Below are 72,089 nucleotides of genomic sequence, written 5' to 3'. Positions count from 1 at the left end.
TCAAATGCATAAGGTTAACATTTGAGATATAAATTTAGACATAAGCTAACATTCAACCCATTTATTTTGGCCAAAAGTTCAACCATTGTTTAGAGTATTAAAGGAAAGAATGTCTACAATCAATGACCAAAATATTTTTTTTTCATTGTGTTGGCAGAGTTGGGTCACCAAAACTTAACCAATAGATCCAAGAAACCCATCCATAACAAAATTGGTATAAATTCATGTCAAGGTACCCATATATGTAATAAATATGACCGTTCTTTTTTTTAAGATTCTTTAAAAATAAAAGTGACGAAAGTGTCCCTTTATATGAATCATATTTCACACCTTTTAGTTTTGAAATATTTTTCAAAAAATTGTCCATTGATATTTACATTAATAAATTTTCTGTGTTGCCCTTGTTCACAGAATAAAATGTATGTTTTAAATTTCTTGATTATTGTCCTTTATTACATTCATTAAACAATAATAACAATAAACCAGTAGATTACATCGAGTGTAAATTATTACAAATAAAAGGATTGACTTTGTTAGAAAACAGACGTCTATGATGAACAAAGAAACTTATATTATTCTTTGTTGACTCTATTTAGATGACCTAAATACTCAAAGTTATGTTTTAGTCTTGAATCAATTTCTCTAATATTGACACAAGATTTGCGGTCTTCAATACCGGTTGTTTTTAAATCTATGAGCTTATATTGGAAATTTCACACACAATCATATCCCATACCATAATGAATCTAATTACCAACAAGTTCATATCTGGCTTATAATATGATTTGTTTATATAATGTGTATATTATTGATATCATAACTTAATATTTGACCCATACAAGATGAGTGAAGTTTGATCACTCTAAATAGCTGTACATCAAAACTCTCTAGGGCTATCTTCTGAAACTAGATTATAAGCTTTGATACAATTCTTATTGGTAGCCTTCCATAATAAAATTTGATTGCCTTTAATACTTGCATAAATAATAAGTCAATCTGTCATGTAAAAAGAATTAAAAATAGAGATGACAAAGCAACCACCTGATTCTGAATTCTTGAATTCATGAAGCAAGGTAAAATATGTACAGTATAACACTCATCACTCAAAATCAATTAATCAAACCAAAATTACCTTTCAAAACATCGGTCAACATTGTCAGACATGAGAAGTAACATACATAATTGCTCCAGAGCAATCAACTGCATATCTCTTTCATCACCTTGCCCCATTTGAAGCCATTCCAATAAGGTTTCAGGATCTACGTCAGCCATGTTGGATTTATTTTTGACTTCTTTGAATAAATAATTGTTTAAATTGCCAATAGATAGTTTTAATTTCAATATCACTGGATACTCAATCTATACTTTACATATATCATAAAATTCCATCAATTGCTTTAGTACTGTTTTTCATTGCTAACAACAATAACATTGCTTATTTCACACACAAATAACCTGACTGGTCGATGATGACGAATCGAAATTTTGGACTTGGTTAATTCGTAGCTCAAAACTCACAGGTTTCACCAAGTTATGTTCAGCCACAAAGCCGACCAAAACGGCCAAGGCTTGGCTAAAGCCGACACAGTAATCTTCTTGAATATTTTTAACGATTTTGTTCCCAGATAAAACAAATTAAACAATGAAAAGCAGCTGTTTTATGGCTGCTTGACTTCCTCTATAATCATTTCTATAAATTTTAAGCCTCGATATGGCCGTAGTGATTGTAGTCGAACTTATCCAGACAGTAATGCTGTTTCAACATTGATATTCAAAACGGAGCGTCTTTTTAATCATATCTTCTAACTAAACGACCTTGTAAGGTCAAGGTTGTTTATAAACAAACTGAAAGTAACATCAACTACAGTCGCTTCAGGCCGTCTATGAACATCTTTCGGACAAGAGACAACTGCAGACTAAATGATGTCAAGAAATTCACACTTTAATACAATTTAATTGAAGAGGGTACTTTTTGTCACCAATTATTTGATAGTGGCTTATTCAGAATCCTCTTCATGTCCTGACTGGCCTCTGGTAGTTTGATTATACAACTACAAGGGTCTACAATTTTGTAAAAATCATGAAATCATAATGAAGGAATATATTTGATGTATTCATGGGAAAAGACAAACTCAGATCATGATAAAAGCATTATTTATTTCTAAAAATGACCATACTGACAAAGTAATTTACAATAACATAAACTTGTGGTGACCTTTTCTCAAACAAAATTTTAAATGACCCTGTTTATTAAGTTCATAATCATCTGGTAATAAAAGTTTCATAATAACCTGTATATTCATAGTTCAGCACAAGAAATGCACTACAGATGTAATACTAACTAGAATCAAGGGATGTCTATTTGGACTGTATTTGCCAGACATGAATAGAAGTCCAGCTCATATTTACTTCTGTTATTCACAAAGCCCATCAATGCTCTTACAACTTTTGACTTTAAAAAGTGTTCACACCAGAAATTGCTGAGCAAATACATTGTAACCACAAAAACAGCTTGACTTGACAAGTTTTGCTCAGCAATATGTTATCCTTACAGCTACCTTGCATGGTGAATACAAAACCACATAAAGAAGTATATAGTATTAAATACATATTAACAATTAAGTTTTTTTTTTCTTAGAGCCATGAAATATAAAATAAAATATAACATTTACACAAAAACTGCCAATAAAATATAATTAAATTATATAACAAAATAGACATATTTATTTATTTATACCTTCACATTAGTCTGGCTTTGTTAAATTTTTAAGTCAAATTACAGGACCTGTATCCATTACACCATTACAACATTTGAAGGTGAAGTCCTAGATATATAAGGTGTCAATTCACAGACTGCAATTCAAATTGTTAATTAGACATGCAAGAATAGGCTAGAAATATGTATTAAGTACAAATTTTTTATTCTATTTCTTTAAATCCTAATTTTGTCTTGAAAAGAAATTTTTTCTATAAAAGGTTCAATACAGAGCCATCTTTAAAGCAATTTCAGAAAATTATAAAAATATATTTCATTTAAATCAGTTGAAGCAAGCTGACTCTTTCTTACCCTTAAACCCATATTTCTAAAACTCATGCGACATTGAAATGATGTTTTCATTGAGGGAAATTTTTCCAGAATTTGCAACATAAGCCTACTTTTTGGGATTACCAATTGTCAAAACCTGTCACAACCCTGTGGTAGCTAGCAAAAGCTAATATTCATATTCTTACTGACACTCCCTTAAAGAACTGGCATTTTTCCATAAACTGTAGTCTGTCACTATGACACTGTCAAAGCACATCAATGATATTCAGACCAACATTTAATTTGTAAATAAATGAAGAGTCAGCAAATTTCAAACCATTAAAACATGTAAACATTACATACTGTACAACTGAAATTTGAAACATAAAGTATAGACTATCTACAGGTCACTAACCCTTAAAAACAATAACAAGCAATAAAAGTCTAATAAAAAAGAAAGCTTTTGGCTAAAGTTATAATAATAAAATCTATCACAACATGATCTAAATGGAATGCTGTTTATCTAATGTACATCAATACATCACAGTATACACATGTCAAATATTTAAATTCAAATACACAGATAAAACTATTTTGATAATCAGACTGAAATATTTTTTATTTTCAAATCATCTTAGAAATTATTCATTTCAAGCTTGATATACTAGGCTGTGGAGCTTTATTCTTGAAAATTTAACTAATTTAATATTCCAGTAATATTATTAGTCTATCATTACTAACATCGATTTTAAAATTCAGTTTTATTATCAAAATACTTTATTTCTTTAAATCTTGATACAGTCTTATAAAAGTTGTATGAGAAGAAGTTGGAGTTGTCAAACAAACTGGACATCTTAACAGTTTGATTTTGTGCATTTTAATGTCATCTTAGACTAGCACATCAATGAACTTTTAAAGACACATATACTTATTTTACTTGTATGTCTCATAAACATTGCATTATAAAATTTAGGCAACATCCGGTGTTTTTTGTTAATCAATGTATAAATTATAAAAAATTACAAACTTATTTTGCCTTTACCTTGTCAACTCAGAATCAAAATGAACTGTAGTGTATTTGGAATTAAGTTCAGTATTCAGAGATATAATGAGTATTAAACCAGAGCCATAGATATTGGTAACCTAACATCAGGCCTCAGGATAACAGATTCGTTGTAAAGATCTTTTGACGTGGTGCTTCATCCGGCATCTTTTGACGGAGAGCTTCGTCCGCCATCTTTTGATGGAGAGCTTCATCCACCACAAGTATGACAAAAATAGAAAAATAAAAGTAGGCATATTGTTTTGACTTTCAGAATAAGTCTTAACTCAGATATCTAATAAATTATAAAAGGATGTACATGTAGTTGTCAAAAATTTTTAATAGAGCTCACTGTTACCTATCCTTGTCACATTTTAGAATCAAAATCTGGTACCCTTCAACTCTATAAAACATACAAGAAGTTTAGAAATCTATCACTCCAGGATGCCTAGGTAATGACAAGCTAAATTTGTTTATTTAATTGTTTGGGAATGTAACCTCAAATATTAATTCTGTAAAGTGATACAGATAGCAAGAATTTAGTTGTATCAGCATCAGCTGGTAAAGACCGCAAATTTAAATGAACAAGGTATCACCCAATTACTTTCAGTATGTGTATCATAGGCATTATGTTATATTTATACTGGTAATAAGTAAAATATTTCATTAATCATAAATACTGATATCATTATATGAGGCAGTCATTATAAATAACATTATGCATGACTATTATTCATTATTGATTATAAAATGCACCAAATAAACCATAGTAATGGGGGTATCAATAACCATCCTAATATTTTCATGACCAGCTGATAAAGCTTAATTTTCGCTGCAAAAATTCAGAATAATGATCCTTCCCATAAAATTGAATTAAAGAATGTCTTAAAATCTCACAGTTTAATTTTGTTGAATTGTAAAAGGATCTGAAAGCTGAAAGCTGAAAGCTCTGTTATTAGCTGGTGAAGTAAATTTAGATGTCAATCCCCCCTGTAATATAATTTAAATGTCTTCTTGAGTATCACATTTGGAAGAAACGATTTGTGAAAATAAAAATCAAATTAGGCCTGTTTGGGATATAAAATATTATGGTATATAAATTATAAAATATGAGCAAATCAATATAATATTATGACATTATATAAGAAATATTATTCTTCATTTTCAATGATATAAAAAATAAATGACCCATTACTAATAATGGCTAGCTTAAATTCATAAACTTAAAATTTGTATTCATTCCATAAAGGTTCAAAATGATAATCAAAAGTATATATCTATAATTAAAATGCAAACACACATTTGATATAATAAAAGCATACAGATGCATATACACAATATATAGAATCTCTAACAGCCATAAACACTTCAATGCTATAATGTGATAAAACTTCTACTAAACTATTTCTATCTTTCCTATAAAATAGGATATCAAATGAGCTAAATTTTGCATAACAAATGATCTAATCTCATTTATTCAAGCTTCACAAGCCTTAAAAACATTCCTTGAGCATTTCAATTCCAAATGGTCTATCTGATTTGACATCTCAACATCTATAAGGATACAGCTCAATTTCAGCTATCCATAGCAGTCTTAGAATTAAACTTCGGCATCTGGTACTCTTACAATTAATTGAAAGGGTACATTGTAAATTTATCTTGTTACTTTCAGCATATAATTAACTTTTTTCTAATTTATATAAGTACCGGTACTGCACTGTCCAGAGATATCAATTCTGAAAACTGTTAACTGAAATCGAGGTGGATCTGCTTGTTAAACAAAAATTTATTTATATCCCTTTTATTTAATGGAGCGTTATTCTTTTGATTATAATATAAAAATTGGTGGGCTGGGGATGACTGATGTAAAAATGTAGATTTACCCACAGTTATTGGACTATATCCATGGAGAGACTAGTACTAGTCAGGACAAAGTCAAGGACCAGAATATGAATGATTTTGGTATTTGTAATGACTATATTTTATCTTATCTTATTTGGTATTTAAAGTGACAGTATACATCAATTGACATGGAATATCTTGAAATAAATACACTATAGTTGTAATGATAAGTTAGAAATAAAGTATCATATTGAAAAAAAATTGAATGACATTAATGGCGAAACCAAATTGACTTTACAACTTTATCAGTCATATTGTTTCACACTGGCAGAAAAATTGCCTTTGTTATCAAGTTACACACACTTCCCCTTTAAGTCCTATCATTTTCTGCTTTAGCAACTGATAGTAAAGTTAGGTTACCTAAATCCAAAAATCAAACAGTTTTATCTATCAATATTCTTATATAATACTTATTAATTAGGTGAAAGAGTTAGTAGGTCAACTTTAAGTCTGCATGTCAACTTTACATATTATATACTATGAACTCTTTAACCTCTGCCAAAAACTTGACATTTGACCTATGTCTACATAGAAATACAAATGTTCAAACATTAAAACAAATGTGACCAAAATTACACACACAATTACAGACAACTCCTATAAAGACAACACATATAACTATATATTATGTACAATTTGCTAGTTAAAAACTAACCTTTGAACATTGACAGAATATTTACAAACTAAAAACATTTTTGAAGTTTTCAAAGCGAAATTTAGCTATTTCTTAATATACATATGTCAAAGTATTGTCTGATTCAGATGTATTTTGAAATATACAAAAAGATACATTTCCTGTACTCATAAAGATCAAAGCCTTGAGTAATCTGAAAATTTATAAGATTTTAACTTTCATATATACAAATCAAGTCTCTTTTATTTATTATCTATAGGTTCCTTTTAAATGTATTGAGTTAATTTTGTTCTAAATATGAACATTACAAAGAGACTTTTGAGAAATCGTGACCTGGATGTTTCATTTCATGTTTTTTTTTTCTACAAGTGACTCCTGTTCTGAGTCATCTAATTTTCAACCAATGAAAAACTCTGTTCCATAAATCATAATGTGAGGATTTGTGGGATATTAATTGCTACACATTTACTTGTACTATCTAATCACTTTCAACAGTGTTTTGATTGGTACTTGTCATTCATTTTCAAATTTAACAGAAAACGTTTTGAAAAAGAATCTTGTCAGATCACAGATGACAAGTTAAGTTACCTGTGGAAAAAACATGAAAATAACAAATCAGATTGTTAGGTGATTTAAGATGTAAAGCAGGGAACTGAGTGAAGGATAGGTCAGTATTCTTTATAAGATCTTAGAATATCAAAATTATGATAAAAAAAACTTTGACAAGATGTGGTGAAAAATTTAGGAATGATTCAATTTGATTAAATACAGCTTTAGATATTTCTTAATGAATTTTCTTCTGCTATATACTCAACTGATCTCAAGATGATCTTAAGACATTTATAAGTAAGGACGAGTTCCCAGACAACCAATCAAAATCTATTGTCTCCAAAAGCTTTCTCAGAAGAATTCTGAGATATCTATCAATTTTAAGTGCATTTAAGGTCAAAGATCAACTGAACTTCATTTAAAGAATGACCTTTAAGATCCACCTTGTAATGAGTTTTCAGAGTAACTGCAAAATACCAGTGATAACTTTCTAAAGCTGTATTTCTTTCAGATTGGGAATGGTTGTGAGATATAGGTTTATTATGCAATAAAGAAATGATATTCAAACAAAATTATTACAAATATATAAATAAATATTCTATAAATTCACAACACATCAATATAATTTATTATTATATAAAATTAAGCACTCAAATATTAATCACAGCTCTGTTATTTGAGTTTGTCATTAAAGGGGAATAATCCAAAATAATATTCTCAACAAATAGGAAATAAACATGAAAATTCAAATAAAGATTCAAATTTATCCACAATCGAACATTTTAACATATGCTTAATAGTTAAAATGAGATTCATACGATTTCAAGAATTCTCAAATTCAATATTGCAACTCATATCTATTCCTGCCCAAATTATGGTTTTCACAAGATTAGGATGTGTAGTTTATCAAAGATATTTGTGCATATATAAACTATTAACATGTTTTTTAGATATTAGATATTAATTGAAATTAAATAAGCCAACATGTTTATACATCAAAATAAAGTAATCTTCTTGAGTATATATTTTGATACAAGTTTGATTTACACAAATATCTTTTCTTGACTATATAGGTTTATTTTAATATATCATATTAATATAATTATGATTATCAAAGCACATAGTAAATACTTTATAAAACATAGTCTAAAACAACTGAGCTCAATACTACAAGCATAACACAAATAAATACATTACTCAGTTCAATACGGCAGTAAAAATTCTAAAATACTAATGCTATAGCTCTGGAGGGCCTTATTCTCAAAAACTTAACTAAAGTGAATTTTAGTGTTCTAGTTATCTGATTGGTCAATAACTAAAATTGATTTTATTATCAGTTTTATAATCCAATCAGATTTCATTATTTTTTAAAATCTGGATTTGATCTTAGTTAAATTTTTGAGAATAAGACCTGAGTCTATAATATATTCTTACATATCAGCATACATTTGTATGCATATATATACACATAATAGAAAATTATTTATCAATCAGACATAACATATAGTGCCACCAACTATATCAAACATTACATTGCAATTGTAATTTTCCCTTGTCTACGGAAAATTGACTAGCTTTTCTTTGCTTAATTAATCAGCTGCTATTTGATGCAACAATCAAATCAAGCTTCTTGAACACAAACTAATTTTCATAATATATTACAGTGTACGACAATCACCTTAAGAAGCTACCATGCTTCATCAGTTGATAGAGATCAATTTCAGATGTGGAGTTTATAACTGATGAATGTAAGAGTGATATCAGCCTAAAACCTAGACTGTCTCTCTTCTGCTGTTTAACTGAGATGCAACAGGATTTTCACAAGTGACAAATTGCTGAAAATAAGCTCTATCAACTGGTAAAGCTAATATTCAGACATCATTTCCCTTTAAAAGGTATCAATGTTAAAACATGGCTAAGCAAGCAATATTTATAGATATTTTTATATTTAAGTTTTGAAGATCAATACTCTTTACACTTTCTGGCTAAAATATTAATTTGGTATACTATTTGGCTCAGTTCATTTGACAAAATTTTTCATAAAAATGAACTCATCCATTTGATACTAAACAATCTATTTCTAATATTTAAGTATATGTAAGTTTAAGTATTTGTACTTAATTGTATAAATGAGATTGGTTCTGAAGCTAGTGTTGACAGTTCTGATGGTTCACGGTTGACTTCTGTTGAATTTGTTACCTCTGGTTCTTCCATACGTTCATAATCTTCTGGCTTCTTAAAGGTAAAAAACTTCAGACACCTTAAATAGAGAATTTAGATGACATCAGCCAAAAGAAGTAAGGACAATAACAGAATGCATCTTATACCAACATAAAATAGAGCTGCTCTATAAAACAGGTTCATTTTAGCCAATCACTATTCTTAGACCAGTTACAATACAGATTATTATTCCACATTATATTCGGGGATGACTCAGATAATGACATTACAGTGCATCTCCGGAAATGATTAATAATTTACATGTACGACCTCGAGTGACCCCCACATTTGCTTGTTTTGATAAACATGGGTTATCTCTACAATGTCAGCTAGTAGGATGAATCCAGTAGTTTCAAGTAAGATAAAATGCATTAATGTATACTTTGACAAATACAAAATGGCGGGTTTCAGTTATTACCAAACGACACCATTTTTTATCGGCCGAATTTCTTTATAATCCCAAGCTGTAATTGGAATCCCAAGTGTCGTCTGCTAGAATGTAGTCCAACAAATGAAGGCACGTGATCAACTAGCGGATTCAGTGTCAGCAGAAAAATTCTATGGAACACAATTCTTGTGTTGTTTCAATGACTTTTAGCAATAAATCACGCTACGTATCTTATTTTGTAAGTCACTATTTTTTTTTTAAATCATGGTTCTTTGAAGGAATTGTCACTAGTTGATATTAAAGATAAATACTAAGAGAAGTTAATTATACCACCCGGTATCCATACAACGTGTTTTTATCAACTTATTTATAGATCAAACATTGTACAGGAAAATAGGTGACGCATTCTGCCGCCGTTGCCGAGTTGACGAAATTCGGTGTTGTATATGCCTAGGTTACCCCACTGTATCATTAGCAATAACTTATGTAAATACATAAGGCTTACTCTGATCGCAACATGAAATTGTCTAAATATAATATTTAATAGTTTTCATAGGCAATTTTTAAAAGGACTATCAATTTAGACTGTGGAACCTCTTGGTGAAAATTTAAAGAATCATCGTCACTGTTCAACATGCTCACCCTGAGTTCGCCCTTTTTAGGCTAAAAACATGCAAAAATACAGTGCTACTACTGATACTTGCTTAATACAAATTTATCAAGAAGTAGACCATGTTTCATAATAAAAGATACCAATTATAACTTGTCATTCTGAGTGAATATTTACAGAATATAAATTGTTAAATACTTACAGTGTGAAACAAAAAGGTAAAATTAGCATTATGATTGATACAATCAATACTAAAGCTTTATAATAATGTAGAGTATTAGCAAATATAGCCATAAACATCAACGGACCCAGAAAAAATATTATACTCTCTCCACAATGCATCAGTGCAAATAGAGAACCTGAAAAATATTCAACAAATCTGTATAAATAACTTGGTAGTTTGTTTGTGTGTAATACCATAATATATTCCCTTGTATTTTATGCTATAACTTGGTAGTTTGTTTGTGTGTAATACCATAATATATTCCCTTGTATTTTATGCTATAACTTGGTACTTTGTTTGTGTGTAATACCATAATATATTCCCTTGTATTTTATGCTATAACTTGGTACTTTGTTTATGTGTTATAGCATAATATATTCCCTTGTATTTTATGCTATAACTTGATACTTTGTTTATGTGTTATAGCATAATATATTCCCTTGTATTTTATGTTATTACTTGATACTTTGTTAATAAAATAAAATCTTAAAGCCTTTGCTTAAAAGCTCAAATGTCCAATATCAGAAAGTTTAAAATTGATGCCACAGAGGAACAGAAGTGGCAACTGTGTGCAGCAAATTTCATGGCAGCTAAGAAACATCAACTTTTCTCAATTCACTAAAGTATCAGTTGCAACCAGATCTTATCACACTAATGCTCTCACAAGAACAGTTAGATGTATATTTAGCTAAATAAAGGCAACTTTGCACAAATTTCAATGTGAACATAAAGAAGAAAATATAGAATGATGGAACTTTACCTTGGTCTGCTGGAGCTATGTCTCTTGAAACTATAGAACGTAACATAGGAAATGGTAATAACTCAAATGCTAACAGTAATATAGCTGAAATTAGACAATATATTAACATTTTACATAAATATCAACCACAAAACTTTTCTTGGTTACTTGCTACTTAAAGACTGTATAATACACAATTACAATAAAGTTGATCTAATTAAACAGTGAAAAACTATGTCTAATACCTTGACTTCATTTTTCTCTTTTCTTGTATCATGGAATGCGGCAATTTGATTGTACGCTAGCAAATACAACCAATCAAACTATAAACATTATGTCTTATTGTTTACAGACTGTCTGTCGAAGGTTCTGATTGGCTGTATTTGCTAGCATACAATCCAATGAGATTGCAGCATATACAAACTTCCGTTTAACAAGATTCAATTTCATATTTAAATTTGAATTTCAAACTAAGACAAAATTTAAAAAAGTATTCAAATATTAGCACCCAATTTCAAATTATTGGCAAGCCTATTCAAAAGTAAAGACTCAATTTAGTATTTATTCAAATAAGACCAAATTTTAATTTAATACTTATTCAACCATAACCATAACAAAAGATGTATTTTATCAAAAAATAAGATTGAAACTTATTGAATTTATCATATTATTCAAAGCATGTCAAATGTAAAAGGCTCTTTCAATTTTGATGAATAGAGTTTTCAATGACATTACATTAGTTAGTTCAATCTAGAACCTTTTTTGACATTCAGATAAATTATAGTATAATTCATCAAAAGTGTGAGTCAATAAAACGTTTTAATTTTCTGTTAAGGTTGACATATCAATTTATGGAGTGTGAAAAGTAGAATTTGGGTCTATTCTGACTCTGAACAGATTAAAACCAACAGATATTTTTGTACTTTTTACAATTTGTTAGTGTGCACATTAACAATGCAGAATCTTATTTTGCAATTACCTAAAAGCAGAGTTATCAATACATGTCATGGTGAATTTTTTTCAAATTGGACCGTTTTCAAAGAAATTACAATCAAACAATCAATGACTTTGTAATGTTATCAAAAACTGATAAAGTTGAGTACAAAAGGAGAAACTTGAACCCATTTCTTGTTATTTCTAAGCTGATACATACTTCCACTTTAACTTATAGGCTTCATAAAATATTCAATAGAAAAATAGATGGAAATAGTTGCCAAATGATAAGGTTACTCCTTAATTTGAACACTTTGCATTGTGCAAATAAATACCACAAATTAATAAGTAAGCTTATGCTATTGGACCATGAATAGACTGAGATCACAATCTGTACTGGAATTATAAATATTGAAAAACCACATAGAAAATGATACTGATGTGTACAAAGAAAATAATTCGGTCTGAGCTCTTGTATAAAAGCCCTACTTCCTTTACCAGAGAGTATTATAAAGCAAATGTTTTAATCAGGGTATCTTGACATCTAGACAGATAGGAAAAGGTTTAACATTATGACAAACAACAGGAAAACAAATTAGGTCAGCTATGATCTTCAACATAAAACAATTCTACCTGAATAATCTTTTATAATTTATTAGCTACTTGGCCTAACTTGCTTCACAATTTCTACCTTATATTAATTTAACTTGAACTCATATATATCTATAAACAATATTATTTAATCACAATATAAGTTTACAATTCTATTCTTCTGCACCTATGGGCAAATGAAAACAGGCAGCGCCATGCAGTGTGCAATGAGTGAATTTTGCCAGGACAGGGGCATGAGTCCACATTTTTAACTGTCAAAGTGTCTTTATCGTTGACAGCCAGTCTGTTCATTGTCCCATCTGACTTCTTAGATGCTTTACATCAATATCAGTCTCTCCGACCTGCATCAATGACCACGAGAAACCATGTTGAAAAATCCTGGGATTAAACCCTGGACCTTCAGGTTAGAGAGCAAGCATAGAACTCATTGAGGATCTTTTTCATCATAACAATTAGATGTCACTATACCATTTAATTTTTCAATATATACCAAATAAATACAAGCATTACTCCACTTTTATATCATAGTGTTAAATGTATACTGTCTTATTTTTTGTCATTACTAAATTTGTTAAGAAAAAATAGTCAACTAACACAGGAAGACCCCAAGGCAAAAGAAAAAAATTCATATACTTTATTATACTAGAGCTATAATTAGGCCAAGGCTGGCAATATGAATAACAAAAAATGTTATTAAAACACATGATGTTTCCAGACAAAACTAACCACTATTCCTGTCAAATATCAAAATAGTACCTTGATCTCTGGTATAAGAAATCACTTGATTATCTTTACAGCTTTAGAACAAAAAAAAAAAAGACCCTGATTGTATTGCCAATAATAGTCTCTTTTAAAGCAAAATTACAAAATATCAGATTATATGTATGTAACTTTGCTTAAATAGAAAATGTCCTTTTCTTTAATTTGTATTTTTGAACTTTTTACCAATATGTCCACCCAATTTTAGATATGTTTGTTTTGGTGAAAACAAGAATTAACAATCCTAGAGATGCCCTTTCTACTGATGATATCATGCAGCACCTGAGTTGGCTATTTTTAAATTATGCATCAAGTGATAATTCAAATCTTTCTGGTGATTGTATATTTACATTGAAATGTTGAAATTTCAAACAAAACCACTCAAGTTGTCACGCCAGATAAAGTAACATTAAGATGAGTAATAGATATAGAGTATTTGTTTAAACCTTATTTGAATATTGTGACATTATTAAAATGGTAATAAAACCTTCTATAAAAGAGTTATCATGGTAATATAAGATTGTTAAAAACATAGGTTAAATTACCGGTAATATAATAAGCTTATCCCAAATAAAAACAAAATTCAATTTTTTACACTACCAGTACTGAGATTTTTTCACATTTGATTTTGAGAAATTTTATTGTTATCTAAAAGCGTTTGAATTATGTTTGCACAGAAAGAGCAATTCTTTCCATAAAGCTTAATTACTAAATCTACTTTCTCAGTCAGCAAATATGTATTCAATTCCTCAAATAACATTTTTTATTCATCCTATTGGATTTTTTGATTGAAGACAAAAATGGCTACAAATTAGATAACACTCTTTCAAGAGAAATCAAGGCTCACCTATTCAAATTACAATCCATTTATGAGTCAAAAGGAGCAAGGGATTAGACCTGAAATGAATTGCAATAGCCATGACAGGCTAGTCCTTCATAGACAGGAATGACCTAGTACCCACAGAAACAGTTTGCAAGACTCAGATGAAAAGTTTATCATTACATGCCAGCAACTAATGTGAAAAAATGAATGAAATCTTTTTATAGACAATTATAGACCTTTAATCCTTGGATTTCATATTCTCAATGACTCAGTTTCAAAATTGATATTCCAAGCAATAAACAAAAGTTTTCACAGATAATCTGAAGCTACCAATGACATGAACTCTTTCAACACTAGCATATACCAGTACGCTGAACTGCAGTTCAGCGTACTGGTATATGTTATTCACTCAGTGTTCAAAGGATTAAAACAGCAGAAATATTTTTTATGCAAATTGAAAACAATATCAATGATGAGTTGGAAAATTTAAGAAAATCTTCCTAAATAATTGAGAAAATGTTTATCATCTTGACTTTAATGTTTCCTCTCTGATTGATTTTCTAAACATGTAAGCTTACAGTCAAATCAATTATTTACAACCACTGACCTAGAATAAGCAGAAAAACACAGAAATCAATCTAATCTCAAAATTTCTTGGAATTGTCAATTACATACCACCTTTAAAACATTGTTTCTGGAGTATAGTGATGGCAATTTGAAACATAATTACTTTCTGGCATGAAATGTACACATAACCTTCACAATTTTGAAAGCCAGAAAACCTTGCCACTGACAATCCCAATTTCCAAAGCAAACTATCTAGAGGCATTGATGTGCACAAATTAAACACATTTAATGCATCTGGTACCAGAAGAAAAACTTATTTCTTTGGCTCTGTGAAGTTAATATGTTCACTTTGTTTTTCATGTTAAAATGTACCAAGCATTAGCTTTGGTCTGAAAACTTTGCAACTGAATTATTTGAAATCCGGGCCATATAAGCTTATTCTTGAAACGATCTTAGCACTAGGATGTCCTAGGTTCTTATCTTCTAACATTGATTCTAGTACATCCGAGCGCTAAGATCGTTTCGAGAATACGTGGGGTAATCTTTTATGATTTCTAACCGTCAAAAAAATAGTTAACAAGAAGCACAAGGGCCTCAGTTTATTGCCCCATCCATGTCAGCCCCTCTGACCTGCATCACTGACAAGAAAATCATGATGACCATTATTGGTTGTAAAAATCAGCTCTTGGATCTTGACCTGATCTCAATTTATCATTTTGTGAGTGAAATAAAATAATACAATACTCACCAAAATATAGTGCTGTTTCATTACGTATCAGAGCAATCCATAAAGTTCCCAAAGCCTTTGATGTTAATCCAACCATTACAATACTACTTTCAGATAAGAACTTTTTAAATACTGCAGGAGTTAAAGCTGTGGCCAGACCTGCGACTACCATAATAACTGATAAAAACACCCCAATTGATACAGATATTCCTGACATATCGTATTTTGTCTTGTGAAGATATGTCTGACCACTTAAGTACATAACAATTGTATTCTCTTGCCCAATATGAACCAGTGCGTAGGTTTGAAAAGCCAGTGTAGCCAGCCAAATTTTGATCAATGATTTATCTTGCCCACATCTGAAATACTTAACTATTGGACCAAATGTGTCTTTGAGTAGATTTCCAGTATTTCTTCGTCGATTTGGAGATTCTCTTTCCACTGGCAGTTCTTGAATGAGGAAATAGCAAATTAAGAATGAAATCAGAGCACAGATAAGGGCAAACCAATATGGCTCCAAGAATCCACTGTCTTTTACCCAAAAGCCAACCATTATATTTGCCAAAGCATAAGCCCCACCATTTAGAAATTCTTGAATAGACAATCTGGCAACTCGTTCTTGAGGTTTGACTGAGTTGATTCCAAAGTATGTGGCTCCAGCTAAAAATGCTGTCATACTGCCACTCAGGCCTCGGAATGCCGAAGCCATGAACAAACCATCGATGTTGTAGCCAGTATACATGATAAGAACATAGATTAGACAATATAACACACTTCCTAAACATGGCAGCCATAACATTATTCTTCTTCGTCCAGTTCTATCACTGACAGCTCCAAGTATTACCACAGTTATTACAGCTGGCAGACCTTCAGCAATCTGTAAACCCAGTATAGACAAGGCACTGTCATGTTCTGCCTCTCTTGTTGACACACTTAAATTGGCAGAGCTGTAATAGTCTTGGGCTAGGAACTTAACATTATGTTTTAAATATATTTCATTGGTAACATATTCCTGGAATAAAGGCAGTGTCATATGCCTTGACAGAAAAAAGAAAAATAAAGCTATTTCCACAAAGTACTTTTGAATCACATCAAACACATGCCAACACTTTTCGCATTTTGAGTCTGAGTTATTTTGTCGCGGCGGAGGTGATACAGCTAATGCCATTATGACTAGTCTAGAATGGACTACCTGGAATCCTTTAAATAGTGACAGGTCACTGTGCTAAAGTAAACTAACCCTGTAAAATGGCTGTATTAATATCAAACTCAAAGCCTATGGCCTCAGTCTACTTCAAAATGTAAGGCAAGGTAGAATGATTTTCCAAACAGTCATTTCAATCTTCAAGATATTTGTTTAACAATCACATTTACAACAATTTGTGCTACTCCATGCACTGCTACTGTCAGTCACCTTCCTCTCCTAAGTTGTGTTAGTGTACTCTTTGACTTGACTCAATAAGTCGGGGTTGTTTCTTGGCTTGACGATGAGCCACTTGTGCTGAGCGGACTCAGACTGTTTAATGATAGGCCTATATTAATTTGGTTCACTTGTAATTCATCAACAGGCTAGGCCCTTAAACCACTGTCTAAACCTTACAATCAAATCAACGCCGGTTTGACTCATCCACTAACATGTTTAAAAGGTCACATAATAAATGGGATTGGATTGTTTTGATCTCTCGCCTCCCGCTACTACAGCGACATTCCTGAACATTGTATGGATAACTCCGAATTGGCGAGTAAAAGTAAACGAGTTTTCGCCCATTCCTCGTGAAAAAGTTCAATGTGGTCTTAACACACAGAACACAACTGCTTCAAAATTATGTTTAAAGGAATACTATCTCCCCCAATGGACATACAATTTAAATTCTTTAAACTTTTATTAACAAGTGTGTATATTCATCAATTGGTGCTATGACTAAAGAATGGAATCTCTAAATAAGACTATGTACATGCAGAGCCGTATATAGAGTGAGTCTGGCCAACTACGTCACAAGGCGCCATCTTGTTACCCTCTCTTAGCTACAAGGCGGCCGACGTTATCCCTCGTAAACACTCTAGAATTTACAGTTTTTAACCGATTTTGATAAAATTTGGTATGTCTATACAAAAACACAAAAAGAAGACAAATTTTGAATTTTAGCACTTTCCAAATATTAACCACCGAAATATTAAACCTGTAATCTTCCATATTAAAATAGCTAGGGCCTAGCTGTATATTCTACAGCTATATGGAACAATAGGCTAATCACTAGTTATAGTTTATGCAACATATTTATAAGTAATATAATGTATAATATAATTCATATTGTTTTTTGATCAATAGGCCCGTGTGCCTGACGACTGTCAAAACGGTGCATAAACTATAACCGATGATTTTCGTTACATAAAGCTTTAGAATATAGTGAAGTTAGTATAAGGGATTGCACTCCATCTTTGTCGAAGAAATTTAGTCATCATGAAAATTGCTCAAAGCAAGGTGTGCACTATAAATCGTTATCAACAGAAACAGGCCCGTAACCAGACCAATGTGCCAAGGGGGGCGAATGCATTTGCACGGAGGCTGAAATGGCTGATAGAGACTGATTTCAGCTTCGATTGAGAACTTGTTTGAATTTTGCAGTGGAGGGGAGGGGGGGGGGCGAAAATAATTCAAGGAAGCGCCGCCCCACCCCACTCCCCACCCCTGTCTCTTTTACTTGTGGGCCTGAACAGAAAAAGGCTCATTATTCAGTTTCAATCAGCACAATTTATTTTATGTCATGAAGGCATGAAAGTTATATCACATCACTCAATAATCATCATTTCAGCTTTGAAACCTTTTTGCTTCAGCTGTCGGCTGTTGTCCTGGCGATCTGTTTCTCTTTGACTGAAAAGAAAATTGAAAATCAGGACCAGCACAAATATTAGGATTAGGAGCCATGGCCCCTTGCCTCACCGTACAAGCACCAATATGGTGCACACCTTTAAATTATACTGTTTGTTTTGGTGATTGGAAGTAAATAATACTAAATACTAAATAAGTAAATAGTCTTAGAATTTCACATTTATAGAAAAACATAAATTGATCGAATAGTGTAGGCCTATCAGAAATGTTGTTGACAATGACAGTGTCTCAGAAGCCATGGGCATGGTGCATGCTCCTCGTCTAGGCCTAGGCTTAGATAGCCAGTGCGTGGAAAGAAACCCTCTCACAAAGTTTCCATATCTATTATATCCAGTTTTTAGACCTGAACATAACACAATTTGCAAAACCCCTGAAATTATCGAATGTACTTACATCGCATAGAAAAGAGTTGTCGTGGGGAGTCCAGTCGGATCGTTTGACCTTTACTTCCCATTCTCTGCGTCTCCTTTTATCCTTAGGGAACCTGTGCATCACTATACCTTCTCCAGATTTGACAGAGCATTTCTATGCCACACATCGAGGCATTCTGTTGCCAGACATGACCAGGAATAAGGCTTAAACAACGTAAAGAATACCCAGGCTCCTACGCCTAAACGTCGCGGGAAGGGTAACAATATGGCGGCCTTCAATCACGTGACCGCTCTGCGCCAATCATGGTTCAGCGCGGCGAGATCACAAGTTGGCCAGACTCTCTATATACGGCTCTGTGTACATGTATATCCATTAATTTACGTAATTATCATCTATGAAAAATATATCTACTACTACTGGAATAATAATTCTGGGCTATAGTGGAGTTACGCCCTCCCCTTCTTCTCCCCTGATTTCTCCCTCCAAGCACCGTCAGAGTTTAGAACCCCTCCCCTCTCCAGTCTCCATTTATCTCCAAATTTTATAAGCTTTTGTTTGCGAAAAGTCACCCATTGAAATTTCAGCCTGAAGCAGAAGCACTGGACTGGTTCATGACCAAGTCAATTGGGACTTTTCGGGCAAGCTGGAACAGAAGTGGACTTTCAACCAGTCACAGTATATAACTTATAAGCTTATAAATCTTACATTTGAGGTCTAATGATTGACAGAATTTTGGAAAAGGGTAAACAAACACTTAACAAAACAACCCAAAAAAATTTAAGTCCAAATCTATTTTTTTCTTCTCAAATTGGATGATTTTTGTCCATTTTTTTTTCTATGGCTCTGATTGTGCCGCATGATTAGACCAATCACCAATCAGTAGGCTATCATTCAGACTCCATTTTAAATCAGTAGATAACTCTTAATAGATGATTGGAAACTAAATATTCCAGACCTCGTTTAGTCTAAGGGTCGAAGAAGAAAGAACGAAGCTGTCTTGTGCATGGTACAGTGTTAGGTCCTACTGTCTTATCTTGGTCGCCTGCAACATATTTTGGGCACTGGTAGCCTACCAACCAAATTTATCAACGAACATCAATGCAATTTTGAGTAAATTTAGTTTAGATAGTTGGTCCGAACTTAGTAATAGATGGGAAGTAACTCTAGATAGCTCCTCGTCATTGTGTCCACAGTTAATTAATCTTGACGTCATCTTAGTTTCCATTCGATACAGGTTAATCAAGAGAGGATGAACACTAATGTAGCTAAAGCTGATCGTAAAGCGAATATTCCAGATTGTTTATATTGGAGTTGTGAGGAGGTAGCTGATTGGATTGAGGAATTGGGATTTTCAAAATATAGGGTAGGTGTCTGGACGACGAGAGCGGGTATATATTATCAAGGATCAGTGGTGTTTTTTAGGGGTTGGTTTCAGGTGCCAAGTCTAAGAACTGCCCCTCCACTCCACTCCACTCAATTTACATATACAATTATGTTTATCCTAATTCCTATCCACTACATAATATACTGATTCGCTCTATCTACAACCATGATTCGAAAGAGGCTAAGCCTTTTATTGCTTTCATCTCGCATACAATCTGTCGCCATCATATCATATTGGATAGGCTAACTATTTTGATGTTTCATCCTGGGCCCTAAAAGAGGTATAGATTATGGCTATATAGAGTATACTGCTGTAAGAGAATTTCATTAGGATAGGCCTATCCACCTTAAAAATTTCCACTCTTACATCTTAACTTTAACTTTATTGACTTTAACTGTAGGCTTATAGTTTAAGCAGTTTTCATTTTTCAGGATTGTTTTCTCAACAATTTCATAGATGGAAAAAAGTTGATTACTGTAACGTCGTCAGCATTGCCCAATATGGGTGTCAGCGATTTTACACACATCAAGGTACCGGTATGCTTTGTACGTTCTTCTGAGCAAGGTAGACGTTTGAAAAATCCACAGAGACCATTTTGTATGTAGTTCAGAATAGATCATAATAATTATGGCATAGATGGTGCAAGAACTCTTCGACGTGGACTCATGTAGGCCTAGTACTTGTTAATCGACTGCAGAGCTAAAACAGCTGTGTCTTGAGCCTCTTCTAGAGGTATACCTCCTTTCTCTTCAGAATGAAATACAAATTGAAAACACATCTAAATTTCTAATAAATGTTGGAAGATAAGGTGGAATAATGTTTCTTCTGAATATAGGCCTAGTATTTGATTGGTCGAATCTAATGATTCTGAAATGTTTCAGATCCTATGATTAAATAATCCTAGGAAAGACGACATATCTTAAGTTGTAGTTTAACGCATTGCAAAAATAATGAAATGAACTGCTTCTTGTCTTTTCAGATTATAACAGCCGCGGTACGAGAATTATTAGATATACCATTGGAAGATTCACTAGAGTTTTCTTGTTATCGCAACCCAAGACTCTTGTATTTACAATTAAAAAGCAAAACTGGATATACATATGATCATATGACATACAATGCCTTTAAAATTCAAAATGCCAGGTTTTTAAAGCCATAAACACCAATAAATTTTTGAATATTTTGGTCTATCGTTGGAAAATTGGATATTATATACACGATGAAGAAAAACTCTTCTAGAGATAAAAAAAAGAAATATCATGAATTGTGCCTTTTTAATCTATGCAGGTAAGAAGCACAACTTGATTTCAAAATATGTTACTGATAAAGAAACACAATTTATTTTAATATCTGCAGTTACTGATAAAGAACTACAACTTAATTCCAATATAAGTTACTGACAAATATAGATATTTAGAGATAAAAAGGAAATATCATGAATTGAGCCTATTTATTTTGTGCAGGTAAAAAACACAATTTAGTTTCAATATATAAGTTATGATAAAGAAACACAACTTGATTTCAATATAAGTTGTTAATAAAGAAACACAATTTAGTTTCAATATATACGTTACTGATAAAGAAACACAGCTTGATTTCAATATAAGTTACCAAAGAAACACAACTTGATTTCAATATAAGTTGTTGATAAAGAAACACAATTTAGTTTCAATATACGTTACTGATAAAGAAACACAACCCGATTTCAATATAAGTTGCTGATAAAGAAACACAACTTGATTTCAATATAAGTTGCTGACAAAGAAACACCGGTTGGTTCAATATAATTTGCTGATAAAGAAACAGCTTGATTTCAATATAAGTTACTGATAAAGAAACACAACTTGATTTTAATATAAGTTACTGATAAAGAAACAACTTGATTTTAAAAAAGTTATTGACAAACACAACTCGCGTTTCAATATAAGTTATTGATAAAGAAGCACAGTTTGATTTAAATATAAGTTTATGATAAAGAAACACAACTTGATTTCAAGATAAGTTGCTGATAAAGAAACACAGCTTGATTTCAATATAAGTCACTGATAAAGAAACACAAATTGATTTCAATATATGTTGCTGATAAAGAAACACAACTTGGTTTCAATATTTCTTCACGCCCGGTTCTTTTGAGTTGGAAAAAATAGTGAATATTTTGCAGCAGTTACAGTTTCAATTCTAAAAGCTGAAAATTGAAATAAAGCTCTATGAGCAATTAATTACGATTATATCTCTTTTTAAATTGTGATTATTTATCGTTAGTAAAACTACGTATCATGGTTCTTACATGGAAATAACACACACGAACGCAGTTTACAACCATTTTGAATTTCGTTTTCGACTTAATAAGGCGATTTAAAAAAAAAAAGGCGCAAACATTTCAACTTGGCCTTGAAATAACACTTAAGGGCTTAGAAATACATTTAAATGTGATTTAAAGGCTTTGTTAAAATTGTAGCCTTTTTGAAAAGTCTTAAAGATTTAAAATGGCTGTGAACTATGTTCGGGTGTGTTATTTCCATTAAGAACCATGCGTAGTTCAGTAAGTAAGCAAAAAATGTTATAAATTATTAAAGGGACTGGTGTGCCCTTTTGATAGGTGGGTTTGATTTGAGTCTGTAACTGTAAATAGTATTCAAAAATATTAGAAATGTAAGATTGGTAAAAGAAATATTGCGCATCTGTCCCTTTAAAATGGACATTTCGTCAAAACAAAACAAAAAATTGGCAACACTTTCCCTTTTCTTCTAAAAGGCTTTTATTCATTAATTGGCATAAAATGGCACCCACTATCATGTATTCATTTGTCAAGAAGCATAAAAGATATCCTTTTTTTCAAGGAAAAATAATTGACATAAATACAGTTATCCTCAAATAAAAACATAAAAAAGTTACAAAGAATTAAAATAATGTTTAAAATAAATTTGAAAAGATCACAGAAGAAGGAGATTTATAAGTATAAAACAGACAAACTAATGACCACATCGTCCAGTCAAATAACAAACAATGTATAGTATGGCTTATAGACTCAAATTTACTTTCAGAATGAAAATCCGTCTGAATGACGTCATTCGAAATTGATGCGGACTTTCAGTTTTTTACAGCCTACATAGGACACAGTAAAATAGACCGTTTCAGTTGAAAATAACAGATCTTTTTAGTAGACTGTAATCATCACTTACGTTTTATGGTGCATCTTTTTTAAATAGTATTTGCATTCTGAAAAGTGATATGGATCTCTATCTATAGGCTAGTAAATTGCAACCAACTATAAGTACCTCAATACTGACAAAGAGCAACCTATCATAATCGCATTTAATTGTGATATAAATATTACTGCTCTGTGACCCAAGCCAGTGCTCTCAAGACAGTACTTTCATTGAGACATTTATCCTTTTCTAAAAGTACACAAAAGTTTTAACTATTGAACTATGGAACTTACATAACACAGATTTATGTTAAAGATATTGTAAACTAAATGCATCCATTTTATTGAAATAGCAAGTACCACAGACGGCTGACTGAAAATTTGAATGTTACTGTAGCCTATCTCTTTAAAGTTAATGAACATGGCTATACAAATTACGTTGAAGCTAATTGTTTGTTATTTGGCTGAATAACCAAGAGTAGAACCCAATTATATTACCATCACCGTTATTAGATCATCATCCATAACCAATCAAAATACTAGATTGTTTATAGCATAGCTCCAAAAATATTAAAGGGACAGTTCCGCCATTTTTTGGCGTGTCAGTTTGGGTCTCGAATATATGTAAATAATCTTCAGAAATGGAAATGTAAGAAAATCGCACAATTCCCTCAAAAATACCTCAATATTCCTAATACTAGGCATCAAACTTTCTTTTTCTATATAATTATGTTTTTTCTATATAATTATGTTTTTTCTATAGAAGACATAGTCTCAAGAAGACGAGTCGTCTTTTAAACTTTCAAACGTGGTAATTCTGGATACACATTGACTTAAATCTCAAATTTTGACGATGAACTATAAACACTATTACTAAAAAGCTTAGCTAAAAAAAAAATCCTGTTTTTGAGGTATGATTGGTCAAAAAAAAACGGCGAACTTGTACCTTTGAATAAGGAATGCAAAGCACCATGCTGTACACTCAGAGGGAAAAACCAAGATTAGTAATATATTTCTAAAGAAAACTGAAATTAATTTCTATTTCAACTATTTTTTTTTTGATCAGCCACGACCAATGGTTTAAAATTTCATGTTTCTAAAATCAAATCTCGAAAAACATTCCCTTTATAATAATGTAGTTTTAGATAACCAAACGCAAATTTAAAAACCCAATTCGATCCTCTAATGGACCTGAATGGGGACTCCGGTTGACTTTGCGACTGGCAGAATCAGAGAACAATTTATGGATGTTCAGCTGTTGCTGGCGAGATCGGTCAAAACGCGACAGATCCGATGCTGTTAATCGCCCGTCGACTAGAGCCCCCTTTATATACGTACACAATTCTTCACATGTACAATTGCAGCCCTTGAAGAATAACAAAAAGACGGTGTGAATGATATATGAATGAGCAACGGTTTACATATCAAGGTAATGGGTTCACCCTCTTTCTAAGAGCAAAACCCTGAACGTCACGTCTACCAGTTCCTTGAATCCAGATGGTCGATTTAATATCACACCATGTAATGTGACGTAATGGACAGGCTTTTACTTTTTTGTCAGCTTCCTCAGCTGAAAACGCAAATATTGTCTTTATACTTTATAAGACCTTGATGTCTGGTCGATTTTAGTTATGGACGCTCAAATTTTTGATGCTGCAGCCTGGTGTAAGCTGATTGGCTCTGATGAAGCTTGATTATAAGATGTAGGCGATATGAAAGACCCATTCCCAGGTGGGTTACGTTAATGAATGCTTAAATATGAACACAATAATGTGGACGCTATAGAATAAGCTAGAAGATATATATTGATGATAATTTCTGGACTTGCGCTGCTTCCATCAGATGTGTCAACTAAAAATAGAAATTTTATGAAACAGATAACTTGGTGTTCTTGATGTATTGAAATTGTTTTAGGGAAATGGCCCAGAAATGAAAATCGTAAAATTTCAATCAAAGAAATTTATGCTTAGAAAACGATTTACTGTATTTGTTTTTGATAAAAGTCTCAACTTACTTGGAGTTTGTGGACCACCTGGTTGTCGTGTTGGTACAGGTCTTGAAGGTCTATCAACATGAGCATGAGGGCAAGAATCTGGATTTCCACGTCTTGAAAAGACAATACGATAATAAATGTTAGGTCTTATAGCAGAAAAAGCAACGTACGGAACAATAAAAACTTAAAAATAACAATATGACTTCTATTTGCTAGGTTACATTCTCTTTTGACCCATGTAACCTGTGACCAGAACACATGAACTTCTTCTGTAAACTGTTGCTGGATTCAAATGCATCGAATTGGGATTTCCAAATTTAAATATATAATATGCTGATGATTAATCACTCTCGTTGAATTAAATTACGACTGGTATTAAGTATCTCTTCAACACGTTAGAAGGTATGAAATATTTCAACAGTGTTTCCATTTATCAGGTATGCAACATATTAGGGATCGAATTCACGTGATCAAATCGTCCAATCAACACACTTGCAAGTACCGCTTTTTTATACGTTTTGCTGTGTAAAAAAAATGAACACAAGCACAAAACTCGTGATTAATACAGTCATCTATTTATTAAGTAAGGTTTTCAGGATGATTGGTTCTAGGGTACTTGGTCTAGATTTAATATATATACACTAATTTGACAAATTTGAATGAACAAAAGCATATGAAGACATTAACCAAAGGTGAATGACTGATAAGCACTAAATATTTACGTGACTCACCTAATAGGATCAACAATTTTATAAATATTGCCTGTAAAACCATCAGTTTCCGCTTTCTTTGTTACCAACATATACATTTCGGCTGAAATTATGAAACTAAACTTTATAGGCATTAGCAAGTTCACGACATAATATAGTGGGTAAAGAACTTTTATTTCATTTGACATAAAAAGTCGCAGAGAGATCTTAAGATGTTAAGATTTCAAAGATATCGTCGGTACCCAATGGTGGAAAGGAGGGGTGGGGTGGTTGGTGACATTTCTGACATTTGGTCTATAGGCCATCAAATAAAAGGACATTTAATATGTTAATAATATATAACGAGACTATAAGTATAATATGACCTTTTCGTTGATGACCATCAAATGTATTTTATGAATATTTATTAAGATTAGGCTACTTACCATTTTCATCTTCTCCGAATGAAATGATATATTGATCATACTTTCCAACTAGATTATTTTTACAGATATCTGGACCGCACATAAATAATTCTTTATTTTTCCATTCATTTGTATCGTTATCTTGTTTCAATCCAAACAAACGACTGAAAAGAGGAATGGCATTGAATTATCCATACTGCAAGTTTAACAACGTTACGCTAAAATGTTACAAATAGAACGTCAGGTGACCATCATCATCATCAGGCCCGTTGTCAGACTTGATTGTTTGAAGGGACAACTGATATAGGCCTTTCCGAAGGGCAATGGTATATGGCGTTCAGTTGCAGTAATGGAATTGGCCTATATTTTTACGGGTTGGGGAGTTACTGACAATTTGCCAATTTGATCTTTCTGCTTGCCAGTTAGATCTTCCGCAAATGTTTCGTCTGAATTTCGACACGACACGAGCCTTATGAGCGTATGGTGGTGTAAAAAAAATCTTAAAGCAGAGGGCTATGTTGACTCACCCACTCATAAAATCACCATAAATATACAATCCATCTAGATTAGGGTTCTCACAACCTCGGTAAAAGTTACCCCCTGTCACCGATTTCCCATAACTATGGTTGTAATAATATATGGGTTGATCTACCAGACCTGTAATCAATACAAAATATCCACAGTTTAATGATGTTCTCGTAGACAATTAGCATTGAGCATTCTATCAATCCGATATAATGAGTCATTTCTATAATGAGCTACATCAAAAATTTCTGCTAGTGATGTCAGTCAGCTACCAATGTCACCGAGTGAATGTCAGTCATATAACATCTAACATTGCAACAAGTTGAATGTTTTGCAACAAGTTGAATGTTAGGACTGTAACGTGTAACACTATATGACGATTGTCAGTCACATCCAAACTTTATGGCAGCTCAAACACTATGAAGAGTTGAATGTCGATGATATGTAACATCTGACATAATGACATTGGTATAGTCTGTAACATGTAAATCCGCATGTCAAATCTGTAACATTTGACCTTGTGACGAATTTATTTATTTGTCAATCACCTCTATTAATGTGACGAGCTGAAAGTCAAATCTGTAACGTCTTGGAGAGTTGAATGTCAGATCGGAGAGAACAATATTTCTTTAGAGGTTTGCAAAACTTACCAAGACTATTACATTTCTCAGTTTCCCCATTAAAACAATCACCACCTTCCCAGACATTCCAGCCAAAGTTGGCACCTTTCGTGATTAAATCAATTTCTTCAAATTTATCTTGACCCACATCACCACAAACTATTCTTCCTTTCCCAGCACCTAGATTGAATAATGGAATGTATAAATGTACATAATTTAACTCTGAATTCTTGCATATTGAAAGCCAAATCAGCTTAAAAACCAGTAATTCTATTTACCAAAATCGTTATAATTGGAATAATGTAAATAGATTACACCCTCCCCCCCTCCACTTACCACTTCCCCTCTTCTCTACAAGAAGGTGATGTAAGAAAATACGTATAGTGTTCGAATTGAACAATAAACCTGGACCTCGTGTGCTACTCGCACTGACAAATTAACCTCATCATACGTCATCAGAAAATTAGAACGTAAAGTATATTTTCATTATTCTACCCCCTTAGGTAATTAAAGTTTTAATATAACTACCTGTCTGTCTGTCTCCCAAATCTATACCACATCTCCAAATATTTCTAACCCCCAAAGCATATATTTCCCCTCGTGCTCCAGGCTGACCAACAAAAGGATTATCTGATGGTATGGTGTATGGTATTTGATCACTACCAGTATCTATATTGATTCGTAACACCTTTCCCAATAGATGTGATCTAAAAAAAACGATCATAAATATTATAAAAAACCCATGATTTACTTTGGAAATTCTTTGCCTCTGTGCGTTGAAGAAAAAGAAGCCGAAAGCGTCGTTAGCTGAGCTCTGCAGTATATGTTCACCCCCACAATCGAATATATCACGCTAGGTTGGTTGGTAGATGACAAGTTAACGTTCGTTTTCAGTGGATGCTGATATTGCAGACTAGTCAATGTCAAGCTATTACGATCTTCGTACTTATACCTCGACTGCAACAGTCACCTTTCTTGTGTCATGAATGCAGCGATTTGATAGGATTGTTCCTCATCGAATACAGCATATCAGAGCCCTTGACAGAAAGGCTGTAAACGTTATAGTTTTGTGTAAATAAACTTGACATTGTGAAGATCATGTTTGTAGGGATGCACTTACTTATTTTGAGCTACATTTAGGGGATCTTCTCTATTACCACCATCACCAATAAACAAATACAAATACTCATCGTCACCAAATATCAACTACAAAGAAACCAAAAAATAATGATCAAGGCTTGTAGTCAAGTAAATCGTGTAAACAATCCCTTTTCAGACTTGGGATCCGACACCTGCATGGGTCTCTTACAGCCCATTCTTACAGCCCATCAAAAGCATACTGTGAAGTTATCATTATCAGGCCATTATTATTAGCACCATGTAGTTGAGAATCTAAGTAACGACCAGGAAGCGGGTCGAAATTTCCAAGGAAAGTAACCAAGGACAACAATTTTGTTTGTGAAGCGTGTATGGTTGAGAACTTCTGCTGTGTGTCACTATAATTATCATTTAAGCCAAATTATGTTGCCAGACAAAAATAATATTATAGGGATTGTAAAGAGGATTTCTAAATTTTTTATGCTTATCGGGGACACTGATAATATCAATTTGCGCCATTCCAATTTTCAATCAGACGTCTGTGTTTCTAGCAATTCTATTAAAACTTTGCAAAATTTGCAAAACACGTAGTTTTAGTGATATTACAAAAATCCTCTTTACAATCCCTTTAACATTCATATATTGGATCAATAATTCTTTTTCAATTACCTATACAAACAAAAACTAAAAACATCTTTATGGAACATTAAGGAAAACGCTCCTCCCGTCTTATCCAATACCAAATGTATATAACTTTCAACATTTTGCACTTAAGGCTATGAACATCAATATTCAGAACGTACTTAAAGCTATAAATGGTATATAATTTGTTAGATTCTAAAGATAATTTGTGTGTACCGTAATAAACCCTGTTATTATATACAGTTTTTATACCGTTCTTACACAACTGATGATCTAATAAATAATGATGATAATACAGATTCCGACATTCTTATCAACTTCTCATGTGGAATTCTCTTATCACTTATCTACAAGTCTTGTCAGATGCACAACTGTTACATTTCGTGTTACTTTTCTCACCTTACCATATAAATAATATAATGAAATCTTAAATGCGTTCTTTTAATCAAGCGCTGTTCTGCATTTTAGTGTGATTAAGTCTGCATTTTTGTAGAATCATACAGATTTCCATTTTTAATCTTCACAATGTCAACCCATTACGACATGTGTCATATACCTTGACTGCATACGAATCTACATATGATTCTTACATGGAAATAACACACACGAACGTTGTTCAAAACCATTTTGAATCTCTACCTTGACTTAATAAGTCGAATTTTATATGGTCAAAGTTATGATATTTCAACAGGTTTTGAATGTCTTTAAATGTGATTTGAAGGCTTTGTTGAAATGTTATAGTTTTTTATATTCGAGAAAGAAATTCAAAATGGCTGTGAACTATGTTCGTGTGTGTTATTTCTATGTAAGAATAATACGTAGTTTCGTATGCCTTAACTGCTGCAATAGCCACCTTTCTTGTATCACGAACGTTTGTTTGTAAATGCAGCGAGTTGGTTGGGTTGTAAGTTGGCTTGATATTGTAAAGATGATCATTTTATTTCTGAAGATGTTACAGATACCTGGAAGAGGACTGTATTTAATCTGGACTGACTATTATTAACACGAATACTTCCCTTTTATATTCAGTAATTCAAATGATTTGACAAACATTAAAGATGGCATACCTTAGTTTTGATTACTGTAATATTACTTTACAAAATAAAATTGGCTCTGTAAACTATTACTTTATCATCTTTGTCTTTGATGAATTCGATATTCCGAGCAAATGATAGGTTAACAGCTAGAAACTTGATTGATGGATTTTGGTTTAGCGTAATTAAAACAGTAAGGTGTTTGGGCAGTTGCCATGTTATTAGAGTTAATGAAAGCAAATTATGAAAATTGGGTGAAAACAACGTGCCTAATGAAAGATATAGGGGAATGTACTAAGTCATGTTAAAGCGGAAGATGTGCTATTTTTTTTTTTTGGGATTTGAAAGCTCAGTTAAAAAATCAAGTTTCTGAGACTAAAGTGGGATTGGTAAAAAAAAATGGCCAATATCTGTCCCTTTAACTATATTCAAAATAAAGGGATACTGTTCTCCAAATTGTTTTTTCAATATTAACAGTTTTCTCGCGTTTTCACCAACCAAAGCGACTGTTGATTTAGACATTTTTTCACAATCAGAGGTTTGGGTGATCTATTTCAAATTGGGACGAGTGTATCGCTTTTGTGGGTTTTACAAACTAATATATTGATATCAAAAAGGATTAGTACATATATGTATATATATTATATCCTTAGATGGGGCAATATAAATGAATGAATGAAATACATGTATGTATAAATTGATCTATGGGTTTACATACTTAAAATGACTGTAAAGAGGATTTTAATTTTTGTATGTGTAGCCTATCGGATAACACTTATATATTAGCACTAGATGGTGGATGCGATGGTTACAATTGGAATTATATATTTCAGTTTTAAACTTACCTCACCGCCATTGTGATTCCAATAAGGTTCATAAACTTCCAGGATAACACGTTCTGTAGAAGGATCAGCAACATTTTCGTCCCATTCTGAGACCACGAATTCACTTATTCTAATTTTATGATTAGCTTTTATCTGATCCTTGATTTTGATATTACGTTCATGTTCCTCCAGATGTGTTGAATAATATATATAAAACTTATTATTGGATAAAAATTTAGGATGAAAAGCGATCTGAAATAACCCACGTTCATCGCCTTCTCTTGGTGTGGTTTTCACTTTATGAGAGATATTAAGAAAAGGGGTTTGTAAAATATCTTTATCTTGGGGGTATGTTACATAGATAATTCCAAGTTGTTCACCAATAATCAGTCTATTACTGCCATCAGGCGGACTTCGAGCAAAAATTGGATTTCTCAAATTGTGGAAGAAGGGTTCAAGGCACAGGCATCCTTTGGAAGTGATTTGTACATTAGATATATTACCATTGAGCATATCATTTTGTAAAAGTTCGGGATAACAATAGTCGACGTCTGAGAGTTTCACATGGTTACAGAACTTCGTTTTATCATTCAGATCTACTTTAGCTGTGATATTCACATCTATTAATTTGGTTATTTCCATACATCCACTATCAAATAAAGTTTCACAATAATTTTTACATAATCCAGGAAATGGATTGTCTCCCATCGTATCCTCTACTCCATAAATATGAGCTGCATACGGAGAGCATTCCTGACACATCAGATCTTTTAATGTTCCTTGACATTTATTCCACGTTCCTTCACTAACCAACGAACGAAGAGAGTTAAAGGTGTTCTGAATATTGTCATCCTTAGATTTAGAACAACAACCAAAATTGGAATACTGGTTACAGAAGTCGTGATTCGTTTTGGGTTTGAATGGGGGTTTAAAATCCAAACACTGTGGATGACTTTCACTAATTGGTAAAAATATGATGCACAGAACTCCAATTATACTGGTAATTAGTTGACGTGTTTTCGCCATCACGACTGAGTTAATAATAACAATCTACTATAATTTATTCACTCCGGAATATCTACTGATATACCGTATCAAGCTAATATAAAAACAATAGAGATACGAAGAATGATTGAGCAAAAACCAGATATCACAAAACTAACAGAACACTTCACTGATATGATAGAGCCAAGTATCACTTGAACAACATGAAAGGCTCGACACAGTATATTTTGTTAAAATTATATAAGAATAAATCATTCAGAAGGTAATATTTTATCACATAATAAACCTGTTACACGGAGACCTACAAACCTATTTCACTTCGCACTTTGGAGAAACTTCATTAAGAAATTTCGTAATATCCAAAATCATTCTTACGAAACAACTGTCATACACTTAAATAGTCCATGTGAATTGAACGACACAAATCATATAATCCGAACAATAGGCTACTTATAACTCGAATAAATAGAATAGTCAAAATATACAAGTTATAAGCCACGACATCCAGTTACGAAGATTGAAACATGTTATTGCCCTACTAGTGTGAGCAGTATGAATCAATGCATTTAAATAAAAGTCTTGTTACCTACACTTACACAGTTAAACTATCGATTCTGGTTGATAAAAAAAACAACTCAATGTTCGAGAATGTAGAGTAGCTACTAACACATACGAGAAAAGACAAGCCTGGCAGATAGATTATCGTCTTTTCTATTTACATGACTAACATTCCTCTTCTTTCTAACCTCATATTGAAATGACATGACATACTAGTACACTTTTTACACTACTTTTCACTTGAGAAAATATTAAATAAAAACACAACACAACATTCGAGACTGAACACACAATATTTGACCATAAACATAAAGAAATTTGGTTCCACTTCACTGGATAAAGAGTTCATGGACCGTCTGTCAGTTCGAAAACTTGTAACTGAATATAACAAGTCATTATACAGAGGTAAATATTCTAGGTTCAATGATCCTCGAACCCTCTCAGGTGATTTTTAAAAGCATGTTGTTAAAGGCATATGTTCGTCTAATTATTCAATTAATTTCAGTGAAATTGCAGGAACGTTTGAAAATGTGAATGGTGCGAATTGAGGCTGTCAGTGACCGCGATACACATACGAAGTTTAGAAAACCTCTCTACATTCCATTTAAAGACCTGCTCCCCCACCCCAACCGAAAAAATAGGTGCCCCTCTTAAAGAATTAACACAACCGACCAATGCAACAAAGCACCTTACACCATTCCCCTCCGGATATATTACTTCCCCTTTGAACAATTAAGTCTAGCTACTACTCCCTTCTCAGAGCCTATCTTTACCCGCCTAACGGGCCATCGCGTCTAAACCACACCCCCATTCGTCAAACTTATGACCATATCAAAACCCGTTTTCGGGATACGATGTCTATGGGCATGTTCCCTTTAATAAGCCGAAGCAGAAAAGGCGTATTTTGTTTTCAAGGAAAGCCCAGACTGACAAGCATCTTGAAATGCATTTGTACTACAACTGGAGAATCCATTCAGTATGATAATATGTTCAACTATATCATCAATGTTTCTTTCAGTTAGACCGGATATTTATTTACACATGTATACAGATATCTTAGCAATAAATAAATACACGAGACAAACAAGTTAGTATGACTTTATCAGAAGTCGATAATATATCTTTTGATCTAGTGTTTGATTTGGAATAGTACCCTAACTTATACTTGTGGAAATCTATTGAGGTTCGATGTCTACTTTCATGGCCTACGACCAAGAGAGGTAGCCTATACTGCTCCATTCGGCATTTTGTCGGCGTTGAGAAGACTTAAATTAAAATTCGAAATTTGTTATTCCGTTGATACGTCAATAGATTAATATCAATGTTCTAATTGAAATAAAACGTCGCAAAGTATGCAATTGAGTTAAAGGTATTGTAATAAGCCATGGCAAACACATCTTCTCGATGTCAAACTATTACGAACTTCGTACTTACACTTTGACCCCAATGGTCACTATTCTTGTATCGTGAAATGCAGCGATTTGTTTGGATTGTACGCCAGCGAAAAACAGCCAATCACAGACAGAAAGGTTGTAAACATTATCATGGTTTTGTGTTCAGACTTGATGTAGAAGTCTCCGCTTGGCTGTATCCGATAGCGAACAATCCAATCAAATTGCTCAATTTACAAACTTCCATTATACAAAGTTGGCTATAGCAGTCAATGTATTAGTAAGAAGTTTGTAATAGTTTGGCATTGTTAAGATGTGGCAAGCTTTATAGTATCATAACATGAATTGTGGGAATATGAGAAAACTGATCTGCAAAATTGAAATCAATTCCATTGTCATCAACACTGGTTATATACAGCACTTCGTTTGAAATGTCAGTCACCTGACTTAGCCAATTTAATACAATACATTGCTTTATCCCATTAAATCATTACACTTCAGACAAACCCATGAAACGTTTAATGATGACGCAGATATCATATCTGGACAGTGCAGATACTCGGTCAAGCTGAAAGATAAACACAATGATGGTCCGCCCGATAGTCCGTCGAGATGCCGTTATAAGCACTGTTCAAGAAGGCGTGTATTAAATCACGTGTTATAATTCACAGGAGCTTCATACAAGGGACAATCAAGATTATGTTGGATGGTCCTCGTCAGTAATTATGGTAAATATTTGAGATCAGCATCGGGAAAAATATCGGGCAAACCAGTCTGACCCTCCCCACCCCCCACCCTTTCGGCCTCTGAGCCTATGGTGGGTCGTTAAGAGACTTGAAATAGTTTTCAGAAACACTAGAAATGTAGGAAAATCGCATAATTCCTTCAAAAATACTTTAAACTAGGTATTTTATTCACTGACGACACGCATGGATTTGAAGGCTCATATTTTTACGTTGAGCTGTGAACACCATTACTGATTGGCTTACCTAAAAACTCCCGTTTCTGAGACTAAAGCATGATTGATAAAAAAAATGGCGCATCTGTCCCTTATAATTAAATATGTGCAACTCGAAAGTTGCGATGTTTCTCGTTCCCCATGTTAAACCTACGTTCCTAGTCTTTTGGATTTCTAATATATCCCATCTATTAGTAGGCTACTCGTACCATGGTACTGCCATAAAAAAAACGATAATGTATGATGTATGCCTTAGATAGTCAATAAATTTCCCTAATCTAATATCTCTTAATAAGTTTGCCATTCGTTTTCCATATTCCTTTAGCAACGGTACAGTGTACGACTTTTATCACATCTTTCATATTCCGTTAGCTGTGGTGTACGACGTTTATTACACCTTTTATATTCCTTTAGCTGTGGTGTGCGACGTTTATCACATCTTTTATATTCCTTTAGCTGTGGTGTACGACGTTTAATACACCTTTTATATTCCTTTAGCTGTGGTGTGCGACGTTTATCACATCTTTTATATTCCTTTAGCTGTGGTGTACGACGTTTAATACACCTTTTATATTCCTTTAGCTGTGGTGTGCGACGTTTATCACATCTTTTATATTCCTTTAGCTGTGGTGTACGACGTTTAATACACCTTTTATATTCCTTTAGCTGTGGTGTGCGACGTTTATCACATCTTTTATATTCCTTTAGCTGTGGTGTACGACGTTTATTACACCTTTTATATTCCTTTAGCTGTGGTGTGCGACGTTTGGTTTATCACACCTTTTATATTCCTTTAGCTATGGTGTACGACGTTTATCACATCTTTTATATTCCTTTAGCTGTGGTGTATGACGTTTATCACATCTTTTATATTCCTTTAGCTGTGGTGTACGACGTTTATTACACCTTTTATATTCCTTTAGCTGTGGTGTACGACGTTTATTACACCTTTTATGTTCCTTTAGCTGTGGTGTATGACGTTTATCACATCTTTTATATTCCTTTAGCTGTGGTGTACGACGTTTATTACACCTTTTGTATTCCTTTAGCTGTGGTGTACGACGTTTATTACACCTTTTATATTCCTTTAGCTGTGGTGTACGACGTTTATTACACCTTTTATATTCCTTTAGCTGTGGTGTACGACGTTTATTACACCTTTTGTATTCCTTTAGCTGTGGTGTATGACGTTTATCACATCTTTTATATTCCTTTAGCTGTGGTGTATGACGTCTATTTTATAACAATATTTTACCGGGAATTCAGATAGGCTACTGATGAATTCAATATTATTAAAATGCAGATGTTTCATTTCCTGTATCAAATACGGTGTTACAAACAACTCAGCAGTGGTCTAGTGTTCAGGTTAAATACCGCCGTGTTAAACAAAATACAGTCATATCTCAATACCGCATCCATTACACATAACTGCATACTTTTTTGTGCTTTTTGTATGTATTTGACTGTGTGATTACCTTTCAAACCCAGTATTTACACTATTGTTAAATTTCTGACTATCCAATCGACTGTTAGTATTTATATTCTTATTTATAGTTAAAATTCAATTTGAGTGACACTGATTAGTGATGATTGGTCTAATCATGCGGCACAATCTGAACCATCGAGTCACGGTCTGTTTGTAATTACTTGTATCTAACTCGAAAAAAATTATAGATTTTAAGGGAAAAAATGAGATTTGGAAATCTAGATTTTTTTGTAGTTATTTGGTATGTAACCGTCTGTCTGCTTTAAAAAATCTGAAAGTCAAAGACTTTAGTTTGCTTTTTTCGAGCTATTATGTTTCACCAGACTTCGCTGCTTCGTGAAAGCCAACATTTGTACCAGTGTGCACCAAAAGTCACAATTGCCTTGATTAATAGGGGTACAGCTTGGGTTCTGAATACAGTAATCTTCATTATCCAGACTATAACGTTCGGGTGATCATTTTTGCTTCGTTTCCGCGAGTAATAGTTACCTTTCTGGTCTTGCCGAGGAAGAATACTTCAATCCCTGTCGTTACAAGTCCTTCACGCAAAATGTGAATTGTAAGCAGTGGGGTTTCTGTATACGGCACCATCACTTCCAAATTTCCACATCAATTTACACATACTAAATGACAATTGGCAAAAAACGTCTCTGATTATTAGTAGGATTCAGTATTCAGAAATTTCTGAATCAACCAACGATTATCTCATAATGAAATTCTCAAAATTCCTCTGGTACTCCGACATGTAGAATTGACTGATGACCATAGAGCACTGTGACTGTTGAGATTTGGGAATCTGGGTTGAAAAAAACGAGAATATGAGGAAAAATAATTAACCTCAATTTCAATCTGAAGTGGAAATTGAATAGATTAGAGCAAATAGGTCATCAAGCGAACCAAAATAGGAACTTATAAAGATAAATGTTTTTGATGTGGAAAAATAATTAACAGTACGAATCGTTTAGATTCTATCAGTAGAAAAAAACTCCATAATTATATATTAAGACTAGAGTAATATACTTCTCAACATGAACTATATTCACAAACCAAAAGATCAAATGTTCGCCACAGTGATTATCTCAGCGGGAATGAAGTTATTTAAGGTCAGATTATTGAGTCATTGGAATACCAGCGACAAATCAGAGTATTTAGACATGGTATACGAAATAATCGTGATCCATGGACATTTTCTGTGTTCAGAATAAGAGTTCATATAACATTCATAATTTCACATTTAGATTCACAAACAGATAATGCATAATTTTCTAAATAAAATTATACTAAAAAGGGATTTTTCTGACAAATATGACACTGGATCCAATTTTCTGACTAAAATGATATCATGTTTGATCCTCTGACTAAAATGATACTAAGTGTAAATTTCTGACTAAAATGATTCTGTGTTTAATTTTCTGACTAAAATGATACTGTGTTTAATTTTCTGACTAAAATGATACTTAGTGTAATTTTCTAACTAAAATGATTCTGTGTTTAATTTTCTGACTAAAATGATTCTGTGTTTAATTTTCTGACTAAAATGATACTGTGTTTAATTTTCTGATTAAAATGATACTATGTAATTTTCTGCTAATATAATACTAGGTGTAATTTTTGGAATAAATTGGCACTAGGTGCATTTACAGTATACCTTATTAAAATTAATTGTCGGACTAAATATGTGTAATATTGCATGATAGGTTAAGTATCTGACTAAAATGATACTACGGGTTTGTCTGATTAATACACTACATGTCACTCAAATTTTCAGAATAAACTGAAACCATGTCATCTAACGCATAGCATTGCAAAATTAATTGTGCTTTTTTCATGAAATATAATCATTTATATCAACATTTGGCATCTGGTGTTATTATGATAATAAGTCAATTGATAATATGGAAATATGTAATTTGAGATAAGCTTGAAAAGGTTTGTATCTACGGAATACTAATTAAGCCATATCCATGACCAAAATCATGAATTTGAAAGTTAGAATGAAATTGATATTGTTTCATTTATCTTTTCAACTTATTCGCCACTTTGAGTATATAATTATTCTAATAGATGATAGAATCCAATGTTATCTATACATTAATTTGTTCGAACATTTGGATTTTTCCCTTGGACATCTAGTCCGAAATGTGTTTTTTGATGAGTAGTGCCATATTTTTCACCGTGGTACCCATTAACGCCACACAAAACAGCCTGGCAACTAGATCAGGCGTCAGATTTCGTATGTCATTAGAACATAATTATGAATGTCTGTACTGACTAGCGTACAGTCCAATCAAATCGCTGAATTTAAAAACTTAATATAAGCAATAAGCATAGACTACAAAGTTTCATCGGAATCCTATCAAGTTAGGTTTTGGTTCATTCATGGGCATTCGTAACGCGGTCTGGACCACCGTTGGAATCAATATCCTGTATGTATTTCAATGTTCGAAAAGGACGTATATCGAATATTCATAATCCGTCATAGTAATGATTGTAGATATACAATGGATATATAAAGTTGTCTCTAGGGAAAGTCTGCGTTCATTAATTTGCTAATTAAAAACCACAGGGTACAATATCTTCTTATTCTTATAGTATATTCTCTAATTATATCAGTACCATAGTGGATATTAGTTAGGTATATCAGTTTCATGTTCAGAGTCAAGTTGGACGTCAAGTGGCGGCAAAAATTAGAGACAGAATGACTTAATGGGGGTACAACTTTCCAGATTGAATTCAAAATGCAGCAGCGCCATTGGCACAAGACTACCATGGAGCGTCTGAGAGCGTTCCATCTCAAGAAAGTGTAAAATTGATGGTGCATTCTGACGCTAAATTAACGCATAACTTATATCTATTCAGAAGGCAGCAAAGTCAGAGATATAAATTGGTTGAATTCATTTGAAAATTACATGGGGATTTGATGGTATTTGGTATATTTAACCCAGCAATAGCTGATTAGACAAAGTTTTACTCTATTCCAAAGAAGTATTGAAAACATATTATGTGGTTTAGAAACTTTGAACTCCATTTTCTCCAAAACTATTCTTGTGGAAATAGAAATGTCTGATCAAAAATGAAATGTAACAGATTGAAAGTTATTCTTCTGCGACTGAACATGCTGTATACTTGTATATTCCAATGAATTTTCATTTTATATTTGTATGTATAGTACACCAGTTCTTATAAAAACATTTATTTATATTTAACATATAAAATGATCAATAACTTATAGACTATAACAATGTTCTTGTCATTATAGACAGAATATATATCTTTTAATCACCATTATTGTTTTAGTTCATTCATTGTTAAATTTAGGATATTCTAAAATGCGTTCAGACAAATCTCTTAATTCTAAAAGGTTTTCAGTTACTAGTTGAGCTTAAAGCTATCATGCTCTAATAATGCTAAAACTAATTATTTACAAAAAAAAATAAGACTCATTTGCCAAACTTTAAAAGCCAATCACTTTAAAGCAAGTAAGCTTATACACAACATTGTTAAACATAAGTGTTAAACATCTGGTTCACCTACAATTCAGTAAGATTATCTTCACTTCCAGGACTTATTTTATTTGTCCCCTGCTTATATTATCAAAGTCATGATTTTATCAATTATAACTGCCATCGTGAGATGAAGGCCAATATTAAACCTCACTTTTTGTTGAATTGTAGGAGAACAAGGTGTAGGATATTAGTTTGATTACTAATATGGATAGTTGAAATTGAATGCTATCAGCTCAAGTGTTTTATGCTCTATCAGCTGCTGAAGCATATTTAAAGAACCAAATCTGCTTCAATAGTGTAACCTTTTACAAAAAGCATCATTGCACAGAGGCTTTTTACAATTTTAGAATGTTTGCTTCTGTTTTGATTCAATCACAGCTTTTGACTTGCCCTTTTTTTTCCTATCATTTTCACTGCAGTCTAGAGGTGTCTGATATACAGGTCATTCTCAAACAAAATAAATCTTTAATGTATAGCATGTTCAAGTAAGATCCTTTATTCAGAAAAGGCTGCTTATAATTTAACAAAGTCCACCCCAATTTGACTAATGATAGAAAGTATGCATGTGTGGGAGAGTCCAATAGACTTTTGAGATGTCAGACACACTATATCAACTTCCTCTGACCAAAGACTTTAAAAGCCCAACAGCTTAAAGTTGAAAAGATCTTTATAATCTAGAATCAGTATAGCTTTTAGTGTCGAAATTCTACCTGGGAGTCAGGTTTCTTTGGAACCGGTCAATGCGTAAGCACTTTCAATATTAATGCACCAAAATATCACCTTTGTTTTGACAGGATTTTCAAGCTAAAACTGAAGCTTTCTGAAAAGCACCTATCTTGTCCAAAATAAACAATCTGAAAAAGTTAAAAACATAGCTGTTGAAGGTATTATAACAATGGGCAGATTATGAGAAAATAAATGTCATTTTCAAAGTCAAAAAATTATCAGATAATGGAAATCAGTTTATCACTAACAAAGCTTAGATAATTAGTTACAGAGATAGATAGTAAAAACAATTTACCTGGCTCTCTCTGCCATTTCATTACCACTCCATCTAGGACTATATGGATAATCTTGAAACATTTCCATGTATGGTTTACCTTTAGTTTCATGGTATATAGATTGAAAATAGAATACTGGTTGTTCTTTAGGGAAATATGAAGGTAATTCAACTAAAACAGAAATAATATCCCATTTAGTGAGTTTGTTTAATTTTCTTATTTACCTCCAGTCCCAAAGTAAAAAACTAACGACCACTTTCAAAACTAGCTGAGTACTTTATAACCAAAATACATGTTGGTAGCATGAGGGAATGCCAGTCAGAACGGTAACAAAAGAACTTTAAAACGAATAAACAACATATGACATAAGGATATAGTTTTATTTAAATCAACACCATAAAATATTTGAAAAAAAAAAAAAACGTCTGCTGTCACCTGATATTGTGACTTCCTTATTTTAGTATCTTTACCTTATACTTAAGACAGGAACCAGACCGTTAGCTTGATATCTTTCTGTTTTATCCAAATTATTGTCTTGTTACCGTTTTGGCAGATTTGTAACCATTTTAACCAAATTTGTGTTACCGATTTGGTTACTCTGTTACCATTTCGACTATCAAGATTTGTTACCGTTTTGGTTGGTTACCGTTTTAACTGGATACCGCAAGAGCTAAGCCCTTGTCAACTGCATAAAAAAATTTGTCATAAAATGGATTTCGATCAGGTTTGTTTTGGGTCTGAGTGGTAAACAGAAAAAAACTTACTCCTAAATATAAAGTAAAAATCATTCCATTCAAATAAAAATGCCATTGTTGAAAAACTTGCTTTATCATATTCTAAAACAGATCTGAAATATAACATATAATCATATATATATATATATCAATACACTAGTATGAGTTGTCTTTATTTCTATTAACTATTCGTAACGCCAAGTTTGTAACATTGTATGTGAAAGCTGGTGACCTGTATTATTAGCTTAATAAAACAGCAAACTTTTTGTATTCTTTGAGGATATTTATCCCTGAAACTTAAGTTTTGGACTTGTAGTCTTACAGTAATAACAACATGCAATGGACTATTATGGATACTATTAGCCAATTAGATGTATTAAAGATTGTCATTTACAAATCTTTTTCAAAACAAGGTCTCTGATTGGTCAATACTAAGGATCAACCAATCAATGTTCTTATTTCTAATCTTACTGACTACAATATTTATGTTAACAAGTTCCATCATTATACAATTAGTTATCAATAATTGATCATGTTTTCAAGCTAGTAACAAATCAATCTTGTTATTTGTATAGATACTTCAACCTCCAGGACAACATTTCCCAAAAAATATAATGATCAATCTTTAGTTAGACCGAAACATCTGCCTCAATTCCAACCTCTGATAGTTACTTAGACAGTTGTTGGCTGATGTAAAGGCAGAAAAACTAAGCACTGTTCTGTGAGGATTTCCCCACCTCTGAAGGTGTGTGTGTTTTTTTTTAAACTTATTTATTTAAATCAGAAAGATGGATATTTATGTAGTTCAGTCATACCATCATAACCTTCCTACACCATTTATGCTACTTCTGTGGTTCCATCAAGGTTTTTTTTTTAAATGAAACAGATCTCTCGTCGGCCAAAATTTCACTGGTCACAGAGTAATGATATACTAACAAAACAAAATTTACAGTCAACGTAAAGGTTATTTAATACAAAGTTAGAAAAAACACATCTTCAGGGTTGTGGAAAATCTCTATAAAACAGGGCCTAGTTTTTTCTGACTCTACTCCAGCCTATAACTGTCAAAATATCTATCTGTCTCAAATTTGAAAATAAACCAAATATATTATTACCTTCCATAATGGGCAATAAATGCTGAAACATATTCTTCTCTCTTTTCAAAACTATCTACTACATGTTTTATCTGAAAAAAAGGGAAAAAAAACCTATTTCATTTTCATTCAAAAACTTCAACGAAGAATTGAAGAAAAACCTGTTGCATATTAGTGACAGCTCTTTACATGTTTTAGGAGCAAAGTAGCAATCTATAACTACATCAGAAATCTAGAAAAATAGGTCATTTTCAATGTAGAAATAAATTATTTTTAAATGAAACCTTCAAAGAGATTGTATGATAAAAGAAGTAGGAAGACACTTTCTAAGATTGATTAAAGTATTTTATTTTACGAGCATTCGTTATTAACCAGACGACTTCAATTGGAAATCTTCTAAGAAATTGTTATAACCATATCTTAACACCAGGATCAGAGTATTTAGCCTTTAACTATTCAACAAGGGACAAATCAAATAGTAAAAATAGTTTTGGGACTATCATATGAAAACTTACATTAAATATGAACTGATTATCAAAATTTTCTAGTATGATAGTGATTTATCAATTAACTAAAATATTTATGTAAAATATTCTATTTTAATCCATTTCATCATAGTATTAGTAAAATGTGTTAATAATTTTTACATGCGTATCGGTACTCTATGTACTAATAGTACACTAGTACAATTGCAACACCTACTATAGATTATTATTTTATTATGTATTATCCCATACTATTTCAATAAATATTACTTTTTACTAATACAAATCTGTTACCAATTATCTCTTTACCAATCTAATATCTAGTAATTTAAAAATTAAACAATATATAAACTTCAATATATCCTTCAAATTTATGCATATGGTACTAATGTGTAATATGTAATACAAGTGTCACAATAGGTAGCCTGATATGGGGTAATTAGATTAAATTGAACACTTTATCTTCAAAGTTACAATATTCATTAATTATAACTTAATAAAGTTCTGTGATATTTGATAATGTAGTTGATAGGAGTGGTTAATGTCTATAGTCTTATAAATAGTTTCAAACAATTTCACTGAAGTTAGTGAGAAAAATTTGTGATTCCATTCACCGACTTATGGAAGAGGTATTGTCAATTGCGATTCCTTAAATGAACCTGAGATAACTTACCTTGTTTTTAAGTAAAGTATAAACACTAGGTACATAGTCAAACAATGTTTCACCAGATGAAAATGATGGGATTCTTAAATGTAATGATCCACCTAATGCTCTACAAAACACAGAACAGGATCCATTACACTTTTTAAATAACACAAATCAAGAACAAGTCATACACATACAGTTCTTGGTTTTCACTTTTCATAAGATATAATGTGGTGAAACCGAGAGAGAAGCCAGTAGGTAGAGAATGAGAAGCATGTGGCTCTTTCGTTTCCCCAATAGAAAACTTTTAATTTCCACTCATCCGTCACTTCTCAAAGATATTGAACATGATAGGGTAAACAAGGGAGTTTATTTAGCTCTCGATAGTTTGTACTTGTGACAATAATTTGTGACCATACAAGACACAATTGTTTCTCAAATACTGTTAAAGATATAAGCAGAAACCTATCCAGTGTAGGAAATCTAACTTCTGCTAGCTAGCAAACTATTCAAAATTACTGCAGTACCCACGCCTATAAACAATAAACTATATAATGATATATACTTACGATTCAACAGCAGGTGAAAGAAATAACTGTGGTGAAACTCGATAACCTTCTGGGGTAGAATAACTCACTAATAGTACTGCTGAGTTTGTACCACTAAAATCCTGAAGTTAAAATTCTCATAATGACGGTTCAAGAATATATACTAATGTAAATATCAGCCAAATGGACATTCCGGAAAAACAAGGTGCAATAAAGTAAGTCTTTAAAGATTTCTCCAATTTGTACAAAATCAAAGATGAACTCTTAATAACTATTGCCATAGCAAAAGATACCCCTGCCTCATATGATGTATAAAGTAAATTTAATATCAAACAAATGAACCCATATACAACCTTTCTACCACGTAAAAAAAGTAATCAATAAATATCAATAATCATACCTTTGATAGTATTGGTGGTATTTTTGATAAATCAAGATCTAATTTAATTAAGAAGTTAACTGGTCCGATTCGATTCTAAAAAAAAAAAATGAGTTTATATATTATAAAGCCTCTAAATAACCATACATATACATAACTTCAAGTTATGTGGAATACAAACTGTTGACTAGAGATGGCCAATTAGATAGACTAATTTATAGTATTAGTATTGTATGACTTCAAAAATATTTTTTACGCTTACCTCATTTCTGGAGACAATAAGTTCAATATCTTCAGCTTTACTAGAAGTATGTTCAATAAGATGTGTATATTCAAACTGTAACCTAGATCCTTCTAATAAAGATAGTTGAAACTGACGATAATGTTGTAATAGCTCTTCTACAACATAAATTAAACCTTTTACATCTTGTGGATTCCACATCACTAAACTCTAAAATGAAATGAAATAAAGGTTTACTTCCTGATTTCTGCTCGAGTTTGGGTTGACACCTTGTAGTGTCCAATGAGGCAAATTTGCTGGGATGGTGAAATCAGCTTATTTTTTTTATTTCTAACTGAAAAGCAGACATTTTTTGTATCAATTGAAATCAAACAAGAGATTTTGTGATGTCTATATTTCACAGACATACTGCAGCGCCATCTTACCATTGTATTTTCTTATTTCTATAGCTCATTCCTCATTCATACTTCAGATGAAAAAATTAAATCAAACACAATTTACCTGAATATCCTCGATATTGGGATAAAATCCTTCATCTTCTACACCAAAAATAAAATCCGGTGGGTTTGATGGATGTGTGCAGTCAAAAATTACCTCCCCTGAAATGAAATTTTCCGAATTTTAATTCAAATGGTTATAATGGTTCTTTTGTTAAAAGATGTACCAGAAATTAAGCACAGTGAACAAAGCTGAAATATCTAGATAACTGTCTCTACATGAAGACAGACTGTAGCACAGTGGGTAACAGCCTTGGAATCTTTACATGATGTCATTTACTTTATTTCATCCAACAAATTGTGGTTGTAGGTTCTAATCTTGGTCAGTGTGGGAAAGTCTCCATAATCACAGTTGAACACAGTGTTTTAAATAGGTACAGAAGAACAATGACAGGAGGTTTGGCCATGGACTAACTGGAAGACAGGATTCTAGTGAAAACAACTTTTTTAAAGCTTATACAAGCTTATTAAATAAACTTACATGTTATTGTGTCACCAGCATAAGGTATAGTTAATTTAAAACGATCACACTTGGGAACCTCATCTGTACTTAAACAACTAAAAGGAAAAATTAAAACATTATTTAAAATTCATAATATCTGCAGCCCATACTACGTAAGACATCTTGTGCCCTGTCTGATTAAAGTAGGTTTAGGTTAGGTTGGCCTACTAAATCAAAAAGCATACGAAATCTAGCAAATGACTAAAGAAGATACTTCGCCCTATAGATTATAACACTCGAATGACAATACAGTCATAGGGCAGTACTTTTACTTTTCGGGGTTGAAAATACATACCCTGATTTTGGTTGAGAAACTTTGACTTCTCCAGGACACACACCGAATCGCCCATCTGTAACTAGGGTGTCAATGAATCTTCTTATCCCGGGAGAAAATGGGGAGGAAGGCTTTATTTCATTTTCTACACCCAAAACCATGATTTTTGGTAAAATTTAGATATTACTTTCTTTTATTGACTAAAATCGACCATTTTGCTTCCGGTTTGAACAATTTTTGACTAATGCTATAATATAAAACGAAATACTATGTGATTGATTCGTACCCCATTTTGATGATATGACAATTTCACAAAAATTACAATTATACTAGAAATATTATGCAAAATAACAAAACATTATATTGTAAACAAATGATTGAAGATTGATACATGATCTTTCGTTTCTTGTTAGACGCAACCTACAGACCACAAACATGCTCATTACTTCTATTTAAGTAGCCTAGCCTAAGAATGAAGAAAATGTAATACAGACTAAATAATTTCTAAAGGTACATTGATAACAATACTAAAAGATGGTTTGCATTCCTATCATTTTTTTTTTGATATTTCAATTTCATACAGAAATGATTGCCAAAATTCAAGTCAGTAAGCTGATAAGATAATGTAGTCAGAAAGAAAGTCCTTCAGATTGATGGGACATTAAACCGAGTCTCTGTATGTTACAGTCTGTGCACAAAGATCCCTTGACAGTTGGAAATAAAAAAATAGCAGGCCAATGTGTCTGTTCTGGAAAAATTACCCTCAGTGCACACTACAAGACGTTGCCTGTCTTCATTAGTTCAATTAGGTGCAGATGAGTAGAAAATAAAACTCTAACCTATTGATTTTATTTTCATTTTTGTGGGTTTATTTCATAGGAAATTTCTGGCTGCAAAGTGTATTTATTTCAAAATCAAATTAAAAATTTTCAAACCTTTTATCTAAGACAACATGCAAATGAAAATTTTATTTAAAAAATGTGTGAAATGAGAGAGAAAAATTCTGAGCTCAGTTTATTCATCTGAAATGACTGCTTGAAAATAAGAAATTCCAAAAATTAAGCAAAGATCTAACCATTTATCCTCTGTATGAAAGCAAATCTAATTAAGGTGATCAATGCATATATCCCAGCAGGTAATCAAATTGACGTACAATAATCGAGCAAAGGAAATCTGGAGTGCTGTAACCTCTGCTTTAGTCTCTTATAGTAAATTCTATCACTCCATGTTTCAGAAATAAAAATAATGTGCCATAATTCTGATGTGTCATCAATACACAATACAACATTATGCCCAATACAGGCCATTTTGACAAATTTTTGATTCATTTATCCTGCCATAAAAATTCCGAAAAGCTTTGCGACACCATATTGATTATGAAATGTGGGTTAAAGGGACATTCTGCTTTTTTTGTAGGTCAAAAACATTTTTTGCTCAAATTTGTGAAAACTATACACCAAAAATTAGAGTGTTGTTTCCTAAACATTTCTGAAAGTCCCAAAACATTACGCTCTTTGGACTAAAATGAATTCCTAATTGTAGAGAAATATGTCTCTTACATAGTATTCTAAATAATATCGAGCCATTATAAAGCCAAACACAAAACTAGATCAAACTGCTTATAATCCCAATTTGTACAAATTCAGTTTGATCAGGAAGATACATAGATATAAATAGCAAACTTTAGAAATATTTTCAGGTATAACTTACAACATTTTTGATAATGAAAACTTTAAACATAACCATCTTTGATTATTTTAGAAATTTTTCATATTTCTGATTCTAATTTTGATGGAATTTGGTAAAGATTCCTTATGTCCATAAACATAATTTGCTATACCATGCATCAGACTGTGGTTGCCTTATTATACTTTTAATCATATTTATAAAGAATAATAAAAATCCAAGAAATGCCTGTATTAACTTACCTGTGCCATACAGTAGTGTGGTGTGTATATTGATAGTATTATAAATGTGTTTTTCAGTTATAGAATTAACTAGTAAATGGTGTAAACTGTAATACTTTATAACCAAGATGTTCAGACTTTGTTCTAAATTACCAGAGATTGGTGTTGGTCAAGCAGTATTGTTTGTCAGTAAAGCTTTGGTAAGTATGCCTACACAGTTCACATTTTCTGAATTATGAAATGCCAAATCTTATTCATTGATAACATATTTGGTAATGATATATGACTTTCCAATTTAACAATATTAATTTGTATGCCATTAGTGTTGTCAACAATTCTTAAGTTATTTCCCTTGATTTATCAAAAATAGGTTAAAGAGACTCACAGGCTATTCTTTTTGACCAGTCATACTCAGAAATGTAAATTATTTTAGCTAAGCCACTCAGTAACAGTGTTCACAGCTGACCATAGAAATTTGAGTGTGTCTAGGATTATCGTCTTTTAAAATGACGACTCGTAATATATAATTATATAGAAAAGATATATATAGAAATAGTGAGTAATTCCCAGATTGAGGTATTTTTTAAAGGAATTAAGCGATTTTTTAACATTTCTAGTACTGTACTTTTTAAGATTATTTACATACATTCAAGACTGAATCAACCCCCGAAAATGGCGCATCTGTCCCTTTAAGCTAGATGTGGATTATCATCATATTGTTTCTAAAGGAACATTTAATGTGCTACTAGAATGAAGTTATGTTGAGTTAAAATTCTATCCTGAAAAGAAATAGACTTGTTTTTATATAATATCATGTGGTGAGGAACAGAAATATACATGCTCAGCATAAAATAAGTTGGTACAGTATAAACTGTATGAAGAGACCATGCAGGGGAAAATTCAAAAACGGTCTCTTACTGGAGGTGGTCTCTTATGAGAGAATTGAGTTGGCTGAAACAATTTCATTCATTTCCTTTATTTCATTCTATGTATTAGAAATATACAAAATAACAATATAACATTATAGATATTATTTACATTTTTTAATTAGGAAATCTTGTACAGAAGTTTGTCGGTTCTTTACATTTCCTCAACACAGATAAGGGAACATTATCATCATCATCGTTGTCACTTTCAATACAGCATTCCGGGCGCGACAATCTTTAAAAAACTCCCTAGTTAATTTGTTGATTTCTTCATTGCCGGTGAACCGCTTCACATGTTTTCGATTGGGAGAAACATTGCTTTCAAAATCCTCCATAATTTCTGCTTTACGCTTCAGAATTCCCTGAATTTGGAACTTACAAACACCTATTTCATCGGCAATTTGTCGACCACTTTTCCCGGCTTTCGCCAAGTTGATGACCTTGACCCTTTCATTTAATGTTAAAACTTTACGTGTGGGCTTTGACATTTTGAAATTGAATGGCTCTTGCTTAGCTTCCTTTTTATATCGATAATAGACTGACATTAATCATTAACAAGCTATAAAATTAATCCTTAGACCGATTAGCAAAAATCACTAATAATCTCACTGATGTGTGAAACAACGTGATGTTTTATCAAGGTAGTTAATAAATGTCATGGTCGCTTAATTGACTCAATATGATTACACGGGAGTGTAAATACACGGTCGCTGGTCGCGTAATGAAGGTTTTTCGCTTATCAGTCGTTAATTACATTGAAAACTCGTAGGGGGGATTTTATTGTGATCGCATATTGAAGGCGATTGCTTAATAAAGGTGGTTGCGTGAGCAGGATATACTGTATATAAAAAACAAGCAATAAGAGTAAATAATTATTTATTTATCACAGTTTATTATTAGTAGAGTATTTACACAACAAAATACAACAATACAAACAATATGTTTATATTCATAATATATTCACCTTTTAATAATCACCAAAACTTACACAATAATTACATGCATGGTAGTCAAGAATAGTATAATTAGATAATTCAGCTTTTATTCCACATTTGAATTATTTTGGAGGGTGGTGGTTATTTCAAAGTTAACATTATGTAGATCAAATTTTGTCTGACTGCACAAAATTCACAAAATTGTCAATGTGCCAATTTGTGCCACTAAAGACTGTCATCTTATGAATAAACCTGAAAAAATGCTTCAGTTATATTTCGATAGTGAAGTAGCGTTCATGTTTCTAACTGGTTCTGATCATTTTTGACAATGTCAAGTGTACAGACAGGATTTATCATATAATAATTTGAAATATATAAGTAGTTATTCAGCCAACTTGCATTTGCAGCACAAGAACATATTATGAAGTTTTCAAAAGAAAAGTTATCACATTTGCTATATTTTAATTTACAATATCCCCTATTGAACTTTCAGATTGACCCAAAATTTGTCACTTGATAAGTCAGAAAAAATATGTTAATTGATTCCCTTAAAGAAGATAGTGTATCTATAGCAATTTTATATTGATTACAGAGTAAATATAATGGCAGACACAATAAGAATTGATTTATGACATCAATATTACTATAAATAACTTAGTCATCACTAGGTACCGGTATGCTTTATTAATTTGGAATAATATTATATAAGATAATGTCAACTTTAAGCACTTTTGTCATTAATGGTAAATTCTGACTGCATATAATGTGATTTCTTCATTGGACGATAACATCTTTACAAAATCGATTTTATCAATTTATTATTGTAGTTTCAAACTACATCATTTTGTAAAGGAGGTAAAACAAAATATAATTTTAAAAACACATTTTACAGTGGTATTCATACTTTTATGCAATCCTAATCACAGTTTAAATGAAGTTTTGAAAACCAAAGTATATTTATTAAAAATTTAAGAAAGTTTTAAAATCTTCAAATCCAAACATAGGGAGTAGACATAGAAATTACAAGATGAATCTTAGATATAGATTTGAATGCTGTATGAGTATTAGTGATTATGATATGTTTCTTAAAGAGCAGTATAATAAATATAAAATGATGTTGACTGTATTCATGACAGTTGTCAAATGTCTTCAATTACTGTCTTCTTTATACACTTTATATAATTATCCACGACCAGCTACAGTTCCATGATGCCAATAATATTCATTACCATACACCGCTCTTTCAATAATAGCAAAACACATCACAATAAATAGAACTCCTAATACCAATGATAAGATAACTAATTTCTCTGTCCTTTTGGCATATTTTAAAGCTAAATCTATATTCCCTTGCATAATTCCTGCTTGAAAAGCTTTGTCTATCTTAAATGCATAATAGACTGCTGGTATTCCAGCTGGAAAAAAGAAAATGGCTACAGCCACGGCCAAACATTTTAGTATTAGGATGCGTCTTTTTGTCAAAGGTGTTTGTGATGCATCAAACCTAGTCTGAGTTATTCTCGGAGTAGAATCCATTTCAAGGTTATTAGTAGAAAAAATGGCTGTTGGACAAGAGTTTGTATCACTAACACCAGTTGAAGAATTGTGGCCATTTTGAATTTGAACACTTGGCTCACTTAAATTTTTGTTCACTGTAGATCCATTATGTTTATTTGGTTCACTTATGTTGTTATTTTCCTTTAGTCCATCAGAATGAGCTGCATCATTCCCATCCTTGTGATCTTTTGTTTCACTATTGTTGTTGTCTGTTGGTGAAACATCATGAAGGAAATCACTATTATTGTTTGTGAATCTTAATTTTTCCGTTGAACTTGGTTTTGAATTTGGATTGTCAAAATCAGTGGAGGATTCATCGTCATTAAACTCAGTACCTACATAGTCAGGTGATACAGTGTCATCATCATCTTCGTTGATATATGTTAAGGTCGTATAAGAAGAACGTAATTCTGGTTTATTGAAGGCGTTGATGTCAGAAAAATTATCATCTCTGTTCTCGTCGGACATTTTGTTGTAGTTTTATCTGAAATGATAAAGAAACTTATATCAGCACAATTACAGATCTTAATGACTAAAAACTGTCGAGCAGAAAAAAATCCATACAATCTTAATTAATACCGTCGGAAAGCTTCCTAACAATTTTTCATTGAGGACAATTGATTTAATCATGGTCTTGCCTAAGCTTAAGGGATTTATCACCAATAATGGTAGTCAATTGGATTCTTTTGATATGATTTCCTAATTTTCTACAAAAATGTGTCAAAGAAATACTTTTACTTAAACATTTTGAAGACATATTGTTTATTGTGCCCTGACTTTATAACAGCACTATTGCATTAAAAATCACTATTTATCTCTAATATATCTTATTAGATTTTAATGGAATTGCAGACGTCTGACTGAAAATTGAAATAGTGCAAATTGATGCTAATAGGGTCCAAAATGCACATAAAAAGTTAAGAAAACCTTTAAGATTGTCACTTTCTTATGTTGAATTAGATCTCCACACTTCAGTACAAATACTGTAGATGATTTACTATACACATTTAAAAACACAACTAAAACTTAAACAAATAAAACAAACAGGAGATATACCTGAAAATGTAAAAATTGACATTGATAAGGAAATATTTACCTATATTGAACTCTGTAATGGAACTTGCTAAAGAGTAATAAACTATTTTTAGCTTTGCTTATTTTTTATACCATAACCTGTCAGTAAGAGTGTTTATTGTGTGAGACAGATTATATGACCACCTTGTCTATATATAGGAAAATAACAATCAATATATCTGGGTATTCATTACTTATTAATAAACAAAACATTCATTCAGGATTAAAGCTTGAAAAACAAACGAATGAACAAACATGCTAATTAATGTCTTAGCTACAGTGTACAGCTAATTAGACACTTAGCTACAAGTGTTGCTATCCTATAATAAATAGATGTAATCTTAGAAAGGTGGTATAACTATTTTAAAAACAGTATACTTGTCTAGACTGGGTTAAAATATAAAACAAGACAATCTGTTCAGCTTGATGTAAATTATTTAAATTTGTTAAGTTCTATTACACAATACTCAGATATATATTAAAGGGATTGTAAAGAGGTTTTCTAGCTTTTTGATGATTATCAGGGCCATTTATGGTTTCTATTTGCATTATTCCAACATTCCTTTAAATGTCTTTGGTTCCAGTAATTAAAGAAAAATGATTATAGATCAACTGTCCAGTTAATCAATTATTAACAGCTTTTGCAATAGTGACTGAAATTAATTTCAATGTATTTGCAAGTCCACAGATATCTGACTGAAAATTTAAATGATGCAAATCAATACTTTCAGTTTCCCAAATACCCATAAAAACCTCCATACAATCCAACAAACACATTTTAGATTGGGAACAATTACATTGAGCTTGAAGTCTGTAATTAGACTACAATATTAAAAACAAGTAGGTATTACTTAAATCTCCTAATTTGTGAAAATAAACTGAAATTTATTATTTTTTGTCATGATTGGTTGTATTTATGACCTTTATTGGTAAACAAATGAATATCTTGCCAGGGTTCATTCAATTTTGTCCTTGTTAAAAAAATAATAAAAGACAACATTATTTCTAGAAAATATTAAAAAGTCCTTTATATATAACAACAGCAATTTCAATTTCCATATCTTCTTATTTTATTAAAAATCTGATTCACTAAAAATTACCAAATTTCACCTTTGTTTACCTTGTTATTTTTGAATGATAATTCTCATGACTTTTCTATGAAACTCTAATGGATGTATCTCATTTAAAAAAATATACACGTCCATGTAGCCTACTTGATATAGCTAAAAATTACCTGTTTCACCGAGTTTTATTCACATAATGGATGATTCAACCATGAACAATGTTTGAGACCATATGTTTATCTCTGTCACATTAACTATATCTTACCTGTTGAAAATATCAACATCACCTGAGTCAATGACAAAATGATACTGTCAGTAATTTCTATGGTTGTCGGCCATATTTGTTGATATTATTGATTGTGTTCTGCTGTTCTACCTGGTTGAACATTCCACTAAGACTATATAGGCTGTATAATATAATATATGTCGCAGGGTTTAAAGTGACACACCTGAAGTAGTATGTTCTAGCAAAGTGACCTATGGTATATAAGTGAAATCACTCAAGTGTTCTGAATAACTGAGTCCTAATTCACCAAATATCTAGTCAATGAATAAAACTCTTTATAATACTAGTAGATTACTTTATTCTGACAATTTATCACCAATTCAGTACAACATTATTGCTTTAAATCCAACTTGCATTTTGAATTTCATTAGTTTTGCAAAAATCTTTAAACTGGTCATTTATCAACAAGGACCAACAGGAACAATCTAGATGAACATGTTATGCAGCCTGTGTTTTTATAAGCGTGCTATTTCAGCATAAAAATAAGCCCTCTTTCAGGAGATTATTCACATCCCCAGGTAGTTTGAATTACAAAATTCAGTTTGAAGATAATTTCAAGATTGAAAAAACAGTTTATAAGTAAGATAAAACACTTTCTCTTGGATTTTTACAATATATAAAACTCTTTCCCTCAGAAAAACCCTTGGGGTGAAGGTTTTAAATATTATAAGAACCCCAAGGGAATTGTTTTTTCAATCTTGAAATTATCTCCAAATTGAATTTCATCCCACAAGGTCATGATATCGCAAAAGGCATCTCTCGAACACAATTTGATCTTAACAACGATTTGAGTTTACCATGTTCTCTGAGATTTATAAATTGCTAGAGACTGACATGACAAGAATTTTTATAAGACATCACTGTGATTTCATAAGTAGATATTTCATACATGGGGAGGGATATGCATTTGGAACCACAGCTTTTTAAACAGTTAACTGAGATTTTTGTTTTTACTTTTTCACTTATTCAAATTTTATGTTCATTTATTTTCTGCTATTTCTAGATTTCCAATGAATCATTACCAATTATAACAGTGCCTCAAAGAGTGGTTAAAAACTTGCAGAAGTTAAAAATGAAGAAAGGTTATGTCCAGAAACAGTCAGAGATGGAGAAACGTAAATCGGGTAAAATTTTAATAGCTTGTAAACGTCCTGAGTTTAATTGTCATAGAGGTGACAAGTTTAAAGAAACAGACAGAGAAAATTTGGCATCACATGGTTGGAAACATTATAAATCATCTGGAGACTATTTTTCAATTATTCCATATAATAAGGTGAGCTAAATAGTTTACTATCAAAACATTACAAAAACAAAAAAATGCATTTATTATATTTACTACTCTCAGTGTTTCAAGTTTATTTTCACACCCAATCAGGAGATAATGATAATATAATAATTATGTTACTGATGATGTTGTGAGAAACATATTGAAAAGTTGAAAGTAATAAATATTCTAGAAGTATCTATCAATAGTTAATGTCTTATTTTTCTTTAACTTTTACAATTTTTAAATTTTTTTATCATTAAAAGATTCAAAGCATTGTTTCTTAAAAAGTTTGATGCCTGTGTATACTGGACCACATTTTGTTTCCCAGGTGTTGCCTAGTTAACGAATTAGCAGAATGTTGTCAATGTGTACATACAGTACTTAACTCTCCATTATTGGACTGATTTGTGCATTGTAAAATAACTATGATCTTGTTATCAGATACATAGACAAATTTCAAAACAAAATAAGTATTTGAGTATTGCTTTGTCCAAAGGATTAAATGATGTCTTCAAGCAATTTGTGATCGGCAAGCTCAGCAACTACATGAATGAGTTATTAGCAATTAACCTTCAAACACATTAATGTTTTCTTAAAGAGGTGCTTAGCCTAAAATACCAAACATATAAAGACATACAAATTGTTTGAAGCTAATATGTTTCTCTTTTACTTCTTTTCTAGAATCCTGCTCTGATGGATGATGTAAAACTTGGTGAAAAGGGTAAATTTTCTGCATTGCCATTAAACAAACGCCTAATTGAAGGTCTCAGTGAAAAAGGATTTGATACTATGACTTATGTGCAGGTAATGGCTCTATATTATAAGAGTGATCTTGCATATTTTTGACAGCGATTTTCAATTAAGAACAGAATAGGTTGGTACAGATATGATAGCATGTTGATTCATCTTATACCATGTAATTTGTATTTTAAGAGTCAGTCATTAGTTTCAATACAATTCAATCCACTATATTGATTCTACTGTGATAGTTTTAACAGAGAGGTAATAATATACCAAAGTGCACAATATGTTTAACAAGGGTAGTTAGTTATATGTTTATCATATTAAAAGATCATCTTTCTTTAACCTGTCCTTCAAATATTAGACTTATACCTATCATGCATTGAGAATTTGAATTCATTTGAAAATTCTTATCAGGAGAGGCATAGAGTTTCATTCTTTAAGTTTTTATTAATGAATTATATTTGCAGTTTGAATCAATTAGAAAGATATTAAAGGGTGATCAAGTTATGATATCAGCTGAAACTGGTAAGAATTTGTACCCTATGAGTTGAATTCTAACAAATGAAATTAAGTATAGTGAAATTGACTTCTAACGCATGAAATTGAATTCTGTCAATAAATAAATTGAATTATGATAAAATAAATTCAATTCTGTCACAAAGTTAATGAAATGAAAAGTGAATAAGTTGGAACTTTGACAAATGAATTGCTGGGAATAAGAACACACAAATGAATTGAAGTCTAAAATTGAATTGAACCTTTCGCAAAATGCTAGAAAGAGGCTTTGCAGTAGAGGTGTTATGTTTGATCAACTGAAAACTATTTATTTTACAGGAAGCGGTAAAACACTAGCTTATCTTGTTCCATTACTAGAAAAAATAAAGCAATTTACAGAGAAATTTGATCGAAAGAAAGTATTTAATTCACCAATAGCTATTGTAATATTACCATCACTTGAATTGGCAGATCAGGTTGGGGTATGTATAATCACTGTATCTTAATGGAAACTTCATGACATAATATCTTAGAGATTATGCTGTTTAAATATATAAGCATGTGCCAACCAAATTATAGTCTTTCTTCAGGTACAGCAAAAAATTGACAAGACAAGCTGGTTCAAATTATTATTTTTTTTACTTGAATTGACACAGCATTGGTTACTAAGATTACCTGTTTAATATTTTTATTATTTACAGAATGTATTAGATAGTTTAAAAGATTATACAGGGTTAAAACATTGTGTTGAAGCCTCTCAGGTAAGATTTATTTTGTTTATTCCAAGATACATTGCTATTAGATTGATAGATAGATAAACAACCTTAGCCATTTTTATTGATATGTTTTGTAACTGCAAGTTAAATGATAAACTGCATGCATTTTTGATATTTTTTTTTTTAAATTGGATAATAGCAAAGAAGGTCTAGCTAGGGACTCAAGAGAAACACTACATCAGGAACATAAGAGAAAAGGTACACATGAACACATAGCTTATACTTGATTTCCAATTTCAAATCAAAATTTCCTTCCAATCTCTGTTGCACATTTAATGTTGTGAAATTCTGTTATATATAATTGAACATGCTTTAATACTAACTTTATATGTCAATTTTCAGTCCAAAACAAGAAGAAAAAAGATTTTTGATGAAGAATATATAGATATATTAGTTGGTACACCTGGTATGATAGCTAGAAAACTTTATCATCAAGAAATACACTATACTTATTTACAACATATAGTTCTAGATGAGGCAGACACATTACTAGATGATAGTTTTAGTCATCTTATAATTAAAATATTGAATAAATTACAGGTAGGCTTACTGACTGTGTTTGTAAGTTGGTCTCCACTTTCAAAGTGATCTGGCCTATGATGATTGTGTATCCAAAACATGTCAATAAGATGTCTTGACGCAAATCATGCTATATATAGATAAGCTATACTTATATATTTTGAAATTCTAAGACTATTGTCCAGAGCAGTATCCAGATAATCATTTATTACATAAACTATACCGAGGTATTTTATATGATTGACAGGTGTCACATGGAGAAGTTGTTGAAGATAACAATGTTGGTTATTTACAAAGTGGTGCTCAGTTTATAGTAGTTAGTGCCACATTACCTAGAAATTTACAGTCAACAATTCAAAAATATTTACCTGTAAGTTACGTTATTTTATTTATCAGCAGTTGTCATAGATCTAAGATGGACGGGCTCCCCAATCAATGTGTTTTAGAGCAGAGGTTGATAGGAGTTGGGGAAAAAAGACTGGTATTTTCAGGCTCCATAACATCAAAGATGCACTTTTTTTAGGCAGATGTCTTATGCCCCTTACAATTTTTGCCTACTCAGCTAGCTTCAGTATCAGGTCACTCTTTTTATAATGTATTTCTATCTTGTTCCATTTTTTTCCTGGTTAGTTTGAATGATGGTTGAGTGTTATAGCAGCTGACAGAGGACAGAGATAAACTATCTCACTTCATTCTTGAAATTGTTAAAATATTAAAAAGGAATGGTAATTCTTTTGAAGTAATAGCAAATTTGTCCATTAACCTTTAGTAAATGTAACAAGTGAAACATCTGTAAAAAAAGGCTGGTTATAAAAGTAAAACAAAATGCAAAATTTCAATATTGTTAATATTTCAAGTTTTCTCTATTTAATTGAAGGTTGATGATATGACCAAAGTAACGACTCCTCATTTACATAAAATCATGCCTCATGTTCAACAGAAATTTATTAGAGTCAAGTCTTCTGATAAGTTAGGTAGGATTATTTTCGTCCAAAATTATATTTTTAATATTACTGGAAAGGTTTGATATCACTAGCAAATAACATGTACCATATGATGTGTAAATGAGGGAGAGGAGGGTTGGCTGAAAAGTGTGATATATCAATCATATTTAAACAAATCTTTTGCCACCAACAAGTACAATCATTGTTTTAAACAATATATCATAGACAAAAAATGCATTTGTTGTTATTAATGTCTTTGTACCAGAACCTCTTGTGAACCTACCAATTGAAATCCCGACAAATATTCACTGTAAAGATATGGCAGTATTTAACAGTTTCTGACCTCTAAAAATCTAACATTGTATACAGTATTAGGTTAATTTTTAATTATTATTTTTAGAAGAGCTTATTTTATTATTAAAGAAGAAGAAAAAGCCTTCAATGGTATTTTGTAATAAAGGAGAAACAGCATATTGGTTACAGAAAACATTCAAAGAGCAAAATATGAATTGTTTGTTATTGTCTGGTGGTGTTTCAGACAGGGTGAGTATAGAACAGAATATAAATAGTTTGTTATTATCTGGTGGTGTTTCAGACAGGGTGAGTATAGAACAGAATATAAATAGTTTGTTATTGTCTGGTGGTGTTTCAGACAGGGTGAGTATAGAACAGAATATAAATAGTTTGTTATTATCTGGTGGTGTTTCAGATAGGGTGAGTATAGAACAGAATATAAATAGTTTGTTATTATCTGGTGGTGTTTCAGACAGGATGAGTATAGAACAGAATATAAATAGTTTGTTATTATCTGGTGGTGTTTCAGACAGGGTGAGTATAGAACAGAATATAAATAGTTTGTTATTATCTAGTGGTGTTTCAGACAGGGTGAGTATAGAACAGAATATAGTTTGTTATTGTCTGGTGGTGTTTCAGACAGGGTGAGTATAGAACAGAATATAAATAGTTTGTTATTGTCTGGTGGTGTTTCAGACAGGGTGAGTATAAAACAGAATATAAATAGTTTGTTATTATCTGGTGGTGTTTCAGACAGGGTGAGTATAGAACAGAATATAAATAGTTTGTTATTATCTGGTGGTGTTTCAGACAGGATGAGTATAAAACAGAATATAAATAGTTTGTTATTATCTGGTGAGGTTTCAGACAGGGTGAGTATAAAACAGAATATAAATAGTTTGTTATTATCTGGTGGTGTTTCAGACAGGGTGAGTATAGAACAGAATATAAATAGTTTGTTATTATCTGGTGGTGTTTCAGACAGAGTGAGTATAAAACAGAATATAAATAGTTTGTTATTGTCTGGTGGTGTTTCAGACAGGGTGAGTATAAAATAGAATATAAACAGTTTGTTATTATCTAGTGGTGTTTCAGACAGGGTGAGTATAGAACAGAATATAAATAGTTTGTTATTGTCTGGTGGTGTTTCAGACAGGGTGAGTATAGAACAGAATATAAATAGTTTGTTATTATCTGGTGGTGTTTCAGACAGGGTGAGTATAGAACAAAATATAAATAGTTTGTTATTATCTGGTGGTGTTTCAGACAGGGTGAGTATAGAACAGAATATAAATAGTTTGTTATTATCTGGTGGTGTTTCAGACAGGGTGAGTATAGAACAGAATATAAATAGTTTGTTATTATCTGGTGGTGTTTCAGACAGGGTGAGTATAAAACAGAATATAAACAGTTTGTTATTATCTGGTGAGGTTTCAGACAGGGTGAGTATAAAACAGAATATAAATAGTTTGTTATTATCTGGTGGTGTTTCAGACAGGGTAGGTATGCTGTTGTTTTCTAATAAAGGGATCTAGGCCTTTAAGATAACATAACCTTTCATTTGAATACACAGCTCATTGTCATAGACTGCATATTATCTACAATAATCATCAGCAAAACAGGATGATCTAAATGAATGTTGTTTATTTTACAGGAGAGATATGGACAGTTTGAACTATTTCAGCAAGGTAAAGAAGATATATTGGTGTGTACTGATATAGCATCAAGAGGATTAGACACTTCGAGGGTAAATATGAATTATTTTATGGATAATCTTAACTGTCAAATGCAGTTATCCAAAGACCATTATTATAAGTATTTGATATGTAATGGACACTTTGCAGTCAGGGAAACTTTATGGATAAAGTGCATAGTGATCCTAGGTTGTGTATCTATTTAAGCCTGATCACTTGAAGGATTATTTGTGTGATATTAGCATCAGCTGGAAGTACTGTAGGGCTATCTAGGGTGTTTGTCATGGATATCCTTGATCACTATTTAACTAATATAATATGATAATTAATTTTACAGGTAGAACATGTGATCAATTTTGATTTCCCATGTTTTATGTCTGATTACATACATAGAGCAGGTCGTGTTGGTAGAGTTGGGTCATACCAACCTGGTTTTATCACAAGTTTTGTCACCCATAAATGGGATGTGGATTTATTATGGAAAATTGAGGTAGGATGGTTTTTTGAGTAGCTTTCTTAATCATTTAAACTTTTATAGATTCTGGTATAGACATGGTTATACTCTGTATCTGCAACAGTATAATGATTAATTGACATCTTGCCCATATTCTCCATTTATATAACCCATGTTATGATCTGTTTGACCAAATATTGAACAGGAAAATCTAGCACATTAATAGTTTGATCATTCCATATTTCCATTCTTTTTTTCAGACTGCAGTAAGGAAACAAAGTGAACTGCACAATGTAAATGCTAATATCAAGAGAAAATTAGAAGGAGTAGCAGAGAAAAGACTTGATGAATATAGTAGACAGGAATAAGTGGATGAAAATATAATCAAAGACTGATAGTGAACTAAAATCTCATACTGTTTTAACATACTTAAGTATGTTTGTTGAGATGGATAAAATAAGATTGAACTAAGACATTTGGATATTGTTGCAATAATATTAGACTGGGATAAATAAGTGTCTTAAACCAGGTGAATTTTAGACTGAATGATACAAGAATATCTTAGCTTGGTATACAAGTAGATATCTCCAAATGAAATCATTATCTCAGAGCAAGGAAAACAGTTATCTTAGACAATAAGGTATCTCATAGTGAGTGGTTCAAGGCCTCAGACTTAGTTAAACAGGTACTCAAGATTTGGTGAAACAAGTATGATATTATTATATAATTATCTCAGACTAGTTGAATGAAGAATTTCTGAGTACTGTAAGATAGGATGTTGTGCAGTGGGTTAGTGTTGGTCTTTAAATGATGTCTTTTGATTAGTTACATCAAACATATAGTGGTCATGCGGCAAAATTGACCATTATTCCCGTCAACTCAACTGTAATTGGGTATAGATAATTAGGGAAATGCCTTCCTATGCATGTGTGAAGTAATTGTCATAACATTTTGTACCTTGTAATCTTGCTGTAAATACTACATACTAGAAAATATTAAAAATTTATTTACAACATTTACAATGGTTTATTAAATACTATTATCAGCTTTTTTCTTCTTCTTCATCTTCTTGTTTCATTTGTTCTATTAATCTCTTTCTTTCTTCAGCTTGTCTCATTTTCATTAAGACTAGTGATTCAAAATCTAAATCTGATGTTCCTTCTGGTTTAGCAAATTCAGATGCCTACAAAAAATAATCAGTGCAATTAAAGAAAATAGTGGTTTACTTGCACATAAATTTTGGTACAGTCAAACTTTAATTTAGCACCCACGCAAGGGAATGCTAAAATTGGCTGCTTACTGAAGGTTGCTTCTGTATCTTCATCAGTCCAAAAAGTGATCCTGACCATGTTCCAGATAATTTAATCTAAAGGATTCATATTTGACACTAGTGGTGTTCAGTAACTAAGAATAAATACACTGCATACACTGATGTAGCTCTGAGACATAGAAATATGTGTCAATCCTGAAACTTTTGTACACTACCCTAAGGCTTGGTCTTGAATTAGGTTTATTATGTGTATCATATTAGTTGGTGTATCTAATATCAAATATTAGTAGGTAAATTAGAGGACTAAAAAACAAAAAGAAAACTTACATGTGAATAAGAAGAATAGGTTTGTGGTATTGAGCTAGGTTTAGGTTGTTTAAATTTAGGTTTACCAGATAACCAATTTACTGTCAGTTGATTCTGCGGTGAACCAGTTTCATTTTCAACATCTAATAACTAAAAATAACATTACAATAATCAAATAACATTCTAACTGAAGCAATTGTCATAACTATTTTGAAGCTTGGAATCCAATTCAATTTACAAAGTTAGAAAGCAAGTTATATTCTTACCTTTTGTGAGGCTTGAGAAAATTCTATTATAGCAGATCCTGTCTTCTTTTTAGATACTAAAACTACTGATACATCACCATACTGAAATAAAATAGTAATTAGTATAGTACTTTTTGGGAGTAATCAGTACAATGAGCCTATATAAGTAAATTATGAATACTTAAAACAATAGCGAAAAATACAAAAAATAAATTAAAATTCATAAAACTATGTAATAATTCATCAAACTAAGTAACATGCTTAAAAACTGGTTTCAATAATCATTTAGTTTAATAGATATTGTAGAGATTCTATTTTTTAGTCATGACACTTGTTAAGCCAAACTGATGAATATATACACTTGTCTACCAAGTTTGAGACTGTCCATTCTAAGAGATAGTATCCTTTTAAGTTACTTCATATTTGAAAGAAGTTGATAATGATAATCTCCTTACTTTACTAAAGAAGTCTTCTAAATTATTTTCATTATATCCACCATTAGATTGATCATCTTTCTTACTCTTCCACTTCACCTAAATAATACGGAAAATCATAATATCTAAACAAATAGAGCATACATGCACATTATAACTAGTCACCGGGCACACCAGCAGTCTATGACATGACAAGATTATCACGTCCTCAACAGTATTTATATTATCAAACAAGTTTGATAATTGTCTCCAATAATTTCAGCCTCTGCGAGACAGACCGTTATGATCTTATCAGATTCATTTTTCTTTCCATTGTATGATCTGCACGTGATTATCGACATAGTCCAAAACAAGCGACTAACAAAACTAGTCGGTGACAAAAATCTCTGACAATCGTGCGTGCCTGCACTTTAAGAAGTGCTGTAATTCAATTGATTTCTGAGCTGAGCAAAATAAGAATGAGTATATCCCTAAAGGTTTGATTGTGGGATCAGCTTGAATATTTCTGATGATTTTATACAGACTACAGAGTTTATTCATTTATTTATTTATAATAGTTCTGAAGAAGAAAATTTCATTTCAAGATTCTTACCTTGATTTTTGGTGAAACTGGAATATCATCTTCATCTTAAAAACAAATTTATAAATAAATAAATCACTCTTGCGACACACTTAATGCCACTCTGAGACTGGGTTTGTCAACTAAACCATTATTAATATGCAAGGATGACAAAAATAAGGACATGACAGCCCTTTTAGAGAGTGCACATGGCTAATATTGTTTATTTCTTATAAGCATTTGTATAAACTAAAGACAATTGCCAGTGTAATCTTACCATCTGATTCTTCTTTTTTCTTTTCTTTTTCTTGTTTTATGCTTTCTTTTAATAATTCTTGTTCTTCTTCTAATAATTTACACCCTTCCTTACGTAATCTTTCAATCTGCAGCAACAAAAAGTACAATTTTAATCTTTGTCACAAATATTTGATCAAGTATACATAATAAATAAGCATTCATTGAGACAAAAATCTTCAAGACATCAAATTATTTTTACAGCAAATTTTAATTTTCTGCAAATATGACGTTGACAACATGATCCAAAATTTTGTCACATGAATTTTCAATGTATTTACCTCAAATACAGAATTTCAAGATCTTAGCGAAAAAGGAGAATGTAAAAATACATTTCATTACAATACAGAGACTATGGATTCTTCTTCTGTAGAAAGAGATTTTCCCATGATTTTCTAAATATATTTTCACAAACCTCTGCTTGCAGATTTTTTTGAGCTGCTGCTTCATCTTTCTTCTGTTGTTCAAAATTTTCTTCCCTTGCTTCAAGATCTGAAATAAAATAATAAAAAAAAGTTCAATGGAAATATAATCATAAAGCATGAGGATCTAAACTGAATCAACAATAACTTTAACAATAGTGGTCAAAAGCCAAACACTCTTGATATTTAAGTACTTGATCTATAAATAAATAATTATCTTACCTTCTTTGAATTTCTTTCTTTTACTATCAAGTTGTCTGTGTCGGACTTCAGCTGCCTTTTTAGCTTGTTGTGCTTTATCATAAGCTGCCTAGAACACATTGAAATGGTCATTCAGTTACTAATACTTCAAAAAATAATATAATTGCTTTTTTTTTGTAATAAGTCTGCATTATTTTCAACTAAAATCAAGATTTTCCTTGATATAAAAGATTATATGTTATTAATTGTCTTATATCTAGAATAAAGTAAAAACATTACCCTTGCTGGAGCATCTGTTAAAACTTCTAATGCTTTAGCTAACTCAAGGAACAGTTCAGCTGCAAAAAAGAAAGTTCACTATAATAAAAAACTTTACTTCTTTATATTAATATGATGACTATAATGTACCATTTGTAATCATTATGTGAATGTTGCTTAAAATTTTTTAATGACAGCATCTTTTTATCGATTTCACCAAATAAACATCTTTCAAATATTTTGTGTGATTCATGGTATTTGTCCCATCCAATAAGGAAATATTTCCAAGATTGTGCACTATTTTATCCATATTGATAACAATAACTCAATGCTTTAGTTAACGTTGATGAAATCATTAAAAAAGTACTTTGTACCTGCTTTTGGATTATCTGGGTTTTTATCTGGATGACATTTTCTAGCTTTCTTACGATAAGCACTTAAAATCTGTAAGAGATTAAGAAACACATTTAATTCAACTTTTATGCAAAATACGAAAAAACTATTTGCATTGTCAGACTGAGGAAGGATTATGTTATCTTAAAAGGAATGTAAAGAGGTTTTCTAAATTGTTTATGTGGATCATTTTATATAGCAATTTTAATGGGTTGTTGAGATTTTGCTAAATTTCATTCTTCATTACAGGGATTGCAGGCTAATGAGGTTTCCTAAATTTTTTATGTGTATTGGGGAAACGAAAGGGATCATCACAATTTTCACTTGATATTAAAAACAAGAAAACAGGTTGGTGTTACTGGTACTAATAGGCCAGCATGAGCCAATGGCTTAATAATTCAATTGAAGCCACTCCTCAAGTTCTTATAAATATAAGTTCCTTCTACAAAGCAAATCTACTTCTCTTGCAATATTTGTACACTTCAAAGTACGAGTATTTCTTTTGTTTTTACCTCTTTCTTTGTAGCTTCAGCCTCAACTTCAAGGAGGCCGTATAAATCTAACTTAAGAATATCTGTTTGTGGCATTGTGGAAACTGACAAATTAGGCTATTTGTTTCATGATATCGTGATTTTGAAGATGGTATCGTTGATTTAACGATTTTATTTTCTACTTTCGATTTAACTCTAGCAAAAGTAGAGGTATATCCGGTTGATGTCGTAAATAAAATCCGTTTGGGTTGAAGAAATAATACTTTGTTAAAGGGAGGAAATTTTTCCCTCATTGAGTTTAATATTTCCATACTTTGGCAAAGTTTTAAAGCTAATACTTTCTTAATTTATACTGAGCATTTGAGACTTTAGATTAACCAGCAGTTTCAATATAAAGCTTACTATGACAATCGAGACTCTTAGAACTCCCACGACCTGTTTATGGTAACAGGTGTGCGTAGTCTCGATTAACAACAAAAGGTTTGCTCTGCGAAATGTCACGATCGAGACTTCAATGAACCGTAAGAAGAAATGACAACAAAACCTTGTTGTGACACTCCTGGGAAATTGAAAATTATGACACATAACCGAGGGTAAGGATGACTAGATAATGATTGTACATTCATCCATCAATTGATTATTAACTGCCATAATTGGGTGTATGATTTTGTGTTCAATTTGAAGACATTCTTTCGATATCGTTGTATGTAAGTAATTATCTCACATAATCCAGAGTCAGACTGAGACTGTCAAACTCAGGTCACCAGACTGATGCATTAAAAGGTACATACAGGCTACTTTCCATGTAGAGTTGAGGTAATGCATAATGTGATATCTACAGTTGTACCTATGAACTTAAAATGCAGACAATGATGTTTAGGGGTACAAAATATCTGTGTGTAGCAAATTTACAAGTTAAATCAGCCTGAAATCAATCTATTTTTTTCAGTTTGTCAGGTTAGTGGTTGGATGAGTAACTAAATGCTTTACTGAGTACCTTTAAAACTCACTAGAACTTGTAAATGTTCTTTGGGATTTGTGCCATCTAAGTAGCCTAGTATATAGTTTTCACACTGTTGCCTGTCTGTTATGTTACTGAAGTCTTAATTCTCAAATGATAAGCCATGTAAAATTCATAGCATCAAATGGTGTGCGCTCAAAGTCATGTTTTCAAATCTTTTATTACTGAAATTACTATCTAACTGTATCATAAATACTCAAGATTATTTAATACAATGAAAGTGACAATATTTTAAGAGTCAAAGAGGAAATGTTAGTATAAAGATTAGAAGTGAAATATAATAAAATTTTGTATAAAGTACAGGCAGTTTAGGATATATACAATGAAATACACATATTTTGATGTAGCTATATGTACTACTGGCTCATATAATAGCCCACAAGTTTAAGTGCTAAAATATCCTGTGCTGAATCCAAGATGTCCCAACATCAAATTAATAATTTTTCTATCTCTTTCTTGTAATAAAAAATGAGGTGCTTTCATCATTGTAGTATTGTGTAAAATATTGGTGGTGTAATTTATGTTTTTATAATTCTGAAAATATAAAAAATAATTCCTGATTTTAATAATATTATGTAATTAAGTTGTTAAGGTGTCTGCTGTTTCTTTTATTTATTGCTCACTTTCTATTACTATCAATAACTTGTGTTTACATGGACATATTTATACACAGTTTACTTTGTCCAGGAAGTCTAGTTCTCTGTATTTGTTTCCTGGTTTTTAGTGTCTACTAACCATTCAACTGATATATACCATGAGGCAACAATACTTTTCATTTGCAACTATTAGTCACTGCTTAATGAAGATTCTTGTATAGACCCATCATGACTATTTAATGACAAACTTTTATTGCTACGAGGTCAAAATTTTGACTGGAATCAAACTAAAGAAGGTTTTTATTGTTTGTTTCCCTAGGGAGAAACAGAGGAGTTTTCTCTGTAGGATGTAAAACTCCATTTTAATATAACTGGAAGAGAGGAAGTGATTTTAATTCATTCTACTTCATGTATGATAAGTTTTGATAGTGGTAGTAAATTTTACATTCTGACTCTAAGTCAGTAGTCTACCTGATAAGATTTTAAATTGGTGACTTGGAGTAGTTTTCATGTGTAACTGTGAAAGAAAAAGGCATGGTTAAACAGGGGGTATAACAGATTTAACCTTGATCAGAAAACTTTGATCATTGCCTTTAAGCCATACTGCGTCACTAAAGTCAACAGTAAGAATTTTGTAGGATTGTGTTGAGTGAGATTTTAGCAAATGATTAAAATTTTTGAAATTTGATATTGTTAAGCTTATAGTTTTGAAAATAAAAGTTGAGTTTCTCAAGAAAAGTACTCAGCTTCAGATTCCAGTTTGTTGAAAAGTATTATTTTTTATCAGCATATATTAATATCAGGTTTTTTTTGTTCATTAGTTATTTGGAAACTGATTGTATGAATGGAATTTTAGCTATCTGTATGACTTTTAGAATTATAATTTGATGTTTGGATATTATTAACATTCCCTCATACAGATATTAGTGATATTTTGATCATAACTATAAATGACTTTACTGAAGTGTTTTTGTTAAATTTTAAGGAATGAGAAGTTAGATTTACATTATGTAAAGTGTTTTGAATAGATGAAATTGAGCTCTATCAGCTGTTAAAATAAAAATTTAGAGCATTACCTCACTTTTGCATGCAAAAAAGACAGTTTGATCCTATTACAGTATTTCAAATGAGTTTTAAAATAGAATTTAAACCACATTTTGTGTTTGTTTATATTTTACAAACTTTTCACATAATTAATTTATCATATTTAATGTAACAACTCTATACTGTGTGACATGTTGCATAATAATTGTTCTTGACCTAATGATTACAATGTATTTTCATAAAACTCTCAATATGACTACATTTTTTGGGGGACTATATTTTATAATATTTATCAAATTGAAGCTTGCTTGCTTAAGGCTCAACAAATGACATTATTTTATTGATCTGATAAAAACCAACTCCTATGAGATTATATATATATATATATATTTATTACGGTATATGACCTGTGCATTAAGAGAATGTTTACATAAAGTCTGGAGGTTGTCTTCAAATATTTCACTCCTGTAGAAAGTCACACCTAATCATCAAATGACTAATGATAATTTATTTATTTTTCAGACTCGTGTAAATTAAGGACAGTAACCAAGTGAAGTTTTAACAGAAATCCATTGTGTAATCAATTTCTCTCTTTGTCAATGTGAGAAAAAGAAACAATGCCCTTTAAATGGAGATTAAAGAAAACAAAACGCTATGAGATTTCGACAAAGAACGCTTTCATCGTTGGTGTATACCTACTGGATAATTCTTTCTTGGAATGTACTTTAACAGCAGACAGTACTGGTAAGGAGTGTTTGGATAGTATTGGTCAAAGAATTGAACTCACAGAGGTAAGCTCCATGTTTACTTATATTGTTTAATGTTATCTTGCCTTAGAAGATATTTCGACAATTTAAAATGTGAATTGTGAATTATCTTCCTCAATCACTGTTTTAATATGTTTTATTTATAGTCATATCCTTAATTCTCTTTATAGTCTGTTTGACTGTTTAGTATTTTTAGATTAGTATATATAAGCTTATCTTGGTATTGGATGCCTTGCTCAGAAAACTAATGACCTTTTCATGTTATAAATTGTGATTTGCATTATTAATGACATCAAATCTACCTATCAATTGAAATGGAATTAATATATTTCTACAACAATTTTTTATTTAAAGTAATGCGTTAAAAGGAAATTGTATCAAGAAGTATTTAGCAATGGCTTACTCTAATAACAGATAATTTCCTTATTGATCTATTCAACATGACCTATGAGGAAATCTAAATATTGAGCAGGGTAATATTGAACATTTTGATATCATTGATTGTAATAATACTTAATGATATCATCTCTACTTTCATTATACTGATAAAGATAACAATTGACAAGTCATGACATTAAATAGTCACATGTTATGTTATCGGTCAAATTGTACTTGTGAAATTTTCACTTTTTGACTATCTTCCATTAATATTCTGATATGATCAGTTCTAAAAGACAGATGCAGAAGCAGAACACAACAAAGCAAAATTTGAATTAGGAATTAGTATAAGAAATATTTAGATTTCTTGATAATGGTGCTCAATTTCTGACACACAGAACTAAAATTAAAATCTGACTTCTGGTACTGTTGTAACATGACAAAAACATACTGCAGAGTTTTAGACTTTTGTTACTTCCAAGCACTAATTGTAATATCTGTATGTATGACTGAATGTAGGCCTACAGCTGAAGTTAAGCTCTGGCAGCTAGTGAAGTGAACATCTCTTAAGCTAATCTTGTGAAAAGTTGAAACAAAACTTATTCTTAAAATCCTTGAACTGACAAAACTTGCACACTCAATATCGGATAACATTTCATCAAGATTTTCTTCTAAAAAGAAAAGTCATTTCATCTTGATATCTTTCTTTTTCTTATACGTCTTGTACTAGACTTCACTACAGGACTTATCTTTTTATAGAAATTATAGAAAATGTTATTGTAACAGCTAGGCAGGGACATTGTAACTTGTTTTTGTACTGGGTTATTTTTGGGATATTTTATTTGGTACATGACTTAAAGGTTAAAAAGTGTCCAATATCCCACATCACATAACATAGATATGGCTATATTTTATCTTTACTGTCAACATTTTTCACATATCTTATGTACACATATTTAGGCTGACTCTGGGTGTTTCTAAGTGATTATGTTTGGACTAGTTGTTCTTATTGCCTTTTATTGTGGTGTTAAATTGACTTTAAAACTATATAACTTCAATAAAATATGATAGTAGATCTCTACTATCTACTCTTTATTACTTATAGATATATCTATTGTTCTTAATATATCTGACTTACCATTCAGATGTATTTAAAGCCTTAACGGTATACAATGGTTGAAATGTATATTTGAGCTCAATTCCAACTATCCATAACACTTTTCACAATTAATATTTGATGTATGGTTCAACTGTATTCTGTAGTTCATAATTACATGTTATGTGTATCCCTAAACAAAAGATTTTATGGTAAAAGCCAGTTGCAAAAAGCCTAGCCATTGTCTTATTTTCATGACAATATCAGATAATTTCTGCATTGTAACCTTTATTGGCTCTGTGCAGATTCACAAATTTTGCAAAATAATTTGAGTTTTGAGATATACATGGTTTCTAGGCTTTACATAACATGTAAACAATGCTCTACTTATTTGAATATAAATATGAACAATAAAATAATTAGTACAGATAAATATTAATTTTAAATCAATTACCGGTACTGAATAAACATTTTACTATATAACATTACAATGATAGAGATAGCTTTAAGTACACATTGTTATATCACTACTCTTTTAATTATATCCAATTTTCATTCATTCATTCACTTTGTCTGAAATAGTGGTTGGTTGGGTACTGTGTGAATGAATCACATGTTCATTCATTTGTTTGTCCTCAAACAGGAAATTAAGAAGTTCACACATTGGCAATATCAG

At 31.6% G+C, this 72,089-nt stretch overlaps 9 protein-coding genes across 9 annotated transcripts in view; 4 read left to right on the top strand and 5 right to left on the bottom strand.

The window, feature by feature from the left end:
• Positions 1-9,255: 9,255 nt before the first annotated feature.
• On the bottom strand, positions 9,256-16,921 carry LOTGIDRAFT_169187 (hypothetical protein; the record flags this gene model as incomplete). The annotated part of the gene is made up of 4 exons (XM_009067505.1): positions 9,256-9,412; positions 10,573-10,729; positions 11,354-11,437; positions 15,775-16,921. The coding sequence occupies 4 exons, from the start codon at positions 16,919-16,921 to the stop codon at positions 9,256-9,258; spliced, it is 1,545 nt and encodes a 514-aa protein (XP_009065753.1).
• A 3,343-nt stretch (positions 16,922-20,264) lies between these two features.
• On the top strand, positions 20,265-21,558 carry LOTGIDRAFT_236529 (hypothetical protein; the record flags this gene model as incomplete). Its single annotated transcript, XM_009067504.1, has 3 exons — positions 20,265-20,378; positions 20,831-20,929; positions 21,379-21,558. 3 exons carry the CDS (start codon positions 20,265-20,267, stop codon positions 21,556-21,558), a joined length of 393 nt encoding a protein of 130 aa, XP_009065752.1.
• Positions 21,559-26,267: 4,709 nt separating this feature from the next.
• LOTGIDRAFT_133340 (hypothetical protein) lies at positions 26,268-32,423 on the bottom strand (the record flags this gene model as incomplete). Its single annotated transcript, XM_009067503.1, has 7 exons — positions 26,268-26,353; positions 26,676-26,818; positions 27,182-27,311; positions 27,830-27,979; positions 28,325-28,506; positions 28,920-29,005; positions 31,419-32,423. 7 exons carry the CDS (start codon positions 32,421-32,423, stop codon positions 26,268-26,270), a joined length of 1,782 nt encoding a protein of 593 aa, XP_009065751.1.
• Positions 32,424-36,087: 3,664 nt separating this feature from the next.
• LOTGIDRAFT_133225 (hypothetical protein) lies at positions 36,088-36,579 on the top strand (the record flags this gene model as incomplete). Its single annotated transcript, XM_009067502.1, has 1 exon — positions 36,088-36,579. A coding segment is annotated over one exon (492 nt), but the record flags the coding sequence as incomplete, so codon positions are not given.
• A 4,521-nt stretch (positions 36,580-41,100) lies between these two features.
• LOTGIDRAFT_236527 (hypothetical protein) lies at positions 41,101-46,863 on the bottom strand (the record flags this gene model as incomplete). Its single annotated transcript, XM_009067501.1, has 11 exons — positions 41,101-41,155; positions 41,323-41,473; positions 42,067-42,149; positions 43,152-43,222; positions 44,289-44,388; positions 44,831-44,931; positions 45,210-45,284; positions 45,451-45,639; positions 45,931-46,028; positions 46,408-46,484; positions 46,724-46,863. The coding sequence occupies 11 exons, from the start codon at positions 46,861-46,863 to the stop codon at positions 41,101-41,103; spliced, it is 1,140 nt and encodes a 379-aa protein (XP_009065749.1).
• A 4,789-nt stretch (positions 46,864-51,652) lies between these two features.
• LOTGIDRAFT_169181 (hypothetical protein) lies at positions 51,653-52,495 on the bottom strand (the record flags this gene model as incomplete). Its single annotated transcript, XM_009067500.1, has 1 exon — positions 51,653-52,495. One exon carries the CDS (start codon positions 52,493-52,495, stop codon positions 51,653-51,655), a length of 843 nt encoding a protein of 280 aa, XP_009065748.1.
• Positions 52,496-56,920: 4,425 nt separating this feature from the next.
• LOTGIDRAFT_133165 (hypothetical protein) lies at positions 56,921-62,006 on the top strand (the record flags this gene model as incomplete). Its single annotated transcript, XM_009067499.1, has 10 exons — positions 56,921-56,987; positions 57,297-57,439; positions 57,659-57,718; positions 58,076-58,273; positions 58,500-58,622; positions 59,130-59,240; positions 59,602-59,739; positions 61,145-61,237; positions 61,522-61,674; positions 61,899-62,006. Coding segments are annotated over 10 exons (1,194 nt in total), but the record flags the coding sequence as incomplete, so codon positions are not given.
• A 689-nt stretch (positions 62,007-62,695) lies between these two features.
• Positions 62,696-66,595, bottom strand: LOTGIDRAFT_74301 (hypothetical protein; the record flags this gene model as incomplete). Its single annotated transcript, XM_009067494.1, has 10 exons — positions 62,696-62,796; positions 63,232-63,364; positions 63,481-63,561; positions 63,915-63,992; positions 64,710-64,835; positions 65,162-65,238; positions 65,391-65,478; positions 65,649-65,707; positions 66,002-66,071; positions 66,533-66,595. Coding segments are annotated over 10 exons (876 nt in total), but the record flags the coding sequence as incomplete, so codon positions are not given.
• A 3,194-nt stretch (positions 66,596-69,789) lies between these two features.
• LOTGIDRAFT_133290 (hypothetical protein) overlaps positions 69,790-72,089 on the top strand; it is a gene marked incomplete at both ends in the record, with an annotated part of 3,025 nt that continues 725 nt past the window's right edge. Inside the window, one exon of the mRNA XM_009067498.1 lies at positions 69,790-69,963. Within this exon, the coding sequence (XP_009065746.1) occupies positions 69,790-69,963 (174 nt within the window). The remainder of the gene's footprint in view (positions 69,964-72,089) is intronic.

The sequence above is a fragment of the Lottia gigantea genome (genome assembly GCF_000327385.1).
Source record: "Lottia gigantea unplaced genomic scaffold LOTGIsca_83, whole genome shotgun sequence".
NCBI lineage: Eukaryota > Metazoa > Mollusca > Gastropoda > Lottiidae > Lottia > Lottia gigantea.
Note: the sequence above shows the minus strand (reverse complement) of the source record. Positions and strands in the feature narration are given on the sequence as shown.